The sequence below is a fragment of the Nuphar pumila genome, chromosome 4 (genome assembly GCF_984573655.1).
Source record: "Nuphar pumila chromosome 4, dmNupPumi1.hap1.1, whole genome shotgun sequence".
In the NCBI taxonomy this organism is placed as follows: Eukaryota; Viridiplantae; Streptophyta; class Magnoliopsida; order Nymphaeales; family Nymphaeaceae; genus Nuphar; species Nuphar pumila.
In genome coordinates, this window is record NC_143252.1 from 119,183,147 (window position 1) to 119,255,235 (window position 72,089).

Sequence of the window (72,089 nt, forward strand, 5' to 3'; positions counted from 1 at the left end):
AAACGACGTTTACTGTTGAATCCTAAATGTTACAACGATATGTACTCATGAAGGGTGCAATTTTTACATCGATTTGTACGTTTAAAGCAACTATTTATACGTTTAAAGCAGGAGTGATTTATACATTTGATGAAATAGTGATTTATACTTGTTGACGATAGCGATTCATGTAATAGCTATTTATTTACAGGTACGAAGCTTTGAAGCGATTTCCATAGAAATCACTAAATGAGCAACGATTGGAACACGCAAATGGCCACCTCATGTCTCTACAATGTTAATTCCTCATGCATAGTTTTCAATTACAAATTACAATATCTAACAAATTGACACTAGAAAGCACTTAATATTTTACAAATTGGTACATATATCCCATAATATATTACTATACCTAACCCTATACCCTAAACCCTTAATATCTTACTAAACCCTAATCCTAAACCCATAATATATTACTAAACCCTAAACCCTAAACCCTAACCCTAAACCTTAAACCCTAACCCTAAACCCTTAATATCTTACTAAACCATAACACTAAACCTTAAACTCTTAATATATTACTAAACCCTAAACCTTAAACCCTAAAACCTAAAACCTAAACCCTTAATTTATATGTTGATTCTGCATATCGATTTATAAGCTATCAACAGGAATTTCTATATCGATTTGTATGATATATGATCATCAATTTTCGTGATACTATGACAATATTTTCGTAACAAAGGCAAATCGACTAAACATTATAATGATTTTTAAGATATCAATAGGAATTGTCATATCGATTTAAGATATCGTTTTGATTCTTAATATCGATTTAAGATATTGTTTTGATTCTAAATATCGATTTTTAAGATATCAATACGAATTTCCAAATCGATTTAAGATATTGTTCTGAATCTTAATATCGATTTCTATGTTGATTCTTAATATCGATTTAAGATATTGTTTTTATTCTAGATATTGATTTTTAAGATATAAATGCAATTTTCCAAATCGATTTAAGACATTGTTCTGAATCTTAATATTGATTTCTATGTTGATTCTTGATATCGATTTAAGATATTGTTTTGATTCTTAATATTAATTTCTATCCTGATTTTGTATATCGATTTATAAGCTATCAACATGAGCTTTTGTCATTGTAGATGATTACTCAAGATTTACTTGGGTAATATTTTTGAAAAACAAAAGTGATACGTTTTGTGAATTTGAAATTTTATGTAAAAAAATTACAAAATGCAAAGTCTTGTTCTATTATAAAAATTCGTAGTGACCATGGAGGAGAATTTGATAATGATCTTTTTGTAAATTTTTGTAACTTGCATGGTATTTCTCATAACTTTGCCTTTCCTAGAGCTGCACCTCAAAATGGTGTAGTAGAAAGAAAGAATAGAACCCTTCAGGAATCTGCTAGAACTATGCTCCAACATAATAAACTTGCTAAATATTTTTGGGCAGAAGTTGTTAATACTGCATGCTATATATCAAACAGAGTTCTTATTAGGCCCTTATTAAATAAAACTCCTTATGAATTGTTCTATGACAGAACTCCAAGGATAGACTACTTTAAAGTCTTTGGGTGTAAATGCTTTATCCTTAACACAAAAGATAGCCTTGATAAATTTGATGCTAAATCTGTTGAAGGCATATTCTTAGGATATTCAAGTCATAGTAAAACATATAGAGTATTTAATAAGAGTTCAAATACTATTGAAGAATCTATGCATGTCAGTTTTTGTGAATCTATTGATCAATCTGTTCTTAAGCAGACTAACGATGATGATGTTGAAAGTACAAGTATTTATTCTTAGACAACACAACTAAACCCAATGAAGATGATCTTCAAAGAACATTTGCCAAAATCAGAGATCATCCTCAAAAGCAGATTTTGGGAGACCTAACCAAGGAGGTTCAAACTAGAGCTCAGCTGGAACGGATTGCAAACATGGCATTCATTTCTCAACTTGAACCAAAGAATATTGATGAAGCCATCATCGATGAGTTCTGGATGCTAGCCATGACTGAAGAACTGAATCAATTCCAAAGAAACAATGTTTGGGATCTTGTACCAAGACCAAAAGATCATCAGATCATTGGGACAAGATGGATCTTCAGAAACAAGCTAGATGAAACAGGTAATGTTGTAAGAAACAAGGCAAGACTAGTAGCTCAAGGATACAACCAGGAAGAAGGTATTGATTTTGATAAAATATTTGCTCTTGTTGCTAGACTTGAATCTATTAGAATGTTTTTAGCATATGCAAGGTATATAGATTTCAAACTATATCAAATGGATGTTAAAAGTGCATTTCTAAATGGTTTTATAAATGAAGAAGTATATGTAAAACAACCTCCAGGCTTTGAAAATGAACAATTTCCAGATCATGTTTTCAAACTAAAACGTGCCTTATATAGATTAAAACAAGCACCTCGTGCTTGGTATGACAGACTTAAAACCTTTTTATTAAAAACTAGTTTTTCTGTAGGCAAAGCAGACTCTACTCTATTTGTGAAAATAGTGAATAATCATACCCTAATCGTTCAAATTTATGTGGACGATATCATCTTTGGATCTACTAACAACACTCTCTTTGAAGATTTTTCTAAGTCCATGTAGAAAGAATTTAAAATGAGTATGATGGGAGAACTCACTTACTTTCTTGGACTGCATATTAAGCAAACCAAGGATAGAGTCTTCATCAATCAATCTAAGTATGCTCATGAACTTTTGAAGAGGTTCAACATGAACTCAACTGCTTCAAATAATACTCCTATGAGCACAACTACGGTTTTGAACAAAGATGAAGATGGTAAGACTGTGGATACAAAGTTATACCGAGGTATGATAGGATCACTACTCTATTTAACTGCTAGCCGTCCAGATATCATGTTCAGTGTTTGCCTGTGTGCTAGATTTCAGTCAAATCCAAAAGAATCACATTTTAAAGCTGTAAAAAGAATAATGAGATATCTAAAAGACACAGTTGATTTTGGATTATTTTATTCAAAATCATCTATATTTGATTTAATCTCATACAGTGATGCTGACTTTGCTGGAAGTAAATCTGACAGAAAAAGCACAAGTGGAACATGTCATATGCTAGGGCACTCAAACTTTGAAAATTTTTGGTTTAAAATTCGAAAATACAACTATTTTATGTGATAACACCAGTGCTATAAATTTGTCTAAAAATCCTATTTTACACTCTCGAACTAAACACATTCAGATTAGACACCAGTTTTTAAGAGAACAAGTCCTAAACAATATAATCAAACTAGAATTTATACCCACTAATAAACAATTAGCAGACATTTTCACTAAACCTTTAAAAAATGAAGACTTTATAAGAATTATGAGAGAATTAGGGATATGTAAATTAAGTGATTTATAAAATCAATTCATATGACTAATTAAAATTTATAAAGATTAATCTACTCGAGTTCACCTTCACAAAATATAATCTACACTTGACAAAATTTATCTTAACCAAAGAATAACAAGTAAAATCGATAAAACCACTTTATGAGAAATCTTGTTTTTCAAACTTAAGTCATAATCGAGTGTTTGTATTTCTTACTATTTTTTTTTGTCATTATTCCATTCACCACCTTTTTCAAAGTTAAGTTCTTTAATATTTCACGTACAATTTTACTATTTAATGCTTTATGTCATCTTTTATATCATATTTCAAGTACAATCTACTTTTGTCCTATCATCTTTCACACTTTTTATGAAAAATTATTATAAGAACTCATTTTCGACAACTTGTCCTTCATATGAGTACTATTAGTACCATCTTTTTTCTCTCTCTATCTCATCCAATTTGAGCCTCCATTCGTGACCTTGACTCCTTTACATATTTTAAATTAATTGATCTTTTTCAAAAACTATGCACTCCCTCCAATCGAGTTTCATTAAAACCATTAAATCTTGTCAATCATTACTTTATGTCATTAATTGATTATTGTCCTTTTATATCCTACTCAAAAATTCGTATATGACACCACCTTCACTTTATGTCTACTCTCACTCCTTCCACACATATCTATAAAAATACTTCCTATTAAAGAAATCATTATATTTCTTTTGTCTTCTTCCAAATTCATTCTTCACGTATTTAGAATGGATTCACATAAAGTAAAAACATTGTATAAAAAGTTGTTTGTTTTTATTAGGCCATTATTTATCTCACTTTATAACAATCCTCACATGAAAATCTTTAAAATCCATAGATCATACACCTCCGTGACTTTATCCTACTTTATTCATCCATCACACATCAATTCTAATGGGCACTTCATACTCAAAGCATGACACATCTCACAATTCGATAAACTCTCCCATAGTAATATTTCTCTATATAGAAAAATTATTTGTGAAACTATGTTCTTCTTGGCACTCTTCCTAATATAATACACTATCTTCCAAAAATTGATTTGATCTATCATTCGCAAGCCCCTTAAGTTACAACTCATGAATTTCTCCATTTAACTAAAATCTAAAATTCATTCAATTCAAATGTCACTCACTTCTTATCATAATTATTTTCTTCTTTCTATTTAATAGATTGATTCATCCCTCACCAATTCACTCAAATTTTTCTATCTTCATACAAGTTATCACCCTCTGTAAGTCATTATTTCCTTTTAAAAGCTTTCATTCTCTCAAACCCTTTGAAAATGTCCTCCTCTTCAAGATCAGCCGACATCAACATGATTGAAGCTTCGGATCTGAGATTTCCAGATCTTATTCACACATATCATTCTATTAGCTCCATGCCCATCCAAACCGGCAAGCTAGTTCATCTTGAAGCTTTTCCATCATTTGATCTACAAACTTCATTATCCGAATTTATTCATGTTCTAGCCTCTCCCCAATCAATGACCATTTATCCACATCTCATCAAAGTTTTCTACACGAATCTTTCAGTCGACCACGACAACTCCACTATCACTTTCATGGTTCATGGAAAAGTCATCTCCTTCAACATTTTTCAGTTAGGCTGCATTCTAAATATTTCATCCTACGACATTGAGCTCCCCAACATAGTTCCTATCGACCAAACTGTGTTTAAGAAAATCCTCCTCTCCACTCGCTCAACCCATTTTTTGTGGCACATAAGCAACTTAAAGCCTCATGCTCTATTGTTGTCACAGATCATTTCCTCAAATGTAGTCCCTAAGCCGCCTTCTAAGGGATTTATTGCCAATGAAATCTCACTCCTTCTCTATGCAATCTTCTGTGCCTTTCCAATAAACTGGTTCAGTGTAATCTTTAATAACATGATTAACTTTCGATCTTTTCGCTTTCTTCCTTTCTGATACCTCATCACCCTTATCCTTGAATACTTCGAAATACCTCTTGAAACCGATGTCGTCTATTACTCCAACCGCACGTTTGATGACTCCTTCCTCCCTGAGGAAGAGTCCACTCAACTCAACTCTGACGACGAAGGCCCTCAAGAAGCAAATCCAGCAGCAACTTCTAAACTCGACATCTTCTCAGCAATTGTCGATGTACAGAACACCCAGGATCTTCTTCTAAAAAGTCAAGCATCTCTGCATCAAGCCTTCGAATCTCTGCAAATCAGCCAAGATGCATTGCTTCAGAAGTTTCACCCCTCATCCGGCTTAGAATGAATTGTTTTATTTGTTGGTCTATAATAACTTTTATACTCTGATCCCCTCCTTTTTGTCCATGACAAAGGGGGAGAAAAACCTGTCTCCAATATTGGAGAAAAATACTTTGACATGTTTTATTTTTTATGCATTTTTTATGATATTATTACTATGCATAATGGTTTTTTGACAGGGGGAGCATATTTTGTCATCATAAAAAGGGGGAGAATGTTGAGAAACTATATTTTGATGACACACAATATGATACACTGTCATATTTGATTTAATATGATATGATAATATGTCTTCATGAAAAATGTTATATTATGACTGGATATGTTTTGTCATGTATTTAATGAGTATTTGATGCAAGGATATCTCACCCAAAAGATGGAGACCTTCTGCTCAAGTACAACCTTGGTGCAATCATACTCCTTGAAGAAAAAGCTTGATGGGCCATTCATTCTTAAAGATCATCTAAAGGGATCGGCTACTTCAAGATGAAGATTTTCTTCTTCTTTAGAGTCATATGTAACAGGACCTTCAGAAGCATGCATATTGCATATTACATACTTTATCATACAAGTCACTCATTCACAAAAGCTATGTTTCATAAAAGTATATGATATTTTCAAAGAGCACCTTTTTGAAAGCCAATCATTGTACCTTCTTACAAACTTTTATGAGAAAATGTATTTTGACAAGATATAATAGCTCATAATTTCAAAAGCATTAATTGTACCTTCTATCATATATAAGACAACTTGAAAAGAAATAAAAAGTAATGATTTCAAGTATGTAAGGAAAAAAACAAACATAAAAATCGGCTAGTTGAACTAAACAAAGAAAACTAATACTATTATAATATGTTTAGAAAAGACTTTAGTTACTTTATACAACTCAAGAATGTCGACTTACTTAAAGTCATCATTCTTTCTGTAAAACATAAATTACCACCTCAAAAACTTTTTTAGAAATGACTATCTTAACCCCACTCAAGAATGTCGACTTGCTTAAAGTCTTCATTCTCTCTGTAGACATTAAGTAGCACATCATAAAGTACTTTTTAGATATGACTATTTACAAAATAAATGCCTCAAAGCATTTATTGTACTTACACCCATTTAAGTAAAGAAGTGACGATTTCTAAATAAAATACTAAAGTACTTCAAATCATTAATTTGAATAAAGACAAAACTACATGATGGTTTATAATCCAACGTTCAATGTACTATAAGTCATTTATTATGAGAAATAGACTTTTTACATAAAATATATCATACCTAAAATACTACAACGACTAGTGTACCCTAAATACTACTTTTATAGAAAGAAGACTTTTTCAAAAATCCATAAAGTATTTTTTGAAATGACTTGACATCTCACATCCCAAAAAGACTATCATTTCAAAAAAGCAACGACTATTTTTTGAAGGCTATATAAACACAAACAAAATAGTTCTTAAGATAAGGACATATGAGCTTACAACGAGAAAAATTTCTATTTGATATTTGAAAAAGAGAGCCTAGAAAAAGAAAAAGAAAAGAAAGAGAAAAAGTCAAGAATAACTCTTTGACAAAGAGAATCATCTGAGTGAAAAGAACAAAACATTCTGAGAATCCTTCATTCGTGCATTCATATCATTTTGAAGGTTCTATAGGAAGTATTGTAACTTTCTGTTATTCACTGTATTCCTTCTTTGTTGAAAGAAGTAGACCTCTGTGAAAGAGGGTGTTGTCCTTCTCTGTTGAGAGAAGAAGACCTCTGTGGAAGAGGGTGTTCCCCTTCTCTGTTGAGAGAAGAAGACCTCTGTGGAAGAGGGTGATCCCCTTCTCTATTGAGAGAAGAAGACCTTTGAGGAAGAGGGTGTTGTACTATTTATCCGGTAACTCGGATGTTATAGTGGAAAAGCTCAAGTGTTTTGCTTGGGGACTGGATGTAGGTCAGTGACGTGACCGAACCAGTATAAATCCTGTGTTTTATGTGTTGTGCCTTATTGCATTTACTTTTTAATTTATCGATCTATTGCAAATTGCACTATTCACCCCCCCTCTAGTGAAAATTCATTAGTAACGGAAGGCTATGTGGCACTTCCCATCAACACCAGATGGACTGACATTATTTGTATTCAGCAGTTCAATCTTTACTTGTCCCGTCCATCTTTGCATTATATATGACTCAGGTATTTCTTGTATCTTTTCTTGATTAAGTGCCTTTAATGCATGATGACATAAAATACCTTTGAATTCAAATATTTTACACATACATTCAACTGTTTTGTTGTCAACATTGTACATAACATGTGCTTATTTCCTTTTTAGTTGCTCTTCAACCTCCTATACAATATGGTATTTGTGCATATTCTCATATTGCATATGTCCTTTTATGTTGCAATTCATGACCTGTATAACCTCTTTCTTAGTCCATTCAAATATAGTTAGTGTATACAGATGTGCAGGTCGTGTCAATATTTTTATGCCCAAAGTTATAGGATGGGTGTTGAAACATTTCACATCTTGTTCAAGCTCATTCTGTCTAAGACCGTCTACAAATAATTCATATTGTTTTATGAAGTGAAACATTATTAAACATGAATACAAGGTTTTTTTTAGTGTGACATGCATAGATTCAGCTCTTTGTGTGCTTATCATACCTGCACAAAAGTATTATCTTTTATATGCCAATGTTCACTTATCTTTGTCTGCATAAATTTTTTTAACCACACACAGTCTTCAAGTACATCTAAATCATTTGCTACCAATCAGACAAAAAAGTGACCTCGTTCATGCTCTGAAGTACACACTTTCTAAACTTTTTATCAAACCCTGTCTTCTGATTAAAAATGTGTCCTATGTTCTTTGCTGCATTTTGAAAGATATGCCACAAACATATGCGATGATGTGCATATGGCCATACAGGAGACACTGCAGCCACAATTGCATGATCACCATTTGTAGGTACAACTCCAGGGTGATTCTCATTCATTACCTCTGTAAATACTCTTAACAACCACTCAAAGGTTTCCTTGGTCTGGTCATACAAAAAAGCGCCACCTAATATGCAACTCCGTGAGTGATGGTTCACTCCGACAAACTACACAAATGACTATTGTTCTGTATTAATCTTCACTGTCGTATAAAAAATAAGCACATCATTGAAGCATTCATAATCTACTCTTGACTTTGAATCTGCACAAAACATATTTACAGCATACCCATCTTCATCTAGTTGCATTGCACTAAAGAAACCAGGGTCATTGCTTGAATTCTTCTGTAGGTAATCAACCAAAGAACATATTCCTTCATTCTTCATGTTGTTTGACCTCTTTCTTCTCAAATGGTTTCTTAGATTCATAGGTGTGAATGGTACATTCTCGCGACCACCATCTATGTGAGCACATAAATTATATGTCTTCATTGGTGCAATGTCGGCGCTATCAGCTATTTCAGCAATTGCAGTATGCACTTCAGTTACTTTACGACGTGACTTTAACATAGAAGTCATAAATGAATGGGCTAATTCATGGTTATGATTATGAACTACATATTTTCCATTTGGGAGTCTTCTTAACACCATTCTCGCTGAACAACCACATCTTGAATTTGGCTTGCTCCTTGTTGAATTTTCACTTGACTTCTTCTAACCTTGCTTAGAACAAACATATATCTTTCTCACCATGATAGCCTGTGCTCTTTTTACCCAAGAATACCTTCTAACACTGAAGCCAAGTTTTAAGGCATAATCAATATAAAATTTGTATGCAACTTTCTCATTATTAAACTACATTCTCTCTACGGGAACAAAGTGAAGTGTACTATCATGTAGAGTTGAGGTGCCTGCACCTTTGTGAAGTGCACGGTCATGATCGTCTACCTCATTATCGAATTGCATTTCGTCTGCTGGAATATCATTATCGAATTGCATTTTGTATGCTGAAATATTCAAGTCTAGAGTGAATCCAATGCTTGCACCCTTCTTATCATGTGCATCATTAGTGCATATATTCACTTCTTCAGGTGTATCGATAGTACGAATGTTTGTTGCTCCATGCCTTTTCAGTGATTGAGATACATCATCTCCACTGCAACTAATCGATATGCTTGACACTATCATGAGAAAAATATCAATTTGTGTTAGCCAGTGCATACATTTACTATGATTTATTCAAGATGCATATAACAACTACTGATTAGTTAAGTAAGTCAAAGGAACGATTGAGTGAATCACAGTATCAAAGTAACAACATAATAGCTTACAAATAGATAATAACAAACAAAACCATATCTCACAAATCGATACTAGAAAACACATAATATTTTACAAATCGATATACGACAATTCAACATAATATATTACAAATCGGTATACGGTAATTCAGCATATTATCCTACAAATCGATATACAATAATTCATCATAATATATTACAAATCGATATTAACAACCGTTTACCATATCTTACAAATCGACACTAGAAAATACATAATATCTTACAAATCGATATATGATAATTCAACATAATATATTACAAATCGATATTAACAAACAAAACAATATCTCACAAATCGACACTGAAAAATATATAACATCTTACAAATCGATATACAGAAATTCAACATAATATATTACAAATCAAGATTAACAACCAAAACAATATCTCATAAATCGACACTAGAAAATACATAATATCTTACAAATTGATATACGATAATTCAACATAATATATTACAAATCGATATTAATAAACAAAACAATATCTCACAAATCGACACTAGAAAACACATAACATCTTACAAATCGATATACGACAATTTAGCATAATATATTACAAATCGATATTAAAAAACAAAATAATATTGCATAAATTGACACTAGAAAACACATAACATCTTATAAATCGATATACGACAATTCAACATAATATATTACAAATCGATATTAACAAACAAAATAATATCTCACAAACCGACACTAGAAAATACATAATATCTTACAGATCAATATACGACAATTCAACATAATATATTACAAATCAATATTAACAAAAAAAATAATATCTCACAAATCGACACTAGAAAACACATAATATTTTATAAATCGATATACTGCAATTCAACATAATATATTACAAATTGATATTAACAAACAAAACAATATCTCAAAATTTGATATACGTGTTACTACAACCGCGATTTGTGTTACATTGCATATACTAAGTGAATGGACGATACCGAATGGGGTAGAGGCCCTTGCTCACATCTGTAACCAAGCATTCTTATCAACAGGTCCCAACGTCTGACAAATATCTTCAAGTTTCCAACCGTCGAAACAATAAAATCTACCTGCAATAACAAAACAACGCCTTAATGATACTCACGACGACATACGTTCTTCAACAATAGCAAGATGACATGGAAAGATACTCACCACGCTTTAATGGCACTTGTGGAAATGTTTGTGCATCAATGCTTTTTTCCATACTGCCTAACGAAAATGAAGAAGAAGAGATGACTGTAAAAAGAGATGGCCGACAAATCTCTCTATGACTTCCACCAATGATCGAACTAGTCGTTTAATTTATAGTTATCTCGATGAGGTACGGACGAACCCAGGAATGTTTTCTATCTAACACAAGGCAGGAACGAGAAGGCGGCTATGTGTTGTAACACAAGCTAAAAACAAAGGCGGAACGTGCAAATCTATTTACGAGGAGCTGGAGGACATTTTCATCCAATGCATATCTATCTTATGGAAGGACATTTCTATCAAAAGCATGTCTACCTTTTTTATATGTTATTTTATTATAAAATCATCGTGGGCAACATTAGCATATGAATTATCATGGGTCCCAAGATATTCCTCCGTACACACCGAAACACGCAAATTTGTGTTCTGGGGAGAACACACAACACCCTCCCGCTACTAAGAGCCTCACCACTGGCACCAAGTACCCCCATCATCCCGGTGGCGGTCATGGTGTCCGATGACTTGTCATGGTTGACCTGTCAGGTGAGGCAAAAGTCCTCGAGCTTGGTGTTGAACCGGTCATCCAACATTATGTTGTTGGTCTTCACATCCCTATGGATCACCTGCTTCTGGCATTCATTGTGGAGGTAGATATCTCTGAGAGGAACTCAGCCCCATCACTCCACCATTGGATGGTGTGGGTCTCGATGCTACTGGATTTGGAGAAACCGCCAAACACGAACTTGCGGATGTGGAAGGTAAAGTCCACATGAATGGACAAAATGGGTTGGGAGGGACAAAGGTTGGAAGTATGAGACAACGACGACTTCCAGCTTCAGCGCAGTGCTGCTCCACCACCCCTCTGTCTTATTTTTCTAACATTTTTCATTTTTTTCTCATGCTACACAAACAAGTGAAAAAAAATTATCATATCAAAACTTTTCATAGGCAAAATTTTCTTGCTTCCAAACATGCCCTTAAGTTGTTCCAAGAAGCATTTGCCTAGGGATACCAACATATTGGATTTAGGTTGGGTCAAATATCTGACTGAATCTCAATCCGTTTAATAGGATACTGTAAAGCAGGTAGCTTCTAATTAATAATTGGGTTTCAATGCAACATACACTTTTACAACGGATTCAGAATCTGGTGGATAATCTGATCTAGTTACATATAAATTGCATCCAATTAGTTTCTCAAATTTGGACTTGGTATTACTTTTTCCCATCTGTCTGACAATCTAGATTTGATTAATCAAGATCCAATTAGGTTGGATTCAGTAATGCTTACATCTGAACTAAGTCCGACACATTTACGGTCCTTTTGTTGCCCATCCTAACAATTAGTGATGGCAACATATCTGATATTCGACCCAATTCTAAATCGGATTAGTCAAATTTTGTTAAGAAAACTGGATTTGATTAGAAATCAAATTCAGATTCGGTTTAGGATTTCATGACTGAATCCAAATTTGAACCTGGGTTCGATTAGCCAATATCCTATTATTGGTATTGACTATACCCAACCCAAATCCAAACTGTTTACATCCTAGGGTGCAAGTTGGTCGGATCTAGATCTGATATCCTACCTGACAGAAGCAATTCCAAGGGATACAGTCTCTTCTGTAAATGGTTCACAATTTGGCTTTACTCAGATCTGTATCTGATCCAGATAAATAAAGAGGTTCATATTCCATGTCTGACCCAATCCATTTTATCTATTTCACATTAAAACCAATATATTTAACTCCACAAAAAAGGTCAGATCTTTTTTTTAGAAAGGCAAGCTAGGGTTACGCAGACCCCATCAGTTAGGGTTTGAAGCTGCAATGTCCCATGAGACGTGCACTGACAGCTCCTACCAACCACGCTGAGCCCCAAGATTAAAAATTTATCATGTATTTCAAGTAGGATATGGACACAAAACCAAACCACTCATTGAAAGTTCGAACCAGCGTCCGGCCATCCCTGACCCATATGCCAACCTACTGCCAATTAGGGCTGAAAAATGAGCTGAACGAACCAAACAAAGCATGTTTAGGCTCGGCTTGTTTACCAGTGGAGTGAGCTCATGACTCAGACACATGTTCCTTTTTAGCCGAGCAGAGCTTGAGCTCGGCTCATCCCTGGATGAGATGAACCAGACACGAGGGGACTCATGTAAAAACATTCGGTGTTATTTATGCATGGAATATATATATATATATATAATATTACACTTAATAATTTATATATATATATATTTATCATTTGTTCTTTTCCTTTTATATATATTTTATGCATTAACTTTTTATACATTACACTTAAAATATATATTATACATTATATATATATATACACACGAACTCTCCTGAGCCGAGTTGAACACTTCGTGTTCAGACTCAGCTCATTTAAAACAAACTGATCATGAATGAACCCAACTAAGCCGAGTCACGAGCTGCTCGGTTCGTTTACCAGCCCTACGGACAATGGATGAAGGTGCCCCAAACTATGTAAAATCAAATTCCATACCCTCACAGAGTAAAGAAAGAAAAAAACAAACAAACTGGTAATAACTCCTTGAAGTTCGCAATATCCACAATGTCAAATACCTGTTTTTTTCCGACTGCAATGTACATGTTTGGCAGTCACGATCAAAGTGACATAGTTCATGACATATTGATCACGGTTCTATCCGTTGCCAGGTGATGCCAAAACTTAAATCAGTAACTTGTTTGGTCGTTAGACCTCCTCTAACTCTGAATTCAGAAAATCCAGCAAACCATGAATTTCTAATATGAAAATGATATTATTGGAACTCATTGTTCAATACCACAAAAAGGGAAGCAGGTTATATGTCCCCCCCCCCCCCCCCCCCCCGAACAGGGCAGTTAGCTACATCTTATGTTCGGGGGTCCCAAAGAGCACCACGTATGTAAGCATGTGCGTCTCGTATCCCCATGTTTGTCAGCATTAATTAGCATTGGGGTTTGATGCGATTACAAAGACTTAAGTACCCTCTCCTCCATTGGTGCAAAAAAAAATAATGATTCTTGAAAAGGAGTGGTTGTAAAGACTTATGTGCCCTGAAGATGATTATTTAAGACCCAGTCTTTGCACTGCAGGATTATCTGAGAAAGAAATTTTCCCTGGAGGAGGCCATGAACATCAACCCTCTCACTCTCTCTCTCCCTTCTCTTTCTGCTTTTATGCACATCCAACAGAAGATCTTACATTGCTCCATCAAGCAGCGACTGACCTGCACATTGACTGTTGTGGAGCTTGATTCAAAGTTTTTACCCTTACAGGAGGAGGGTTTGGGGGCTCCTCTCAGCGTGGGTAGCATCATTCAACTAAATGAGTTGTAGATCCTGATTCAGAGTTTTTACCCTTACAGGAGGAGGGTTTGGGGGCTCCTCCCAGCATGGGTAGCATCATTCAACTTGATTCGTTGTGGAGCCTGATTCAGAGTTTTTGCCTTTACAGGAGAGTGGTCTGGGGGCTCCTCCCAACGTGGGTAGCATCATTCAACTTGAAGAGTTGTGGAGTCTGATTCAGAGTTTTTACCCTTACAAAAAGGGGGTCTGAGGGCTCCTCACAGCGTGGGTAGCATCATTCAACTTGATGAGTTGTGGAGTCTGATTCAGAGTTTTTGCCCTTATAGGAGGAGGGTTTGGGGGCTCCTCCCAGCGTGGATAGCATCGTTCAACTTGATTCATTGTAGAACTTGATTTAGAGTTTTTGTCCTTATAGGAGGAGGGTTTGGGGGCTCCTTCCAGCGTAGGTAGCATCGTTCAATTTGATTCGTTGTGGAACTTGATTTAGAGTTTTTGCCCTTACAGGAGGAAGGTCCGGGGGCTCCTCCGGCACGGGTCCCGGGTGTCGTGGTCAAAAAATGCACAGGGTATCGTGGTGAGAAAAACATATTTTTGTTCCAAGCAAGGTTGGAAAAAATCAATGGAAAATCCAACAAGGAGCATGCGAGAATCAAGATGTGGATATCAAGCGAGAATGGTGTTGTGCAACTCAAATAACACAAAATAATAGGGGTCTATTTTTTAGTTAAAATGAAGAATGAAATGACAATAGAAATCGCTGAAAATTTACAGAAATAAACTAGACTCAGTAACGAAGACACCACTTTTTACGGCTTTGGAATATGACCTCCGGTTAGGGAGATATGACACTGACAAGTTTGTCCTAATTCGGGTAGCGATTTGCTTACTGAATAACACTATAAATCACTATAGTGATTTGCGGAAGACACTACAAATCGCTATAGCGATTTACGGAAGACACTACAAATCGCTATAGCGATTTGCGATTTGTAGTGTGTTCCGCAAATCAATATAGCGTTTCGTTGGAGACCCAAAAATACTACAAATTGCTGTAGGAAAGCCCGATAATACTACAAATCATTGTTGGTTGGAAGGCCCAAAAAAAATTTGGTCCGGAGGGCGCTGCTTTCCGCCAGGGGCGGCCCCCTCTGGACCCCCGCCGGGGGGGAGCCCCCGGACCCCCCTCCTGTAAGGGCAAAAACTCTAAATCAGGCACAAAAGTAGAGAGAGAAGAGAGTGAGAGGGTTGATGTTCACAACCTTCTCCAGGGAGAACTCTTTGCCTCCCTTGATTTCTTCTCTAGAGAGAGAGAGAGGGTTTTACAGTGTTTTACGGAGAAGGAAGAAGAAAAAGATGACGATGGAGCAATGTATGATCGTCTGTTAGATGTGCACAGAAGTAGACAGAGAAGGGAGAGAGTTGATGTTCATGACCTTCTCCAGGGAGAACTCTTTGCCTTCCTTGATTTCTTATCTAGAGAGAAAGAGAGAGTTTTACAGTGTTTTACGGAAGACTTTGAAGAGTCAACATCATCCTCGACTTTCTGGATGGAGGACATGTTTGTCCTTTTTTTGAATGGAGAAAGAAGAAGAAGACTTTGAAGAGTCAACATCATCCTGGACTTTTTGGATGAAGGACATGTTTATCCTTTTTTTGAACTATTTGTTTTTTTTTTTTGAATGAAAGGCATTTTTGTCATTTTTGCAAACCATCACTTTATGAGAAAAATAACAAGAAAAAGTACTTAAGTCTTTACAACAACACCAAAGTCCGATGCAAAGTTATTTCAACATACACGGAAATACGAGCCCCATGTGCTTGCACCACCCTCTCCACAAAAAGCATGGCTATCATCACTGTCCCAGTTAAGGGTTGTCAGAAATCCAAAAAAATCTTGATCCCGATTGGCAGCAAAAGGTCCCAACTTGATATCTTCTTGTCTCATACACAAACAGAGAAACAAACACTACCATAAATAACAAAAACGTAAAAGCAAGAAAAATCGAAGAGGAAATTAAAAGACGGTATTTGGGATGTGTCGTTCATGAAGCAAGGACAGGTTCTTACTACCTCTCCTGTATAAGCCAATAGCAAGAACAACCCAGAAAACTCTTTTTCTTTCACTACAAAATAAAAAAAGCAAACCCCACAAAAACCCCTGCTGCTGTACCAGTTCCTCCCCACTGAATCAGCTCCCCTACCATCCAATCACTCATATATGCAAATAAGAGAAAGAAAAAAGAGCCTCCCATCTTGCCCTCTATGGACAAAAAACCATGAATTGGGTGAAGACTTCCATTCCCCACAAAGCTAAAACTTCCCCTCTTTCCATTTTTCCTCTTCTTCTTCTTCCTTACCTACTCAACCATCCAAGCCAACATAGCCATCCACCATGTATCTGGCAGATAAAGGGCCACCCATCGATTTCTACAAGGAGGAAGGGAGGGAGATGATGATGGAGGTGGTCGCCAACGGCATACAGCAGCCCTCCCCACTGCAACAGCAGCAGCCCCAGCCTCAGCAGCAGCAGCTCATCCTGGCCGAGAGCAGCGGCGAGAATCACCACGACATCAAGCAGCCGAAGAAACGGGCGGAGACGTGGATACAGGAGGAGATTCGCACGCTCATCGCCCTCCGCCACGAGACGGACGGCATGTTCAACACCTCCAAGTCTAACAAGCATCTCTGGGATCAGATTTCGGCCAAGATGAGGGAGAAGGGATTTGATCGGTCGCCGACGATGTGCACGGACAAGTGGAGGAATCTCCTCAAGGAGTATAAGAAGGCGAGGCACCATGATAGGGGCAACAGTGGCAGCGGCGGTGGTGGGGGAGGCGGATCGACGAAGACGTCGTATTACAAGGAGCTGGAGGACTTGCTCAGGGAGAGGATGAAGAACGCTCCGTATAAGAGCCCACCTTCCAAGGTCGAATCCTACTTGCATTACTCTGATAAAGGTGATTTGCTCACCAAAAGCTCCATTTTTCTCTGTTATTATCGTTGGTGATTGCTAACCATGTAGTTCTTTCGACTGGATCTTTCAAATGTGCTATTTTGAGCTGGTGTTCCTAAATGCTTGAGTGAGAGTTTGCCGTTGAATTATGTGTTTTAGCTTATTATTAGGATTTGGGTGCACCATATAGCTCACTACTGAAAATTTGATACCTAGCTCCTAATACCTTAGCGTGCATCAGTTTAAGGGATTGTGGTCTCATCTATGTGCTTTCTATATCAGTGAAGGTTTCAATCCCTGAAACTTTCATGCAGTATACGAATGGATAATGGATCGGCAACCATCGGCAACTCTAGTGCCTGATGGTGCGCAAGGGGTTTATGAATTACTACTGAGGGCTGTGTGTCATGATACCGATTGGACATACATACCCGCACTTGTTTTATTGGTTTCACTCTGCATATCAACTCTTTACTAGGTACAGTGGAGAACTCTGTTTCTACCTTATTGTGTGTCTTTTCGATGTCCGCAGCCTATGCAAATGATGAATGCCCCAATTTGCTCATGATATTGCAATGTTGTTGCCCGATCCTTGAACTCCTTTAAAGAAAGCACCTTGGCAGGGAGAAACCAAACAAGAAAAAACCATCTCACCATGTTTCAGACACTCGGATGTCTTGTCAAGGCATATATCAGTCAACTGATTTTATCACGGCTTCAATTACATCATCGTCTCAGCTGTTGTTGTGTCGGAATTTGTTATAAACTATGCAAAGGATTAATCAATCCCAGAAGATGATAATCCAAAAACAGCTTGGTTGTTGCATTCTTAAGCTCTATCCCTGTTCATTTTTTGTATGGTTGATGTGCAGATTTGTAACTGTCCAAACTCCAAACCCAAATCTAACTAATGTCAATGTGACTACTGAATATGTAATTCTCTTATGTTTATAAGGTCATTTGTGCGGCAAGTTCTTTTAACAAGTGACTGAAAACCATCATTTTCTGTCAGTAGAAGACGGCAAACTTCATGTTATATACTACCTTAAGCCATTTGTTTCTATTTCTGTAGCTCAGCTTAGTTCATTCTCAGATTCTCTGTTGTTCATGGGTTCTCATTTTGTCTAATCATCCTCTCTGTTGTCTAAAGTTTCTAGAGCCATGTGAGAACTTGAAATAATTTGTGGAACTACAATAATGCTGAACTTAGATGCACTATGACTAATGTTTTATTCTAAGGTTACTATGATGTTTCCCTCATGGGTGCTCCTAAATGTTCTTACAATATTGCTGAATCCGATCTTGCAGCAGCTCTGTCTTTCACATCTAAGAACTATTGCAGCATAATTTTGTCCTTTTCCTCAGCTTCATGACAAATAATCGTTTTGCTTTCAATTAAAGATCCATTATTTCTGTCCTGAATCCGGTCTTGCAGCATCTCTGTCTTTCACATCTAAGAGCTATTGCAGCATGATTTTGTCCTTTTCCTCAGCTTCATGACAAATAATCATTTTGCTTTCAATTAAAATCCCATTATTTCTGTCATGTATGCTTTTATAGCTAACTGCCAATGACATCCTTTTGGTTGTGTGCTGTGTCTTCATATCATGCAACCTGGCATGACTTTAGAATTACATATATTTAATTTGATACTGTACTTACGAGTTTCTAGATGAGTTATAAATTTATGTACTTGTTACTAATGTCACGATCATGGAATAACTGATTTGATCATTGGCACCTTGGATTCATATCCAAATCAGCAAAAACGGGGCAGAAATTTCATAAGAGCTTCTCTTTTGAGGAAGAATTTATTATTAACAAGATGAAACTGGACTCAAAATAATAGCAATCCCAAAAATGATTATCGTGTAACAACAATATTTCTTTAACTAGCATGAATATGGTCATTCTACTTTATCTGAAACTTTGGAAGCACCAAACCTCTACCCTATATTCCTCTGTTCATGGCCACTCAATTTTCAGAAAGAGCTTAACTTTTACTCTAGAACTGAAATGGAAAGAAACAAATAAAGATGGAAAGCAGCTAGTAGCCATTTTGATGTATTCCCCAATTCAAAAATTCAAAACACCATCAATAGGAGATCCCATTAAAAGTGCATATGCTTCTATCATTTTAACAAAAGTAGTTAAATATCATCTTAAGCGTTGAAGTGAAACACCATTTCTATTGCTATTTCACAGACACTTAGTATGCGTATCGCGTGTCAACATGGCACAACACCCGAATGCACTAGGGCACTTCATGGACATAGCCAAACCAGTGCCGAACACAATCAATAATGTGTCATTAACTTTATCTGTTTCTTTTTTAATGATCTTGATTACTTATGTTGTATTCACTTGTGTTCTTTTTTTTCTAAAATTTTTCATCAATTACCTTATGTTTCAAATTCAACACAGTTTTATTATTTGAACTATAGTGATTTAGAATTGTTGTTCAAGAGTTGGCACTTGAAATGATATTCATGTTTTGTTGCTTTAGGTTAAGAATCATATATACACAACACTCACACTCACACACACAAACACATGCACACACACAAACTGCAACGACCCCAACTCATCCCCGTTGAACATTGGATTTTTTTTTTAAACAATTGTGGAAACTAAAACCCAAGGATCTGAGGCCTCACAGACTTAACACATTCCAAACCACAAGGGATCTTACATTGAACCAACAATCAAATAATTAACTTTATTAATCACTAATCAAAGTTTAAGAGCATAATTAAATTAATGTCTAAAATTATGGAGCCACAATGTCCCAAACAAAATATCAGAAGTAGTCACGCAGTCTCGTAAGCTCCATATGACAAACGTCCTTATCATTAGGCTTCAGATGCTGTGAAAAACATAAATAGTATTAGATAATAATCAAAGATTTTTATGCGAATTCCTTTAAAAATTCAAATAGGCAAGAAACAACGTAAATCAAATTTATGCAAGTTTTCAGAGAAAATAAACTACAACTGTCTCATAATCAAAATAACCATTCAATTATCATACAACAACAATATCTCACATGAAACAGAACAGGTAAGAATACATGAACTAATGCAGAACAGTAAGTATGCATGATTCTAATGCACATGCATGAATAACTTATTAAGTTATTATAAGAGTTTTCTTTTGCATGCATGTCTCTATTAAGTGCACACAAGTTTAGTTTTACTTTTCATTAATACTCGCGGATACTCAAAACGGACATCACAAATTTTCGAAGTTCAAGATAGGTTCCCAGTTGTAGCTTAATATACAATTTGTATTTTATTACTGGGTTTCACACTCGTTCCTCGATCGATATCAGGAATCAACACCATCCATCAGAACATTAAAAATCAACATCTAATGTCGAGACACTAGGAAAATCAACATCCACTGATGTCACTTTCTTGATATACCAATAACAACAGTTGTGTCTACAACACCATCGCCAGGAAAAGTGGTTGAAACTCCCTAAAAACGTGGTCGGGAGGTGAACCATCATATCGGGTTTAGGGGCACAATCACACACGGAGTTTTAGTATCCTCACAGTTCTCCAAACCGTTATCTAGGATTCCCACACTGTGGAAGGGACATCTAGAAATAACAACATTAATTACACTGTTTTATCTCTTTTATCTTTTTATCAAAAGACAAATTCTTTACAAAAGACAAATTCTTTACAAAAGCTTCGTTTTGCAAATCAACATGTAAAACACAACACAAGACCTTGGCTCGTTACAAAATTTAACTGTGCAATTAATTCAAAAAACCAATAAGTTTCAAATGGATTTTGCAATGCATAAAATAAGAGTTAGAGCAATACCTGCTCGTGGCCTAGAGTCGTTCACATCTGACCACCAATGCATCTTGTACAAAAATCCATAATGAACATGTAACTACACAATAATTCAACATGTCCACAAATGCACATTTATTCACACACAATACAAATGTACATATAAAAACAATTTACATATGTATATGAACACACGCTTGCAACATCTATTTTGTTTTTATGATTCATCTTATGCATAACATGTACGTGCTCATGTTAACGCAACATTAATATAACTTCAGAATTCACGTGTTCATAATATGCATATTTATGCTAACATAATATTAGATATCACGAGCATATGTAAACAACAATTATTTTTGCTAATTTGAGCATGCTCAGGATACAAAACGTAACTACCGAGTCCGAAGCTATGCTGCCCCGCACACGGGACAACACTAAGTCACTATTGACAGCATGTTTCTCATGTATAAACATGCAACCAAATAGTGTTGGGCAGCAGTCAATTTCTCTTCTTGAACACCAAACCGCGAGTCAAGTCATTGAGGTACATAGCAACAACTTTGAACTCTAACTATTGACAGTCGACTGGTCTTAAAAGAAAAGCTAAACAGTGCCCTTCAGTGGCAGTCGACTGGGCTTAGACAAAGCAATCACAGCCCCAGCCGGTGGCCATAAGTAGTCCCAGTTATTTTCAGAAATTCTTGGCTAACAGCTCTAAATTTCTGCATATAATAACCTGTATTCGAGGACACTGTTCACAACATAAACAAAATATTTCTGCACATAATAGTGATGTATGTGATGACTCTTATCACACTAAAACAGTTATATTTTCGCACATCATTAACGTGTAACTTTATGAAGCCTAAGCAGTCGTATACATGTATTTTCGGTGATATAAACAGTCAAATGAACATGTATTGTAGTTATATGAACAACCTAATGAGTAGTTAAATGAACATGTACTGCAGTCATATAAACAGTCATATGAATATTTAAATGAACATGTCTTTCGGTAAGACTTTATAAAGTATGAACAGTCACATAAAGACATGTATTTCGGTAACACTTACAAAGCATGAACAATCATATAAAAGCTTGCATAAACAGTTACATAAAAGCATGTATTTTGGTGAAACTTTATAAAACATGAACAGTCTTAGATTAACCTATATAAACAGTCACATGAATATGTATTTTGGTGACACTTTATAAAACATGAACAGTCTTATAATAACATGCATAAACAGTCACATGAATATGTATTTTGTTATATATATTTTTTTCATTAACACTAGCGGCCTTATACTCAATCCAAACTGATAAAAATATCTGCAGATCTGGACCAGATCTGCCCGTAGGTGAATAACGGCAGATCTGTCCATGCGCAGGACCAGACAGGTTTGTCCAGATCTGTCCATGCGTAGGACCGGACAGGTATCTGTCCATATGTAAAATCAGACAGGTCTGTCCAAATCTGTCCTTAAGGACATGTACAAAATATCATTTTGCCCTCTTTTTTTTATGCATATGCTAAAACAAATAATCATTACACATATCAATTCTGTACATGAAAACCAAAGCCTCTACATATTCGATGCATAGGGAAAACTTGCCCTTCACATGTTCAAATCGGCACATCTATATATATATATATACTCATAAAAAATCAGGTTTCTACCTTTTTTTTCCACCAAAAACTTTATATAAGTTTGACTTAGGCCGTTTTTCTCGTTCAAATTGTTAGAGGAACCCGTACCTTTGTTGAAATTAGAAAAGGACCGGAAAAATTGTTGGATGGTCGGAGAGGAACAAGGTCTCTTCCTCCTCCCTTCTCTTTTCCCTTTCTTTCTCCTCTCCAACATCTTTTTCTTTCCCTCTCTCTTTCTCCTTTCTTTTTTTTCTACTTTTTTTTTTGAGTTTTTATAGAAGATGGGATCCTCTAGAGGGTGACACCTCTCTAGTTTCCCATTTGAGTTGGGAGATAGAGTCCTGCCCCACATGGGATTCTATCTCCAACTTTCTTTCCTATTCTTCTCAAAAAAAAAAGATTGTTGACTTTTCTTGCTTTTTTTTTTTTTCTTTACTTACCTTTTTGTTCTTTTAACAAATTGGGCCCTTCTAGAAACCTTACTTAATTGGGTAACTACCATATTTAAAATAAATTTTGGAATTAAATAATTATTAATATTAAATTAATTGTTAATTAATTAATAAATGTCCAGAAAGTTTCAAAGGGTGTCTTACCCCTTTGGGAGTCTTTTTAACTCTAACTTTTCTTAAATTAAACCTTTACCTTGTATTTAAAGCTTTAATTTCGTTGGACTTGGATTTTGGATCTCGATTTAGATTCAAGATCCAAATCTATATCCAATATCTATATGGATCTTGAACTGGACCGAATACTAATTAATATGAGTGGACTGGGTCTAGAACCATATTAACTTAGATCATACAGATTGGATCCAGTCCGATCCAATCTAGACCTGACCTCATCGAGGTGGGCCTTTTTTGAAAAAAATATGATTTTTGGGCAAACCGTAGCCCGAATTTAGAAAAGTAAAATATCGATGAATTCAAAATTTCGAGACACATCTAAATATATATATTCTGAATTTTGCCTGAATTTCACTTGATTTGAAATGTCAAAAATAAAAGTTTTACCACTTCTTGTTTGGCTCGTTTAGGTCTTGTCGATGAGACCTGGACCAAACCCAGACTCAATTGATGCCACCTAATAACGAGTATTTTACTGATTTTTCTACAACACTTAGCCAATTTTTCTGAAAGTCTCATAACTTAATATAGTATAAAAACACACGATATTTCACAAACGCATGCACACACACATACATACATCTGTGTATGTCTATGACTATGTCCCCCTGTTTTAATTTTTGAAAACTATCATCTTGTGCCAAGCATATCTGCCATCGTGTCTCATTCCTGCATACATAACCACGTAACAGAGTTACTTTGAGATGATAAATGCTTGACCTCTACATCAAGCGTTTCTGGTCATTGTAAAAAGTTACTCTTAATTTTCTTACATTTGCAAACCCTTGAAATGACATAATATTGCCTAATTCTTATTTTGAGCAACTTTGGTACTGTTGTGTTCACAAATATTTTCCAATTGATTCAATAAAGATTTGTCCATCTCAGAAGGTCTGTTCTATGCCACTTGGATTTTCCATTTTTACTCATACTATATCCCCTTGCATACTTGTCATATTGGGGAACATAAAAATAGCTGTATCCCAACACCTATAGCTGGATCCATGTGACATGCATCTGTTTTATTTGCTTCAGTTCCCATGACTGTCATTTTCTCTTCTGTTGGTTCTGTCACCTTTTTCTTGTTGACATGGTTCTCTTTGTCTAAGAAAAGAAAAAAAAATGTTGACATGGTTCTCCCATAGAGTTTCTCATTCATGCCTACATCAGATCCACTGTATGGTCATATCGGGAACTTCTCAACACACTCTTATTTTTTCAATCATTTTTTTTCTTGCTCTAGGACTTGGTTTCAGAGTTTTCATAATGCACTAGAAGAGGCTTTATAAGGGAAGCTCTTTTTAATTCAAAGAGGAGTAAAAGGGCTTGTGATTGTTTCATTATATGTTGATGATATTATCATCACAGGAAGCTCTTTCGAGTTATTTGTTGAAATTTAATTGTTTTAAATAAGAAATTTTTAATCAAAGACTTGGACAACCTGTGTTATTTTCCTGATATAAAGGTGTATAGGACAAACAATTGAATTGAAGATGTGTCAGCAGGAATATGCAAAGGATATGTTGCAAAGATTCAACATGATCAATTGCAAATCATTTGAGACCTGTTTGCAATGAATAAATGCCTATCAAAAGGCTTTTCAAAAAAGAAGAAAAAATGTTCTACCTATTTGTTGGTACTTGTTAAAGGAATAAAAGGTTTTTTAAGTGGAAAAGGTATTTTAAGTGAGTCTCTCACTCCCTTATCCACATCCATGTGCTTGGTAACTTTGCAATGCGTCGAGAAAAATTCTTGGATGAATTATAACCTAGTATATCTTGTAATTTTATTCTGTCAAACATTTCTAATATCTCAATGTTCATTGACTATATATTCTATTTGATGGTTACTTGTCAATGTTGTTTGGTGTTTCCATACTACTTCCTTTTTGGGTTTTTTCTTTTGTTTGGAGAAAAACATTGAAGTTTGATAAATGACCTCAGGTGACATGAATGCACAGTCACCTATATTGTTCAAGGTAATTTCTCGGAGATATTTTCAAAAAGTGTTTTTTCTCAGGAAAATCTCAAAAGCTTTAAAAATTGAAAAAAATATAGTGAATAATAAAAAAGACAAGAATAGTAGTTTTTGTAGTGTTTTTCGTACACAAATATAAAGAAACAACTAGAAAATCTTTTAAAATATAAAAGAAACAAAAAAAGATACTTAAAATATATAAAAATATGTTTTTGGATATCTTGGGAATCTATCGGGAAATTCTCGGGAAAATATCACAATATTTTTTATTTTGGCATTATTTTGAAAATATCAGGAAAATCTCCAGAAAATATCGACTGACCTTGAAATACCGATAATATTGCGGTATTTTCAAAATATCAACGATATCGGTGACACTGCATGAAAGGGATCTTCTAAGCTTGATTAAAGTAAAACATGGCATTTACTAGAGGGAACATTTCTAGTGCAGACAATTTCTCTTGCACTTATAGAGAAGAGATCAATTATCAGATTATTGAATTTCCAATGATGAAATAGTGAAGGAAAGATCCCTTGTGCAAGCCAAAACGTGGCGACTCTATGGGGGCAAGGGGTAAGCCCACGGAGTTTTATGCTGCTAGGATAGTGATCGTAAGTACGACCGGCAGAGCTAGCGCGGCTAGGTCTCTGATCCTGGAGGTGGCTTCTTCATGTAAATATAAAAAAAATAGTGAAGGAAAAATATAACTTCCATCAGCTGATTCTAGAGAAGCTAAACAATTGTGCCTCTTTGTTAATTGTTATATATCTGTCACATGGGTACAGGTGTTGGCGTTTGCTGTGAAACAAGTCTGGCCTATACAACATCATTTAACAAAGAAAGGTACAAAGGCGTATTGGGTTGTGTATGTTTTAAACACACACCTACACTTACTGTGCATGATATATATATATATATATATATATATACTGTTTACAGAATTCTTTATTAATACAAATATGTCTAACAATTTGGCACTTCAAACATGAACAAGTCCTTTTCCTTCAAAAAGAGATAATTCAAATAGGTCACACTTTCTTCAAGGTTTTCAGGTTCCACAAAGGGTATAGTCTACATCCATTCATCATCATCATCATCATCATCATCAAGCCTTATCCCAACTACGTGGTGTCAGCTTTACATGTCCTGCTTCTCCATTCCTGTCTATCCAGAGCTAAAACTTCGGTCACTTTATAGTTTTTTCATGTCACCTCTAACTGCCTCCTTCCAAGTCTTGAGAGGTCTACATCCATTGTTTAATCCTTATCATGAGGCACAATGGTGGCTAACACCATTGTTACTGAACGATATTCAACAAAAGATAGTAGTTTTTAGAAACACGAGCTCAAATGCAAAATTCAAAATAATTAGGAAAATAACCACAATGGAAAATAGATCTTATCGGCTTTGGACCTAGGGCCCCATTTTCTATCAACTGAACAATTTCTTCAATTTGGCAGTTGAAAATGACACCAATCTCGAAGGGATTTCAGCACAAATCTGGTAGAACTTTCACTAATTCACGTCTATAGACAGAAGTTTGGCTTAGTGGATCCAAATCTGAATGATGGATACTGGTAGGACTAGGTACGGACTCTTCTTGCACAACATAAAATGCTCAAGATTGGACCTTTATGAATCCCTTCTCTTAGCGTCTACGGGCATCCTCTATTTATAAGGTGGAATGTGGACTATCTGGACATCCACATTTGGGAATAGTGAACCTATGATTGGCCACATTTTGATGAAGATAAAGTATTTGAATGTACTTGCTTAATTTGATGGTAAAAATGAGGAATTACTGTCCTACCTTGAGTTTTTAAAGATAAGGACGATGACACAAATGACAAAGACTTTGAAAGGTTCACGGATTTTCTAGAATGGACTGCAAAGTGACTTTGCAATCTAGGTTCCTCTTCTTCTTCAACTTGACAGCTTGACTTGCAAAGCGCAGTTTTTTACTCTAATGTCAGATTTGAGTGATTTTTTATATGTTGGAAAGCTAGCATCTTTGAACTTTATTTCATCTTCCAAGTGCAAGAACCAAAAACCACATTTTTGGGGTCAAAATCGTGCTCAAAGCAAAAACATAACTCTTGAGCTATGTAACACAAACTCTTTTAACAGGGCACCACACCTGCATCGCACCCGCACCCATGCGTGTGCGACACTTGGACATGGCTTCCTTTGTGTCAGATGAATTCAACTACACTCAGATCCATTTCTGTCCAAAAGTAGATTTAGTTAACCCTAACCAAGTCCAAATTTATCTATATTATATATATAAATACATAAATGCACACACACACACACACACACACACACACACACATATATATATATATATATATCCACAACAATGTGGTGTTATTTTTTGTTGATGAGGAATAGAAATTGTAGATTGTTAATTTGATTTATTGCATAAATTTATGCATGATGAATTGCTGATATGATAATTGTTTTTATTTCATTAGTGTTAACTTAAAATTGTTAAAAATTATATATATTTATATATCTATATATATTTACCCTCCCTCCACCCCCACACCCAAGTTTTTTTTAAAGTGCTACATCGCCGCATCCGCATCCGCATCCGCATCCGCACCTATGTGACATAGCTCTTGAGGCTATCTTTTAACTCAAAGCACCTTGATTGCTTTGTAGGTTGACTTAGCAAAATGAAATCAGAGTTCTGGAGGCTCCTTAGATAGGTGGGAAACTCTCTTCCCCAGAAGTTCGCTTTTGAAGCACGATGCTCTTGCCTTTCGAAATTTGTTAGTAATTTTGCTTCCCCCATGCTTCCCTTATGCTTTCCACACACTTCGTCCATGCTTCCCATATGCTTTTCTCATGTTTCTTTTCACATTTTCCATATGCTTCTCTCATGTTTCTTTTCACATTTTCCATATGCTTCCTCTCACATTTCCCATGTGCTTACTCAAAATTGGTAACCATCATTTTCAGATTGAGAAAATTTTAATTGTTAACTAAAAAATCATGATATTTAAGAAAAACCAAATAGTCTGATATGTTTGAAAAACAGGTAAATAATAGTCTTAAGTACAAAGAGTCAAAACTATTAGAGAATAAAATTGATTTATGGTAGTGCACTCTTTTTTATTTCTTTTCCTTCTCTTATCCGGATTATTGGAGTTTGAGGCATTTGTGGAATGTAAGTAGGGTTTCAAGAATTCTTCTGATAAGATAGGTGGATTTTTTTTGAAATTATGGATTTGTATTGATTTCATTAAATTGGTGCAATTCTCATTGGTGTTTCTTATTTTCTTGTGTGCATAGTTCTTGAAGATGCTAGTATTCCTTTTGGATCCGTGGAAGGTACCTAGTTCTTTTCCAAATTATTTCATTCTTACTTTGCAATATTCCACCTTAATCTTTTTTATCTTGATAGCAGCTAGGAAATTTACGAGTTGTATGTGCCTGCTCAATTGCTACTTATTCCTTTTGGATTTCTTGCAAGTTTGTGACTGTGAACAGGAAAATAATAGAGATATTGACAGGAATCATCCTTGGAACTCGTGTCCTGCAGTCTTTTCAATAAAGAAAAGAAAATAAGAGAGGAGGGTGAAAGAGAGATGGAAGAATAAGGATCATGCCCTATTCTTTTGGGATGTCCTTTTATATATAGATTATAATCTATAAGCTGATGTACAATTCTGCCCTTTACATAATGTTACAATACCCAAGATACCATATTACACACAAATGACATAAATACCACTTTATTACATTATATCAACTCTTCTAACCTTCCCCTCAGATTGTACATGGGTTGCAAACAACCATGCAAAAATTGCCTTTAAGATGTCAATATCTTGCAGTAGGCAAGTGCTTGGTAAATAGATGTGCCACTTGATCTCCCTTGATAAAAAGAGGTTGAATCTCCTTAGTCTCAACCTTGTCCCTCACGAAATGTTAGATTTTGTTCTACATGTTTCATTTTACCGTGTTGAATTGGATTTGAAATAATGACAATAACACTTCTATTGTCACAAAACAATAATGATCTGTTGATGAATTGACCCAATGATGTAAGTAAATTTTGAATTCATAAGATCTCTGCTGTTACTATCTCCATAGCTCTGTATTTGGTCTCAATACTGGACCGTGCCATGGTTTGCTGCCTGCTATTGTCACAAAAAGTATTTGGAAGATGAAAACCGTGATTTGTATTAATCATGGTGGTGCCAATATGTGTAATGGGATGATGTTTTCTATCACCAGTAACTATTCTACCATTTTCGTGATAAGGCACAATGCTTGAAAGCTTACTAGAGTCACTTGTAATGTGATGAGCTGCACCCAAGTCAACCAACCAAGTGCTCTAGGTAGGGATGACAGTGGTACAGGGGGAAACAGGGATCCGTCCAAACCCACCCTATTTGGGGCAGGGATAGAGGACATGAAATGGAGAATGAACCAATGAAGGAGGTGAAAATTAAAACCCATGTGAGGATGGAGGGGGATGGACTTATTCTTTCTCCCGCCCCAACCTGCCCTCGATCCTATTATTAAAATTACTAATATACCCTTATTATTTTATAAAATGACATTTAAATCCTTTATATATATTCGTTTTCTACCCCTAACCATAAGTTCCACTACCCATTTCTCTCGTCTCTCCTTCCTCTAACAAGTCTAAGTCGCCGCAAAAGGATGCAGTGGCAGAAGGCGGAACTAGATATTGGCTGGTTACTGGCATTGGCATCTTCTCCTTTCTCGGTTGATTTCTGTTCGAAATAGGTTGGTAGTGTGCTTTTTTCATTTGAGCCCCGGTAATAACTGTAACAGTAGAATTTATGGGTACCATAGAGGTGCTCTTGGTACAGGGAGAGTTGTTTTTTGTTGGGTTTTCTTTAAAAGATAACAAAATCTCATGTAGACACATAAAAAGATAAAATTGAGACTATCATGATTGTTCATAGACGAGCTAAGGCAATTCCCGAGTAACTATTTTTCTTCTTCTTTCATTTTTTAGGGAAAAACTTTTCAGTTCAATTAATTTTTATAGTAATTATCTGATAATGAAATTATTGGGTGATCTGTCATTGTCTATTGTGTGAAAATTTATGGAAACTTCTAGAGGTGTCTGGTTATGGGATTAGTTAAGGTTATGCTTGCTGTTCGGTGCAGATTACTGTGATAACTGACTTCTTGTATCAGTTATAGGTATTTAAGTTCATGTTGACGCATTGATTCTGATCTTGCAGCAAATTTTTGATGTAGAACTGATGGGTGTGCTTTGGATTCTAGACGCAAGTTTGTAACAATAGCTGTAGATTCACCAACCTGTAGCTAGATTTTATATGTTTGTTTCTAACTTTCTATGTTACCTGGAACGGGGACGGGGATGGTTCTGGGGGCGTGGATGGCAACGGTAATTTTGAGACGCGGTGGGGGTGGAGGTCCAAAGTTCCCCCTGCCACGGGAATGGGGGGCAAAGTTTTGAGACAGGGCGGGGGGTGGAGAGCTTGTCCCCTGCACCCGCCCCGGTTCACTGCCATCCCTAGCTCTGGGAAGTCGGTGGCTGCACACTAGACGAAGCTGTCCACTTGGGAATAATAAGATCAACATTCCACCTGTTTCCTCCAGAAATAGTGTGCGGGTCAGCATTACCAACTCCTCCATGCTAAAATCCAACTTGACTAAAGGCCATACTCAAGGCATCCATATCCTATGTCTGTCCAACAACTGAAGCATCATAATCTGGATGTGTAGGCTGCTGAAATCCAGGTCTTGGCTCTGAGGGGTAAGTATGTTCGAAAACACTTGGATAAGTGATGCAGAGCACGTCCCATATCCAACAGCCCACAGACGTGTTTCGGGTCTGGGACCGGACCCGAGACCCGGATCCAGTTGAAGCCTTTAAATAAACTTCTTAGGGTTGCGTACAAGGGGATGGAAAAATTTCAGCGCAGCCTTTTGTTTCAGCCTTTTGTTTTTTTTTCTGCTTTAGTTTTTCCTGTTATGGTTTTCTTTTCAGCCGCACGTCCTTTGCAGTTTTACTTCTATTATTCCTCTGTCACGTTCAGCTTTCACTGTTATTCCTCTTGTTTTCTTTTTCCTAATTGTTATTGCATTCAACTATTGATTGCTTGGTTAATGAAAATAAACAGTTAGCGTGTATTTTCACGGTGACCTTCATTCTTCTCCTTCGGACTGTTCATCTGGTTGTTCGATTGAAGTCTCATTAGTTGTTCGATTGACGTTCACTGAGATACAGTTCTACACCATTTTTTCCGGTGAATCTCTTTCTTCTCCCTGCATACTGCTCGGCCGTAAAGGTCGTGCCCTCATTTGTCGAGGCCAGCATGAAGGTCGACCCTGCATCAAAGAGGTGACGCCGGTCCCGTCGCTGTGTTAACAGCCCTCAGCTCTGGCATCCACACGACAACGGCCGAGCTATCACTTGTTGGTTTGTTTCCTTGTTGCTGCATCGAAGAGCATCCTTTGGGTACCCGTTATCGTGAGAATATCGTGCCCTCACTGCATCAATAAGGAATCGTGGGAGGCTTGAAAGTAGGAACATAACATCAAAAGCAATCTGAATTGGTGTGTCCCCTTTTTCCACACATCTGGCATGTAGGACATGGTCCATTATTGGTTGGAATAGGAAGAAGACGAACACCTCCTCGACCAACATTATTGCCACATCCTTGGCCTCGACCACCTCCCACACATCTGGCCTCGACCACATCCTTGGCCTCGACCACCTCCTTCTGAACACCTCCTCGACCACCTCCACATCCTTGGCCTCGAGCCACTCGGCTTGGGCTGCCAGGTGCCCAGCCAGCACCCTGCTGGGTCTGGTTCAGCCCAACCAGACCCAGCCACACCTGGCACGTCAGGCCAGATTCGGCTGGCCTGACCGCCAACCCACCAAGGGATAAAAAAATATATATATACTTATATTATTTTCCTTTTTTTTTTAAAACATAGAAACCCTTTTTTTTTATAATACCATGAACCAATAGGCCACCAACACAGATTTTTTTTTTCATGAACACACATTTAGATAAAATATTATAACATGAGTTTTGGTGCATCCAACGATCCAAAAACATGGATCATCCATGGAGGTCGATCATACCATAATATCAACCCTTAACAAATTATTTGTACCGTCAAACCCATGCGTTTTTTGCATAAAAATACACATGTCCAGAATTTTTTTGTTGCTAAGTGTATAAAATAGAAATACCTCCATGAAAGCGGATCTACAAAACTTCATCCATGTATTTTAGAGTAAATAACTAGATTAACTCTTCTCCCATGGATTTTTTTCTCAAAAACATCACATGAAAATCCAATCCATGTTCTTCTTCTTACTAAAAACAAAAGAGAAAACCCGTACCTTTGGGTGGATTGAAAAAAGAACAAGGTTGAATGGTGAAAAAAATCGTTGGATGATAGAAGAAGATGGCCTTCTTCTTCTTCTCCTTCCTCTCTCTCTCTCTCCTCTTTTCCCTCTTTCTCTTTTTCTTTTCTCTTCTCTCTCTTTTTTTTTTCTTTAGTGCATAATGAATGGGAGAGGGGGTGACGCCCCCTCCCCCCCTTTTCTCCGGCCCTCTCTAAAAGTTCCTAAAAGGTGAAACTCTCTCTCTCTTTTAGTTTCCTATTTTTTTTCTAAATACTACCAAATGTTGACTTTTCCACATTTGGTAGTTTTTCTAACTTTATAAACTTTTAAAACTCTCTCTTAGGTAGGAATAGGGACTTCTTTAAGAAGTCCTACTCAGCCCTAAACCAAAATTTGGAATTAATATTATTTATTTATTTATTAAATATTAATTAATTTAAAATATTTAAAAACTTTCAAAAATAACTGGATCCGGATCCAAGATCCAAACCCATTTCCAAGAACGAAAATGGATCAAGATCTGGATCAAATCAAGATTTAAGTAGGACCTAAGTAGAACCCAAATCCATAAAAATTTGGTTCCTGGGACTTGAATCTAATCCGATCCAACCTCGGATCCATTTCGATAAACTACTCAATTTTCAAAAAAATGCGATTTTCGGGCAAACCAGAACTCGAAATCAGGAAAACAAGATATTGTTGTGCTTAGAATTCTGAGACGCATCCAACGATATATTACACGACTACCAGATTCCGAAATTTGCCTGAAAATAACTCGAATTTCGCTTGAATTTAAAGGTCGAAACTAAAACTCTTTCTCACGTTTCATTTGGCTCGCCTCGACCTTGTCGATAAGACCTGGGTCAAGCCCAGACTCAAAGACTTCAATCTAAGAATCGAGCCTCTAACAATTTTTCTCCCAGACTTAGCCAAATTTTGAAAAACATCTCAAAATGGCTAAGTGTGAAAAAATGCGATATTATATCCCTACCCCTTTAAAAGAATTTTGTTCGCGAAATTAGAACATACCGAATAAGTGTAGGTATACATCTAAAACATGAAAAATTAGAAAAGGTATATCCCGATCAATCCTACCCTCTTAGGATTGATCTCGAATACAATAAATACAATTATACAGGCACATCATACTTTCTTAATTCATATTAAAAAAATTAAGAATTAAACTATGAATACATAAGGAGTTCAAATACTTTTATAAAAATACCTCGTAGCCTTACCAATGAAGGAGACTGCTCTGAAGTACGAGGCACGATTTGTTGGCATTCTTGGATAGGGCTCAATTACCAAAAATAAAAATTTTGGTAAAAAAAAGATGATAAAATATAAGATTTTGTGGTGGGCTCTGATACCAAACCTGTAACGACCCCAACTCATAACCCTTAAAAAGGTGCGGATTTTTTTTTTAGCAAGTGAGGAAACAATCTCATAGACCCGGGCCTTTACAGTTAACTACAATCACCACCACAAGGGATCTTATACTCATCTTTCATAGCAAACCCAAAATCAAACCAAACATTATTTATTCAAATGTAAAGAGTCTGAGATACCGGTGGATGATTGTTTCAAATATTTGGGATCTATCATTCAAAAGTATGGAGAAATTGATGGAGATGTAAATGATAGGATAAAGGTTGGGTGAATGAAATGGAAAAGTGCAACTAGAGTGTTGTGCGATCGTAGAATGCCATTGCGGTTGAAGGGAAAGTTTTATAGGACGACTATTAGGCCCGTTTTACTACATGGTCCGGAATGTTAGGCTGCCAAGAGACATCATATTCAAAAAATGAGTGTAGCTGAGATGCATATGCTTAAATGGATGTGTGGAAATACAATAAAAGATAAGATTCAGAACGAGGAGATATGTAAGAAGGTAGGCGTTGCACTCATTGAAAATAAGATGAGAGATAATCATTTACGGTGGTTTGGACATATTCGGCGAAGGCCTAATGATGCTCCAGTTAGAAGGATGGAGAAATGGGAAAATATATTAGTTAAAAGAGGTCGGGGTAGGCCTAGGAAGACATGGATGGAGATGATAGGAAAGGATATGAATGCTTTGAACCTCACCGAGGACATGGCATTGGATAGAAATGATTGGAGGAGAAGGATTCATGTGGAAGACCCATAATGATTTTCTTTTTTGATTCATATCGCCGACCCCAATTGTTTTGGGATGAAGGTGTAGTAGTAGTAGTTGTTGTTGTTGTAAAGAGTCTGAGACATAAGTAAATGAAAGTAAAAAAAGCAAAAGAAAGACAAAAGGAAAGAGCCACGCCGTTTAAAGAATTTGCCATGTAGTCGTGTGGTCTTCTCGTGACTCTTCTCAGAAGCAGGTCAGCCCACTAGACATCTGAGGCTGCAAAAAATACAAAAAGTCGGGTGTCATAATTCAAGAAATTATGCGTATAGGTCCCTCTAATGAATCAAATAAGTAAAAAGAACATAAATAAGATTCATGCAATATTTTAGAGAAACATAAATATAACACATTCATAACTGAAATAATCATTCATGCAATAGGGAACATTTATTAAGCATAAGAGAACATTTAATAACAACAGAGATTACAGTTTAAGCATTAAAGATATTTAACATGCATTAAGGAATAACATCATGCATTCTTCAATATATCACAATTAAGGGAACAAGTAAATATGCATGATCTAATGCATAAGAGGAGTATGCATGATTTCAATGCATATGTATGAATACATTATTATCTTTAGTCAAATTTTCTTTTTCATATGCATAGTTTTATTTAAATTTTTTCTCTATAAATACAATCAGGGAAGATGATAGTTGGAATTTTGTTTTCTATAACTCCCATGTCTTTTGGACAAAAAAAAACTATATGCATAATTATTTTTATATGTTGGATTATGTGCTTTTTTTTCTTATCTCATGTTGCACTTTCATTTAAATCATAAGCCAGAGAGAAAAGAAAAAAACAAGTGAAGGATTTGATTTCCTATCATTTTTTTAAGAAAAAGGGGTAGGGCATATGTATTTACCGGTGTTACCATACAGTTACATGGAGAGGAAGTATTGTTAGATTTAATAGTAAGAATTTAAAACAGAAGTCAAAATAGACAATTTTTGTCATCCTTACAGTTTAGGCTTGAAATTTGATCCTTTAGATTATTATGACTTTATAAAAGTGTTAAATATTTATTCTTATATACATTATATATTTTTTCTTTATTTTCTTCTTTTTTAGTGACTCTCTGTCTCCCTCTCTCTCTCTATATGTATATATATGTATCTATGCATATGAGAGAGAGAGAGAGAGCAATGCATAGGTATGAACCATGGTTGCCAGTTGAGAAAGCGGGAGCGGAAAGCGATACTGGAAGCGGGAAGCGAAAAGCGAGGCACTTTCAAAATTTTAGGAAGCGGGAAGCGCGGGACCACTTAGGAGTGAATCGGGAATCGTCTCGAAAGCGACCTAGGAAGCGAGGGGGAAGCGAAAAAATAAATAAATAAAAAATAAAAAAAATTGAAAAAATGGGGGAAGCGTGATGGGAAGCGGGCTTCCCATTAAACGGAAGCATGCTTCCCATAAATGGGAAGCGCGCTTCCCATTAAAAAGTGGCGCTTCCCCACGCATTTTGGAGGTGCGGCGTTTCGTGCTTCCCCACGCATTTCGAAAGCACGGCGTTTGTGCTTCCCCACTTACCTAGGCGCTTCCGGTAACTTTGGTATAAACTGCATCCATATAAACTGCTGTGTGAACCAGCTCTGAAAATATCTCAAAAAGGAAATAAAGTGTGCTATAAGCACAACACCACCAATGTGCATAAATGCACAAGAACACTTAGAACAAATGTACACAAAGGTACAATAAAGAAACACAAATGCACAAAGGCATACAAAAAATAAAGAATTTTTATTGAGAAGAATGGAGAACAAAAGCTCCAAGAAGTGAGAAACATAAAGGGGGATCTCCCCTATTTATAAGAGGAAATGAGCCTTGGAGGGGCTCCACTAGCTGTTGGAGCCCCTCCAACAGTTAGAATTCTAATCGTTGGAGGGGCCTAACAACTAGTGTTGAGCCCCCTCCAAGTTGACCTTAGTCAACGAAAAATAAAAGAACAAAAAAAGAAAATAAAAAGAAAAGTAAAAAAGTAAAATTATTACAACATATTCATAATTATGAATATGCGCAAAAAGGGGGGAAATAACTATAATACCCTTGTGGGCTTTACAAAAAGATATTTACATATATCTAAAGATGTATACATATACATATATATATGTATCCCTCTTTATATATATATATATAAAGAGAGATACATTTTAACACCCTCCTTCAAACTTAGGGCGCAATAACCAAAAGTTTACCAAGGAGAAAGTTGAATCTGGGTGAGCAAAGCGCTTTGGTGAAGAAATCAGACAACTGATATTTTGAAGTCAGATAAGGAAGGTCAATGACTTTTTGTAGATATGCTTCTCTAACATAATGGCAATCCATCTCAATATGCTTTGTTCGCTCATGAAAAGTGTGTTTTTTAGCAATATAGATTGCACTCTTATTATCACAATACAACTTTGTGGGTACTTGGATTTGAATTCCCATGTCTTGCAGCAACTGCTGAATTCAGACAATCTTCATAGTTGTAGAAGTCATGGCTCGATATTCTACTTCAGTGGATGATAAAGACGCCTTCTATTGTTTCTTGCATCTCCATGAGACCAGTGATTCTCTTAAAAAAATACAAAAACCTGTGGTGGAGTGACAGTTATTTGAGTCACCTCCCCAATCAGAGTCGGTATATGCAATTAAATTTAACTCAGAAGATGAGGAAAGGAAAACTCTCTTGTTTAAAGTTTCCTTTATGTATCTAACAACTCAGAGAACGACACTCATATGGACGGATGTAGGAGCATGCTGAAATTGGCTTGCAGTATGCACGACATGAGAGATGTTTGGCCTTGTAATGCTAAGATACATTAGAGACCCCACAAGTTGCCGGTAGGGGGTAGGATCCTCCAAAGGTGTCCCATCATCGATCTTTTTTTTTTATCCCACAATTTCAGGGGTCTCACAAATTTTATCGTCAGTAATACCTGATCTGTCAAGAATCTCACAGGTAAGTTTAGTTTGAGACAAAAAATAACCTCTATGAGAGTAGGCTACATCGATACCAAGAAAGTAAGTCAGATGCCCTTTATGTCACTACCTGTTATCAACATATCATCAACATACAACAGTAAAATCACAATTCCTACATCAAACTTTTTGACAAACAGGGCAGTGTCAGTGTAGCATGAGGTAAAACCATCTTGAACCATTACTTCATTAAATCGAGCATACCAAGCCTTAGGGGCTTGTTTTAAACCATAAAGCGCTTTTTGCAAACGGACTTTTCCCTTTGGTACGTCCATACCAGGAGCATCTGTTAAAATGTATCATTCAACCTTTGTAATATTATATATATTATATATATATATATAAAGGATAATACATATTCATATATTGTATATATGCATATGTATTATCCTAATTATATATATAAAATATATATTTTTCTATTTATAGGCATAGGGGTAGTTTAGACATTTTCAGTTTTACGCATATTCCATTCAGAATATGTTTGTAATTTAATTTTATTTTTTTCTTTTTTATTTTTCTATTTTTTTTGGGTTTGAGCCACCTAGGGAGGCTCCCCAAAGAGTCGTTGGGGAGCCCCCAACGGTCACAAATGTGACCGTTGGGGGCTCCCAACGACTTCTTTGGGAGCCCCCTTTGTGGCTCCTCTCTTGTGTTATAAATAGGGGTCTCCCCCTTGTATTTCTTAGATTTTTGGAGGAGCTCTTGCTCCATTGTAAGGGTTTTTTCCCCTCTTCTCCCTTTCTTTCAATAATATTCAACTTATGACTTTAAGTCATATTTTTGCCCCTTGTGTGGGTTTATGTGTTAGCACATTATGTGCTTATGTTGTTCCCTTTAATGGGTTTATTCGCACTTCATGTGCATGTATGAGTTCATTATTGAACCTAATGTATTCAAAGCCACTTTCTAACATGGTATCAGAGCCCGGTTACGATGGGATTGTCTCTTGGCGCTCAAGAAATGGTGAAGTATTCATTGTTCTTTTTTTTTATTAGAAGTTTTTCGGTATGTATCTCTTTTCTTAACATATTATGCATTATGAAACTATCTTTCTTGCACATTTAGTGTTTTTAGTTGAATCATTTCCTTTCACTTTTTCGCGTGTTCGTATATCTACTTTTAAATTTGGTAAACTTGTTTATTGTTCAAAAATATAATTCTTGGTTATATAGTTATCGATTTCTCATCACATATAATAGTAATTTATGTTTTGCAAAATTATTTTTCAATTATGTGAGATTTATGATTTTTCATAAGAATTTCGCAATTAACCTATAAGTTAACTTTTTAAATACGATTTCTTGCTAAATTAATGATCTTTGCTTAAAAACTCTTGTGTTTGGTTTTTTTTTGGTAAATCTTTTTGTAACTTATATAATTCTTGTATAAGTTAATGTTCTTTGCTATATTCTTTGATTTTCTTATCTAAATCTTTGTAGCTTACCTCTTTATGAATCCTAAGTAGTTCTTGTTAATGATAAGAACTCCTAAAGATGTTTCAATGATTTTGGTTTATTTAAAGGATTTTTTGTGATAAATAGGTTGTTCGAACCATTGTAAAAGATTTTTTGAAAGAATTTCTCACACTATATAGAATGCATAGTGTGTCTATTACATCTTTTTGGTATAAAAGATTTCATTAATTTTATTGATACAACTTTACAAACTTGATGGTTTGTATTTTTCACATAAGATTTCAAAACCTCTTGTTTATATCTCTAAAGATGTCTATGTTGACCATCATATGGTCCTCTTTGTCCTAAATTACATTTATCAAGCATATAATTGCATAATTAAAAGTTTGAGAAATCTCAAGGATTGCTCTTTTTATAAAGTGCATACCTGCTCCCTTTTGTGTGTTTTTGTATTTTGTATACATTTGTTTCTCAAATAGTTGCGCTTGTATGCATTTCCTCTTTTCTATGAAATACATGCCTTAGTGCATGTTTGTTTACACCTTGGTGTGTATTTGTTCAAATATTGTATGAGTGCCCTCGTGCACATCTTTTTGTGCTTGCATATGTATTGTCTCTTCGTAGACATTTCTTACATTATGAAGCTTTTATGCACATTTCTTTTTGTGAAAAATATAATGAATTTAGATATTGACCCTTTTTTTTTAAATCATTATAAAACATGATAAGTACTTATAGCACTTTGTACGTTTCCGCATATCTCATCACAATCAAAGGATATTTAAAACTTGTTGGATGGGATTTTTATCCCAAATCTATAAATTTTCAAGTACTATTGAATATTCTTTCTTTGAGTTTTGAGTTAAAACTCTCTTTGTGAACCATTACGGTTCTTGTGATTCCTTTGATTAAAAAGCTTGATTGTCTTGATTATCCCAAGATGTATTCTTCATGTCATTATGTTTGTTGCCAAGGTATTCTTTTAATTTTTAATGGCACTTATTTTATCCATCACATGTTGTCATATGATGCATCAATTCTTTTATGGCCCTATTGTTATATTAGAGATTTTTGAGGTGAGTTATGGGCACCTCGTGTTATATCATTCTAGATTGTCCACTTGCCATATTATAGATGGTGATTGAGGTGAGTTATGGGCACCTTAGGACTCTAGAATGATTTGGTATATGATCTCTAATTATGAGTGTGGCACTCATTGTTATGTCATTTTAGTTTGTCCACTTACCATATTATAGATGGTGGTTGAGGTGAGTTATGGGCACCTTGGGACTCTAGAATGATTTGGTATATGAGTGTGTCACTAGTTTAATGTTGGCCATTGATCTTATGGATGCTCTTATTTATATATAAATGTGATGGATATATAATGTTTAAAACCTTAAATGTTTTAAGGTATATTAAAATCAAGGTTTTGGGGTTTTTTTTGCCCAACCTTTTATTGTTTATGAATCATATGAGTGCATTTGCACATTCATGTTTTGTGCTCTTATGCACAAGTATTCTTGGTGTGTGTATATTCACACATTTTATTTCAAAATGATATTGTTATGAGTATTCTTTTTTTAAAGAATATTGTTTCAAGGTTTTATTTATATGTTTGTCATTACAAGTTTTATTGCCTCAAAAGTCTTCTCCTTTTATGCCCCTTATCTAAGTGTCATTATATGTAGACAAGAATTTTATTACACCTTCGTGTGTTGGTAGCCCTTTGTTGGCTTTTGCTCTCTTGGTCTAGTAGCTGAACACACTTGTCTTGAGTGTTATTTTATGTAGACAAGGCACGTTGATTCACACCATGGTGTGTGATTTTAGTCCATGTTGGTGTTTGTGTTCTTGTTCTAGTCGCTGAGATGTAGGCCCATGGTTGGCTTATTTCACTCATTTCAAGTGCCATCTTATGTAGACAAGAGATGCATTGTGTTTTAGCCCATGGTTGGTTTGTTACTCTTGTTCTAGTAGCTGAACATACTTGTTTTGAGTGTATTTTTACGTTGACAAGAGATGCTTTTGGTCCATGTTGGCGTGTATTCTCTTGTTCTTGTCGTAGATGCACTCATTTCAAGTAATATTATATGTAGACAAGAGGTTCTTTTGCACACCTTTGTGTGTGTCTTTGACCTTTAATGGCATTATATTTATATTCTTGCTCTAATAGCTAATACACTTGATTTATGAGTTTTGGAGGACTAATGAGGTAGTGATTTGTAATGGATGAACTATTGTTGAAATTTGCAAAATTTCATTCATGACTTGTGTTTTAAGATATTCAAGTGAATCATATTTTTGATATGCATATTTTAAAAAATCAAGTTGATTTTTTGGCATATATTAAGTGCTTATGGTTCTTTGGCCACTTTTGTATGCAAAATGTGTTTTTGTCAATTGAGTGAGATTTTCCTAAATGGGTAAGATTCTCTACTCAAATAACACTCTTCGTTTTGCCTCGTAAATGGATTTAAAACCTTGTGAACTCTTGTGTTTATTTTGTCTAAAGTATGCTTGGAGACGTCGTTTCTCTTGTTTAGCACTTCATTACATGTTTGAAGCATGTTCATTAATGATTCCTTTAAGTATTAATTCATTTCATGATAATATATGCATAGGCTCTTTATGGCTTTTTAGAATCTCATTCAATAAAGCATATGTAACTTATGTCTCTTCGTAGGCTTACTATGGTGTCCCTTAGGGGACCATTGTGTTATTCCCCATTATGGGGTTATGTTTGTCCAATGTTGGACCTTATGAATGAATTATGCATTCTTGCAATTCATTTCCGCATAATTTGCTTCCGCTTACCATTTAACATGATATATGATTTTGAAATCTTGTTTTTTTTTTTAAATTTTCCTCATGCTAAAGTAATTATTTTATCATGTGATCTTGCATAAATATAATTTTGCACCTTGTTAGGAAAGTTCCATTTGAGTAAAGTGCAAAGATATTTTTTACTTGTTCTTTGTTGTTGTTTCACAGGATCTTGAAGATAAGTGGAAAATGAAGTACCTTGGATAGATCATGGAAGGTGCTCATCATTAAAGACGTTGGAGGAAGACATTTACATTTTCAATGGCATTCGGACTAAAGGCTCTTGAAGCCTTGAGATTCTTCCTCTTGCTTTCTTCAATCTTTTCGTTCCCCCACGCAAAGTTTGAGGGGGGGTGTTAAAATGTATCATTCAACCTTTGTAATATTATATATATTTTATATATAAAGGATAATACATATTCATATATTGTATATATGCATATGTATTATCCTAATTATATATATAAAATATATATTTTTCTATTTATAGGCATAGGGGTAGTTTAGACATTTCCAGTTTTACGCATATTCCATTCGGAATATGTTTGTAATTTAATTTTATTTTTTTCTTTTTTCTTTTTCTATTTTTTTGGGGTTTGCGCCACCTAGGGAGGCTCCGCAAAGAGTCGTTGGGGAGCCCCCAACGGTCACAAATGTGACCGTTGGGGGCTTCCAACGACTCCTTTGGGAGCCCCCTTTGTGGCTCCTCTCTTGTGTTATAAATAGGGGTCTCTCCCTTGTATTTCTTAGATTTTTGGAGGAGCTCTTGCTCCATTGTAAGGGGTTTTTCCCCTCTTCTCCCCTTCTTTCAATAATATTCAACTTATGACTTTAAGTCATATTTTTGCCCCTTGTGTGGGTTTATGTGTTAGCACATTATGTGCTTATATTGTTCACTTTAATGGGTTTATTCGCACTTCATGTGCATGTATGAGTTCATTATTGAACCTAATGTATTCAAAGCCACTTTCTAACAGCATCCACGTAGACTTCTTCGTTAAGGTCCCCATTTAAAAAGGCATTTTTAACATCCATTTGGTAAATGCTTCATTTTTTAATAGATGCAATGGTGATCAAACATCTTACAGTAACCATTCGTGCAACGGGAGCAAAGGTTTTTTCGTAATCGATGTCGTATTCTTGACTATATCCTTTTGCGACAAGGCGGACTTTATATCTTTCGAGAGTGCCATCACTCTTGGTTTTGACTTAAAAAACCCATCTACATCGTATTGTTTTCTTTCCTTTTGGAAGACATTAAAAAACCCAAGTTTTGGCTTTGTTGAGGGCTCTAAGTTCGTTGTCCATGGCATCCCTCCACTCTATCATTTCTTTAGCTTCCTCAAAATTTCTTGGTTCTTGATATGAGTGAATGACACTAAGACATGCCCTAGTCTTTGGAGAAAAAGACTCAGGATATAAATCTAGAAGGATTTTTTCTAGATCTTTCAGTTCTTCGAGAGTGGTTGGAAGGTTCACTATATTTCTCTATTGCACTTCTAAAAGTACTTTTATCTCTATGTGTATAGGTAATTGGTTCAATTATCATTTCTTCTTCATGTTGAATGGTTTGAGGAATACTTTCACTTATATCCTCATTCTCATTCAATTCATCATCGCTAAAAAAATCTTCATTTCTAGATAATAGTTCAAACAAGAAAGAATAATCAACATTATCTTCATGAGTTTTGTGTTCTTCAAAACCACTCATGTTTTCTAAAAAGGTTACGTTTCTTGAAACATATAGTTTATCATTTTTAATATCATAACACCTAAAACCTTTTTGTGTTTCCGAATATCCCAAAAATGCACAAGGAATAACTTTGGGAGATAGTTTATCATTCTTGTCGGTGAGAACAAAACATTTACAAAAAAAAAATTCTTAACCTATTGTAATCGGGTTTTTTTTTATACAAGGTTTCATATGGAGATATTTGATTCAAATTTTTGGATGGAAGTCGGTTTATGAGATAAACCGATGCAAGGGCCGCTTCAGCCCAAAATCTTTTTGAAATTTTTTGAGAAATGAGCAAAGTCATTGTAGTTTTAATTATGTGTCTATGTTTTCGTTCGGCCAACCCATTTTGTTGAGGAGTTTTGGGGCAAGACCTTTGATGAACAATCTCATTATTTTCAATATAACTTTTGAAATCATTTGAAAGATATTCTTCTCCGGGATCGATTCTAAGAATTTATAATTTACTATTGAATTGATTTTGTATTATCATATGAAAAACCTTAAAAGTAGAGAAAACCTCATGTTTATGTTTGAGGAAGTATATCCAACTATATCTTGAGAAATCATCCACATAAATAAAATAATACGAAAAACCTCCCTTAGATACAACGGGTGCCGGTCCCCAAACATTCGAATGCACAATTTCAAAAGGCTTAGTTGAAAACATAGTTCTTTGTCTGAAAGGTAAGTTTCTCATTTTACCAAGAATACAATCATTACAATTGAAGTTGTCTTTACATAAAGTTTTAGCAAAATGTAAATAAGAAAGCTTGACAATATTTGGATGCCCAAGGCGTTTATGCCCAACATTTATATCTTTATGTTGGGCAACATTACAAAAAGAGGGTTTTGGAATTTGAAGAAATTCCATTAGGTAAAGATCTCCCTTCTAGAGCCTTCCCCAATCAACTTTCCAGACCGACGATCCTGTATCCAACATTTATTTGATGAGAATTTGATATCACACTCATGATCCGATAGTTGAGAGACGGAAAAAAATTTAAATTTAGTTTTGGTATAAATCTAACTTTAGGAATAGAAAAACCTTGTCTTTTAAAATCACCAATTTCTTTTATTTCAAGAGAAGCCCCATCCGCGGTAGAGACAAAAGAGGGTGACAATTTTTTTGAGTATTTAGAAAGTGCAAAAACATTTGGAGTCATATGAAAGGATGCACCCGAGTTTAAGAGCCAAATAAACTTATCAGGAGGAGAGAAGGTGGTCATGACGGCTCTGGAAATGGATCCTTTGAGGAGTGGTTGAAGAGTTTCCATGATTTGATTGAGAGACAAAGTAGCATTGTTGGAAGTTGATGGTCCTTCCTCCTTAGTTGGTTGAAAAGTAGTAGACATAACCACCATCTTCTTCCATTTAGGGCATACCGGTTTAATGTGCCCCGATTATTTGCAAAAGTGGCATATGATTTTACTATAATCTCTTTTTCCATAATGCTCACAATTTTCTCTTCCTCCTTGATTTTTTGTTGAAATGAGGGGGTTTATAGGTTTTAACATTATTCCCCAGTCTTGAGACCACATATGCACCCTCATCCTCATCCTTAGAGGGAACGACCAACACACTTAGATTGGTTTTATTTATTCCCAATTTAGTTTCTTCTCCACTTAGTTTGGTAAGCACATCTTCCAACAGAGGAGAAGAGAAAAAAGACAAGAGAGAAGATCTACTTTGTTCAAACTCGGGTCTAAGCCCATTTAAAAAATTAAAGAAATGATCCTCTTCTAATTGTTTAGCCCTCAATTCAATAGCCTCTCCACTCTATTTAGGTTCTTAGAGAACAAGTTCATCCCAAATGGTGGATAGCTCGGCAAAATACTCTCTAACAGACATTTCTCCTTGTTGAAGGATTAAAACCTTCTTTTGGAGATAGTATTTATGGGACAAATCTCTTGAAGTATACATTCTTTCAAGATATTCCCATACTTGATATGCCTTTTTGAACTTTAGTATGTTGGCATTAATTTTGGTCTCAACCGAAGAGAAGAACCATGAGAGTATTTTGTAATTTTTCATTTCCCACTCTTTATGCTTCTTATTGTAATCTTCAAAAGCCTTTTCTCTTTCTTCTCATTCAAGAACCTTGATCTCTCCTTTCTCAAAAATAGTAAATTTAGGTTTGGGTTCGGGAATAGTTCCTTGAACATGTCCCCAAAGACCCTTTCCTTTTATATGGGCCTCTATATTCCTGGCCCATACATGATAATTCGCTCCATTTAATTTGAAGCCAAGAGAGAAGTGCGAATCCTTTTCGCCCATTAGAGAGGATACAAAGAGAAATAAATGTGTACCACAATGCGAAATGAGTTCCTACTTGATGTAGGAGGCTTCTAAAATATTGAATGAAGAACCGAGTCTTCACTCCAACCACCACAACTTAATGACACATTTTTCGAGGTACTCCAACGAAGAGAGAAAAATGCACGATCTTCTTTTCCTTTGAGCCTAGCTCTGATACCATGTGAAAATATCTCAAAAAGAAAATAAAGTGTGCTATAAGCACACCACCATCAATGTGCACAAATGCACAAGAACACTTAGAACAAATGTACACAAAGGTACAATAAAGAAACGCAAATGCACAAAGGTATACAAAAATAAAGAATTTTTATTGAGAAGAATGGAGAACAAAAGCTCCAAGAAGTGAAAAACACAATCTCCCCTATTTATAAGAGGAAATGAGCCATGGAGGGGCTCCACTCTAACGGTTAGAATTCTAACCGTTGGAGGGGCCCAATAGCTAGCGTTGAGCCCCCTCCAAGTTGACCTTAGTTAATGAAAAATAAAAGAACAAAAAAAGAAAATGCAAAGAAAAGAAAAAAAAGTAAAAATATTACAACATATTCATAATTATGAATATGCGCAAAAAGGGGGGAAATGACTATAATACCTTTATGGGCTTTACAAAAAAATATTTACATATATCTAAAGATGTATACATATACATATATGTATATATATATATATATATGTATGTATATGTATCCCTTTTTAGGTATATATATATATATAAATATATATATAAAAGAGATACATTTTAACACCAGCATATTTGGCACTCTTTTTTTTTAATTAATGTGATGGTACAGATGTGTTCTACAGGCTTGATTTTGTAGGAACCTGCTCTTGGATCAACAGATTACGACACAGCAGGTTTTTTCAGGGATGGAAAATGAATTCAAAATTTTCATAAATATTAAAGCCTAAAAAAATCATATTTGTTCATTAAAAAAGCATGGTCCAAGTGCCTAGAAAAAGGACCATTCATGGGTCAAAAATTTGAAGAGTGACAAAAATCCCAGTTTGTATGTTTGTACCAATCATGAGTTCGTATATGCGGGGCTTCGGTTGGCGGCTTCCCTGTCATCAGGTCACCAACTTCCTTAAACCTTCCGGCACTAGGCAGGTGTTAGCCCCCACACATGGTCTTATGAGTTTATGGAGACCTGTGTTTTCGGTAAACAATAGCTCGGGCATGGTCATTGCAACCCCGACATCCCTTCTCTTGAAGTTACGAGGCTATCTTGTTGAGTTCTTTAGAGTGAGTTGTCTCGTGTCCTTAGGTATTCTCTACCTACCCACTTGTGTTGGTTTCTGTTACAGGTACCCTTTTGTTTATATATATCCAACGTGAGATCTTGCAAAAGCATGAAAAATATAATAATGTCAAAATTTTAAAAGGATACCTCTTCTCTTAAACTTGTTGATCCACCTCTTCCAAACATGATTCTTACAAAAGATAAACCGCAAAATTTTTCCACTCCTTCCAATTATGATGTTATGAGCTTTTTTGAGCATTCACAGTTTAGGTGCAGTGAAAATTGGAAGACCTATGCTAGTGTTTGGATGTATTTATTCATGATTCTTTCTATGTAATGTTATTTTAAATAAGACATTTGTCATTTGGATGAGTGCTTGTTGAGCAAGATAAGGCAAAACATGATCCCACCTGCTTTAACTTGGGTCCTTATTGTAACGCCCCAAATTTTAACCCAAATTTTTAGAGGATTTTTTTTTATAACAACGGAAACAATCATTTCATTGGGTTAGGCATTCAGGCGCATTACAGGAGTGATTAAGCAACAACCTTTATTTTATTCTAAATAAATAATGACATCAAAGTTTTCAAGTAACAAGAATTTAATAGATTGAAATTTAGTCTGAGATGTCCCAAGAACATAATAAACCAAACATCTCGATCAGCACCCCATCCCGCAGCCACTCATGATGTTCTATTTTTCACCTGAAAAATGTTAGATTTATACGAGTTAGACTACAAATGTCTAAGTAGAAAATACTGTAATTTTTCTTGCAGGTATATTATGTGTCAATGATGTGGTGTGGGTATCGAGTGTGATTTTCAGCATATACAAGAACAAGTAAATAATCTACACTATGACAACAACAGTTTAAGAACACTAACTAACAGGTAACAGTATTAGCAAAATTTAAAACATCTCATAACCACATATTTCATTGTCTGCTAAAAGTAAATGCCTACATGTCAAAAGTAATTGTTTATGCGTACAATTGTAAATCTGACACTATCAACTCAGATGTGATACCTAAGATGATCTAATTTAAATGTTTATTTTTAATTATCCTGCGGGTACACGTGAGCCAAGACAATCATTTAAGAAGAGAACATTCGGAGGTTTATTATTCATTGGTGTTTTATTTGCCTGAATATTCTAACTGAAATTGTAAATCCTAAGGGAACGGTCAGTGACCGAGAGAACCTCCCAAAAGCCCAAAACCAAAACAAGATGCATCCCTAACTTCTGCAGAAGAACAAATAACTACTACCTAAGACACATTAGCAGTCCGGGTCCCCCAACTCCGAGGACTGGGGACCAACGAGTCATTTTCGCTCGAAACAGTTAAACACATGTCCCTAGAGTTTTGTACCACCTACCCTTTCCAAGGTAAGCCCGAATCTGCGTGAGTTAATCTTTTCATTTATTTAAATTACCCAAAGTACATAGGCATTTTCCCAAACTACCTCCTATTATCATAATAGTAGGTCCCCAACCTTAGTCATTTTACCAAGGCATACACATCCCAAATTTTTTTTCATATTGATTGCACAAACCCACTCAGAGTGCTCCGTTACATTTAAACCAGTCAAGCACACAAGCCTCGATACCTTTAAACCGGTCAGGCTACAAAATTTAAATTTAAGTTTCTCATTAGTGTTATGGTTATTACCCAGAGTGCTTCGGTACTTTTAAACCGTTAAGCACCGATGCCCCAGTGCCTTTAAACCAGTCGGGCACACCACATTTAAGATTAAGTTTTTCATCAGTTTTATTGTCATAGCACACAAGCTAATAACCCAAGTACCCGCATCGGGTAATCAACTCATATTGCCCATTAGGCAGGGTTTCCCAAACAACTAAAGACATATACTTATACCAACCCTGAAATGAAAATGTATTCATAGATATTTATTTACATGCTGGTCACTAACCAAGGTTAAACATAATGAGTAGGAACTATGGCATAATTAGAACCCCTCTATGTGAAAGACATAATGTAACCCATAACTAGCAACATTCGCATGCATGTGGGTCTTTTTAATAAAACATAACCAGCACATCAGCATATGCTGAACATAATGTACAGGGTATTGTCAACTACAAATGCTCTTAAAATAACAAACACATAGAGGCTACAGACATGCAGCCCCGATATAGCCAATCTATTGTGCGTGTGTGTTACAGCAAGCTGCAAGTGTACAGTGATGGATGCAATGATGGTTACAACAACTCTATAGCAGATTGCAAATTTCAGAGCTACTCAAGCATGTAAATACGTTGAACAGGTGAGTATTAGCCTGTCTGAACCGGTGGTAGTGTGACCACGGAACCATACCCCAATCATTGGCATATCTTGAGCATTCATATATCAAAATTCACGACATTTTAACAGACTGTACTTAAGCTGCAAGAGAAAGAATGCTACTCATCTCTATGCATAATAGACTCATACTGTTGGCATTCACATGCGGACAGATCCAATGCCTATCAAATCTGTAGAGTACGACTATGTTGTTGGCATTCATAAGTGTAAAAAAATGCATAACAAAACAGCAGGATACATGTATGATGCGGGTGTTCACACGTCAAAAATTTTTCCTAGATGACCTACCAATACACACCTATGCCTATAGACAGTAAACCCATCAGAATTCTTCCCACCAATTCCATCATACTTCCTAAACAACTTTCAAGGACAATAAGGGCCAGAATATATTCTCATTACGCTAAGATGCCATAGGAATAATATGAATGAATAAAACTATAAGTCAACATTAATCCAACAACAGATTAAAATTTTCTCGTTAATCAATTGAATCCCCATATGCTAGTAATGTTAATACAGAAATTCTAACATTACGAAGAACTCATTCAGTCGCATGAGAAAAATATTATCATATTGTATCAACAGTTATCTAACATCATTACAAAGTAAAAATAAGATGAACGACACAGCAGATCTCAAATGGTACATCAAACAATATAATAAAATTTGTTTTTCTCCCTTTTCTTTTTCTTTCACTTGCACCATGCATCTATCGGCATTTAGCCATATGTCTGGAAGTAACAAAGTACAAACTTCTCATATTGCCAACATATACATAAACACCCATAGATTCCATGTTCAGAAATTGCCATGGTATTCAGTTTATAACCCCCCACCCCCTCCTAAATTGTAAATCTTCATTTGACTTCGGCCAATCACTAACCAAACACCCTAACACAAAATTCCAAAACAGATAGCCAACTTAGTCATAATGATACAGGGTAGTCAATGATACAACTGAAGACCCAATCAACACAGACTTATAGAATTAGGAAATAATTAACTTTGAGTCGTGTCAATTGTGATAAAGTCAGTTGCAAGTTTTGATCTAACATTTTTCCCAAACCATGCTTCATTTTATGCCAATCAACTATCCACCAGATCGACACAAGACCATTGCTCTCAGTAATATTAAGCAATTTTATACTGTGTTTGGTCTCTACCCAGAGAAGGAGGAATAGTTGAACAGTAAAGAACGATACCATATACCTGATCAACTACAAAGTCTGATAGAAAGGAAAAAAAAACCATAAATGTTAAGTCAGGATCTTCTTAACGTGTATCATTGGTTCCATACATACAACTATATTGCTTAGCGATAACATGAAGTGGAGGGGCTAATTTGAAACAAGTATGCTAAAAAACAAATTTCATTACTCGTTTACTATGAAGCATCAAAATGACAGCTAACACAACCGTAATGTGAAGAGAAAAAAAAAGAAGAAACAATGAGGTACCCTTGCATTCTTAAATACAGTATACGGCAAATTTACAAATCCCTACTATCGGCGATCCAAAATCCATAACTCCCTTCCTAAGAACAATCCGAAACCCCCAAATCATAGATTTGGGGTTTCTAGTTTAGGGTTGACAAAAAACCTCCAATTTGGGGATTTTCCTTTTGGTGCTGTCACGGGTGGAGGGTCATCGGCGACATCGGCTGCTGATGATCGGGGTTGTCGACAAGGACGGGAGCGAGAGAGGGAGAGAAAGAGAGAAGTTGGGGGTCACTCAGGCGGATGCCGACGGACACAAAGAGAGGGGAGCGAACGATGGGGGACTGCCGACGGCGACAGTGGCTGTCGGGGAAGGCTCGCGTGCAGGGGCTCGTCGGAGATGCAACAAAGAGGGGGACGAGAGAGAAAGCGAAGGAGGAGGAGAGGGGCTGCGAGGTGAGGCCTCCTCTCCCCTGCGTGTTTTTAAAATAGGTGGGGGGGGGGCGCAAAGGGTTTTCCCTTTTTTTTGTAAAGGGGGAGTGCGACGCATGGGAGGGGAGAAGAACTTTTGCCCCTCAGCTTTAACCCTAACGGGTCCGGATCTGACCAGGGTTCGTTTTTTTTTCTTTCACATAACATGCTCGGGGGGCATGACTTGGGATCGGGTCCGTGACCCACGATCCGGCCACGGTGTGTATCCGTGGTTTGCCTACGGTTTGGGTCCGCAATTTGAACCCATATGGATCCATACATATATTTATAATTATTATTATTATGTTATTATTATTACGAGCTTTAAAATACCCCTAATAGGCCTTGATGTGGTATGGATCCTCGATCCATTAGATTCATGGGCTCAAATACACCCATCTGGATCCAACAATCCAAATCTATTTTCTTTATTACCAGGAGGTGAAACTTTGGATCCAAAATTGCTATGGATCCACCCAATTATACCTTGACTCACACATCTTCGATGCAAGGATCCAAAATACGATGTGTCCCAGATCCAATTGGAATCAAAATTAAAACAATGATTCGAGTTTATTTATTCGATAAAAATCACGGGTATTACACTTATGATTCAAACCTATATTAGATTTATGGTATTGGTTTTGGATTGAACTCGGTCGACCTGATTGGCTCTAACTTGGATACAATCCATAATCCATATAATTTAAATGCATTTATATCTAGAAGCTACTTTACATAGTTTATCATTCAAACAATAATAATGTGATAAATAAATGGTGCCTATATCTCTTTCATGTCCAGTATGGTCAATACATTGCAGAAAATGGCTCCCATGCTTGCGTTGGCATGTGGAGCCTAGTGAAATGTGCCAATTTTGACAGAAACAGCCCCGTAAAGCAGGAAACGATCAAGCATTTTTTGTCCTTGTTGCTATCCTTAATTCCATCACATAAAAATGGATTTTGTATTATTGCTGTTGAAAAAGTATTAATAGCACTCCTACTGAGATTGATACTTGTTGCTATATGTTACAGTGCTGAAGCTTTCTTATCTTTCTGTTTTACTCAATTCTTTTCTGTATTAGCTATTTGCAAATCTTCTTCATTGTCATGTTTCTTCATTCAGGTAGTGGTAGGTCACCACTTAATCTAGAGCGACGTCTTGACCACGATGGGCATCCTCTTGCCATAACAGCTTCTGATGCAGTTGCAGCAAATGGTGTTCCATCTTGGAACTGGAGGGATACAGCGGCAAATGGTAAGCCCATTTTCATGAGCTTGTATTTTGAAAGTTATGTGGGTTAGATAATATCTGCAGTAGATTGGGCTTGTAGCATGGACTCTTTTGAAGTTTGAATTCACGATTGCCATGAGGCCTTACTGAAACTTTGCTTCACAAGATTTAATATTGTGGCAATGCAATAATTTGAACTTTTTGTGTTCACTTATCACCATATTGTAATTTTTTATTTATTTTCTTGGATTTTTAAGGTGGGGATGGTCAGTCCCCATATGGTGGAAGGGTCATCTTAGTCAAATGGGGTGACTACACCCGAAGGATAGGTGTTGATGGCACAGCTGAGGCTATAAAAGAAGCAATCAAGTGTTCGTTTGGTTTAAGAACAAAGCGTGCATTCTGGTTAGAGGATGAAGATGGGGTAGTCCGTAGCCTAGATAGGGAGATGCCATTAGGGACATACTCTCTCCATCTTGATGAGGGTCAGTACATCTCTCTCTCTCTCTCTCTCTCTCTCTCTCTCTCTCTCTCTCTCTCTCTCTCTCTCTCTCGTGGGTTCACATGGAGGTTAGGAAAGTTTGAAGAATGTGAGGCTGGGCCAGGTCTCTGGAATGATGACAGATGACACTAAACTATGCTCATTTGCCTGTCTTCAGGGCTGACAATAAAAATCTGTGATTATGATGACTCGGATCGCCTAGCTGTTCGTACTGAAGAGAAGACTCTCTACACAGAAGATGACTTTCGTGATTTTCTTACTCGACGTGGGTGGTCTGGTCTGAGAGAGTTCACTGGTTTCAGAACTGTTGATACACTTGATGAAGTTCGACCTGGTTCCATGTATCAGGGTGTGAGATTACTGGGTGAATAGAGCTTTTTTGCAGAACTGTCATGATGCCAAAATGTGGAGGCCTGTGACAACTCAGAAGTAATTTCATGCTATTTGCACATATCATTGTATAATATGTTCTTCCTGTTTCCACATTTTGAGCTCAATTAGTGCTTTACGTGATATTACTTGTATGGCTCATTTTCAGCATGTCTTCTCCTTTACATCTGAATGGCGTGCTACTTGTATCTATGTGCCCTCTGTATAGTATACAGAAGAAACAAATTATTACATTTTCAAGCAGAAGCCTCTCAATGGTTCTCCTAGATCCTCATGATTTATGCCCTCACTTCTATGGATTTGTACTTTCTGGGAAGCAAAAGGAATTTTCATGTTAAAGAAACAGCTTGAGCAACTTATCTTGACGAAGTTGAATGAATTACAGATGCATCGTTTTGATTTTTTGCCAATATTTTAGTTTAGGAGATTAGCCGGGCACAGAAAGTAGATCGTGCTTTATGCTGCTTGGCATTTCTAGGATGAAACATTGTCATATGTCACCATCAACTGGTGTGTCTAAATTTTATTGTTTGTTTTGTGCCTAGGTGTTATATTTCCTTCATTTTCCTCATAAAACTGTTCCAGGTTGGCAGTATTACTCAATTGATTACTGTAGACCTTAGTTGAAATTTTTTCGTATTTTACGCAAGTTTCATGTGTGAATTTTATTGTTTCAAGAAGTGTATTGTCCTTGTATCTTAACATATTTTACCAAGTTGTTAACCATCATCTTCTAGAGACATTCACCTCATCACTCACGACTCAAGTTTCCACTGAGCCATTTCCTAATTTCCATCATCTTGTTATATTTTGATTTAAAGTTTCGTCTGGAACATTTGTACTGAGGATCTTGTCACTTGTAATGTACCTTTTACAGAAGCCCCTCAACATTTTCTTTATCACTTTCTTGCCTGTCCCTTGTCTGTATAACTGTTGATTTGTCTACAATTTTTCATCTTGATCTTCATATGTTTTCAGGAGCCAGCATACTACTAGTCTGTACATTTAGGCCCCATTGGTAGTGTTTGGTTTCCAAAGTATTCACCAGCATCACCAACTCAAAACAAAAGGCAACTTTTAGTTGAGTCCTGTTCCATTTTTGCTAATTTCCACTGTCAGAAGTGTTAGACCAGGGGTATTTTGGCCTTTCGGTACCATGGAACAGATTTGTAATATACTTATTTGTTTGACTATAGAAGTAAGAATACTGTTGTGGTATACATGTAATATGAGAGGTTAAGTATTAATATGTTGGTCAACCTGATTAGGGTTAGACTTCATCTTTCTAAGTATGAATAATACTGTGTATATTTTTGTATACCTAACTGATATACATATATTTGTACAATATACGTATATCAGGGGTATTTTGGTCATTTAAATGGCATGTAATATAGTACAGTCCAATAGGGACTGTTGAGTCTTTTTACTTTTTATTTTTGCTTTTTTATTTTCTGCATTCAGTCCAATATGACTGTTGGGACTACCTCCCTCTCACTGTATGTGAGCCTCACTACTCTATGTATCAAAAGCTTTTCTAAGCTTATTTGCCCATATATAAATTTCAGTTTTTTATATTGTGATTGTGTAGAACAGTAGAAGTGCCATTGTGCTCTTGTGGAATTCATGTTTTTTATATCTCTTTTATGAGATTGTTATCGGTCCGTTAGAGACCATATTGTATTTGTGCACTCAAGTAATGAGTGGAAACTGATCGAAAATCGAGTGCAACTATTGCCATAATATTTTTGTTTATGTAATATGAAAGTATGCGTCTTGTGGCATGTTTTTAATTGCAAGATATTTAATATTTTGCATTGTTCTTGTGAGATAATTGATGTTTGATGATGTTATATTGCAGCTCATAGAGACATAAATTCTTCATATGTGATTTTAAGGTTGTATTTTGTGCAATTCATTATTGTTTCATGTGATATGATTTTTTTAGAATTTTTGCTATTTTTTCTGTTTTTTTTTTTTTGGTTTTCTGGAATTTTTTTATTAAAAATTTATGATAGGATTACGATACGGTGTTACTGTCGGCCTGATCGATACGAGTAACGAAATGATACTTACAACCTTGTACTGAACACATCTGTGCAGTCATAATTTTGAAAAAACACCAGAAATCCAATAAAAATGATTCATTAGCACTATATATATATATAGGTAGAAGTAGTACAGTAAGAGCATGGCATGGAATAGGACTCATTGCTACACATGGTTCTTTAGATGCATTTGGTGGAAGTGGCATATGTGTACTCCAGGTTTTGGTGGTAACAATAATATCCCCTTTTGCTCTTGTGATAAAATCTGTGGGCATCCTTTGGGTAATTGTTGGTATTCTCCCAAAAAGTTTTGGAGCTTCAAATATGAAACAGGATTAGTGCCATGACCTTCCACATATTTTGAGGCACCTTCTGCATTCTCTGATGTTAATATAAACTATGCTGCCCTCATGCAGTATATCTTCTGAGTATATGTAGAAAGTACCTCGAAAAACATGAGATGAAGAATTTATTACATTTTTCATGCATCTTGTGACATTTTTATACAAGCAAAGTTGTTATTTTTCGGATATTGTTAGTATCCATCATTTTATAGGACGCAATGATAGGTTCTCAAACTTTTGCTACACATCTATGTAATACGGACTCTTCTAACAGGGCATTGCACCCACGTCGCACCCACACTCAGCCGGGTGCGACACTTGGACACAGGTTCCTTTGTGTTAGGTGAAGTCAACCACACTGAGGTCCATTTCTATCCAAAAATAGATTCAGTTAACTCTAATCAAGTCCATTTTTATCTATATTATATATATATATATATATATATATATATATATATATATATATATATATATATATATAAATTCTTTTGACTTGGATTTAATAAACTTTATTATACATTTTTTTTTCTTTTCCATGTAGGATATCCATAGGTTGGGCCCACATAGGGGGGCGTCTAGCCCATAGGACTCCAAACCAAGGTTGCCAAACTAGGAAGTGGAAGCAAGAAACGATGGGAAGCGAAAGCGAGAAGCGAGGCATTTTAAAATTTATAAGAAGCGGGAAGCGAAGTATCAATTTGAAAGAGAAATATGAATAAAAAATAAAGCAATATGGTAACTGAATAGGAATCGATCAAGAAACAAATAAAAACTAAAATAAAATTGATCATTCTTATATTTCATGATTTTTCATTAAAAGAGTTAAATTTTGTTAAAATCTAACAATGATGGTTACCGATTTAGAGAAAGTACATGGGAAGTGAGAGGAAATACATGAAAAAAAACGCGAGAAAAGCATATAAGAAGTATAGACCATGCGTGTAGGAAGCATAGAAGAAGCGTGGGGGAATCAAGATTCCCATGAAGTTTCGGGAGCGAGGAGTATCGTGCTTCCGAAGCGAGTTTCCGGGAAGCGTGCTTCCCACCTACCTAAGAAGCTTCCGGTAACTCTGCTCCAAACACAATGGAGCATTAGTTAACTTTAAAATTCTAATTTCAAAAATTTGCCTAATTGGATTTTTCCATGGATTTTCTATCCAATCCAATTTAGGCAAACCATACCACATCCAAATCCATACTCAATTAATAAAACCCATATCCAAATAAATATTCAAATTTACCTTAAATTTCTCTCGAATTAAATTAAATTCGACATGTGATTTAAATCCAATTTAATGCCAAATTTAAATTCAATGTTAAACCCTATTTAGACTATAACTTGATTCGATATATAGTTTCAAATTCAAGTTGGCATTAGATAAATTTTCAATTCTACTAAATTAAAGTATAAAATCTACATTTTAATGATTTATTAATTACTGAAAATCACTGGTATTACACGTAGACCCAGCCGGCCTGCTATAGGCAGCAACACTAAGCTGCATAACAATGGCAGTCGGCCGGAGTCAGCAGACTCAGCCAGTCTGCGATGTATTTAATTAATTTTTTTTATAGGTTAGGCAAACCCCTAACAGCCATACGACTGTGTTTGCGAAGGCAGCACAAAGCCATGACTAGAGTGACCCCAGCCGACTGTGCTCAGCAGGGCATGGGGCGCCCTGCTGCGCCCAGTGGCTGTCAGCCAACAGCAGCACAAGGCAGCAGGCTAGGGGTCTAGCAGACCTCAGTCTACTGAGCCTTGGCGGCAACGACAGCAGCGGCATCGGCAAGGTGCGGCGCCCCTGCCATGCATGTTGTGCCCGGTCCAGGGCCAGCTGACCCATGTCACTTGCTTCACACTGAGCAGCACCGAGTCACATGGGCCAGGCCAGATCAAGTCGTGTCAGGCCGGGTCAGATTGACCAAGATGGTCGGGTCTGACCACTGCTTCAATAATAACCAGGAACAAGGGCTGGAGTCGAGCCGACCCCTGCCCATTCCTGATTTCTGCTCTGTGGTTATCACATATAAATATATATATGCATACCCCTTTTTTTTGTCATTAACAAAAGAATTTATGCAAAGTGCGTGGGTGCACAAAAAAATATAAGAACAGATAAAATCTGCATGCATTTCTACAATTTCTATGAGGAAAAGAATGCATGTTTAAACCATAACACACTAGTGTCATGCCTTATACGATGTCTCTTGTAAAGCAAATCTATTTCCCCTTTCTTTTCTTGAAATGATGCTTAGAAATAAAAATCAAAACCTTACATGCAGAATGCATATACTCTGATGTAATCATTCTCAATATATACATTTTTTTCTCATTTCGAAGATTCGAATCCTATACAAATCTTGCGAGATTCGAATGTACTTAATATGTTGTTGATCCCCACCGGGAAAGGAGGATCGATAACCCTATCAAAGTGCGGTCCAGCATGGTCATACATGCTTGCCCGATACACACACTTGAAAGGAGATCCTACCTTAGAGTACGAAAAGAAAATGAACCCGGTTCTAGTCGTGTGCACAAATCCAAACACTTCCACCGAGCACCAACAATGGAGTTTTTCCTTTCAGGTGTATGATGTAAGAGAGAGCTCCAAAAATAGTTGGATAGGGGGAGGGTTTGAAAGAAGGGAGAGAGTTATAGAAAGAGAGAAAGAGAGAGATTGAGGAAGAGATTTGGAAGGAAGGAGGGGTGCCACCCTCTTTCCCTTTCGGGCATCCTCACTCAAGGTAAGTCCTCCTTATCTTTAGTTTCTTTCCTTATTATTATTATTTTTTAATTTCCTTAATTTGTTTTGTGGTATTTAATTTTATCATATATTCTTTTTGAAATATTAACATAGATAAAAAGAGAGAAGAGGTTGATCCACTCTTCCAAGGCAAGTGGATCCTAAGGGGGTGGGGTGGTGGGGTGAGGGTGGGGGTGGGGGGCGGTTGACCGATACTTGCTTCAATTATCACACTTCATTCCCTTTTTCATACTTGAGAATGGATTAGGTAAGTGCTTATCCTAATCTAGGGTTTTTAAGAAATTATGATTCTACCTTTCCATATTCTATATTTTCTTTTCTTATTCTTATTATTCTCAGGATTTTAAATTCTCATCTTTCCTATTTGTATCAGGATCTAAATTGGATCCATTCTATTAGAATTGGGACCACTCCATATCAAGCCTTAGGTTGGATTTCGGATCCTCATGAGACCACGACCCAAACACTGGACCCAATTACGATTTGTATTGGATCTCGGATCTATATAAGATCCAAATTTAATTCTCGACTCAAACATCATTTTAAGTACGGGATTTGAATTTCAAGTTTTAAGTTCCTTAAATCTCATAATTTCACTTGGCCTAATGATTTAATAATAATAATATTCCAAAATTTTGCATTACTTTACAATTAAAAATTTACAAAATTTGCCAGTCTTACATCCTTCCCTTAAAGGAATTTCAGCCCTGATTTTCGGTACAAATCTAATAAAACAAATACAGATATTTTTCTCGCATTCCCGCTTCTGGTTCCCATGTGCATTTATTGATGCCATGGTGTTGCCATCGTATCTTAACCAAAGGAATAGTGTTGGTCCTCAAGACTTGTTCCTTCATGTCTAGGATTTTCACTGGTCTCTCCTCCACGATCAGATCTTTGCGTACATCCATATCCTCGTACTAAATTATGTGTGATGGGTCAGGTACATACTTCTGCAACATAGATATGTGAAAGACGTATATCTGTGAATACTGGGAAGGTAATGCGACTTTGTACGCAGTCTCGCCAACAGACTCCTATACTAAGAATGACTCGACATATCTTGAACTCAACTTTTCTTTTTTCCCGAATCGAAAAACGCTTTTGGTAGGAGATACCTTAACAAAGACAGAATCCTATACTTCAAAAGTAAGTTTCCTACATCACTTGTCCACGTAGCTCTTCTGTTGACTCTGTGCTGCACACAATCTATCCCTGATCATCTGTACTTCCTATGTATAGTGTTACAACACCATCGATGATTCCAATGTCATTGCACCAACCTCATCCTAGTAAACTAGAGATCAACACGATCATCCATATAAGGCTTCATAGGGTGTTATCCTGATACGTGCACGGTAGCTATTATTGTATTTGAACTCTGCTAATGCTACATGTGTATCCTAATCACCTTTCTAGTCGAGAATACATGCTTGCAACATATTCTCGAGCCTTTGAATTATCCTTTTCGATTGCCCATTCACCTGTGGATGAAATGCGGTACTGAATTTCAATTTAGTACCCAATGACTTCTGCAACTTGCACAAAAATTTCAAGGTGAAACGAGGATCCCGGTTAGATTTAATCAAAACGGGTACCCTGTGTAACCTAACAATCTCCTTGATGTACAATTCTATGAGACTTTCCAAGGGTTGGTTGACTCTCACTGGTGGGAAATACACCAATTTGGTGAGTTTGTCGATAATCACCCAAATTGAATCATGTTGTTGTCGGGTCTCAGGCAATCCAGATACAAAATTCATCATAATCAAATAATGTTGTACCTGACAATGTCTTGTTTCATCCTTTTCCACCAATACTTTCATTGCAAGTCCTTTTACATCTTTATACCACCCGGATATATGGTATATCTGAACTTATGAGCCTCTTCTGACAGCTCCCCTCTGATCTTGAGGTCGTTAGGGACCTAGATTCGGTCCTTCATCCACAAACTTTTGTCTTCATTCAGCCTAAACGAGGCATTCTCCTGAAGCATGAGTGTTGTGGTTTGACCTCGATGCTCCCATGGATCTCATGCCACACTTCCTGGTCTGTTCACTGTGCATGCAGACACTATCCAATTCGGCGCACGTAGGCGCTATATGCCAGTTACACACTCAGGCGGGGTAGATTATGGCGCACATAGGCGTTGGACACAACCTCGCACACTCAGGCATGATAGAGGTTGCGGTGCACACAGGCGCTGGTCAAACAAGGCGCACAAAGGTGCTAAACGGACCATACACACGTAGGCGCTAAGCAGACCATGTGCATGCAGGCACTCACAAGTTAATTCCGGGCGCAAGCGCGATGCTTGTAGTTTTAAGCAAGTCATAGTTGCCAAGTGGAGACGCATTCACAAGCGATCAGTCATGCAGTGTGTGAACTTGAAGTAGCAGGATAAGATCAGTCTGTTGAAAGCTATAGAGAAGATGCAAGCAGATTATGTTCAGAAATAGAACATTAGTTACTACAGAATGGATGCACTCATCTGCACAACGAATCAAGACGATCAAGAGCTTATGTGCTCTTAGATGCATCTATAGCTCTTGCACAAGCGACACCCTGTGTTGCGGATGCATGCAGATGCGTCGATCAATTGTGGTAGTGCATGTGCAGCTACGTTGATGCAAATCAATCGAAACGGCTGTGTTGAGGCTATTGCAGAAGTAGTCAGCAACAACAAAACATCAACACGGTGAAGCGTTGTAGAAGATGATCGGTGAGAGACGGAAGAAGAAGAAAGAAATATTTTATTTAGAACTTAAAAGATCTAAACAAAAGCCTATCCTCAAATGAGGCCAATCCTCTAAATCTGGACCCGCACTCGCATTCGCACCCGCACCATATACAAAATTTCAAAATACCTAAGTAGTACTTTGTTCAAGAAGCATGAAATAGTCAAATTACTGCTAATGTAGTGAGCAATGTTGTGAAAAGCGTTGAGGCGTAGCGACGCCCTCCACCAAAATCTGAGGCGAGGCGTAAAGTGTAAGCCTTAATTTTTTTTTGAAAACTTAAAAAAACTATAAAAAATATTTAAAATTATAAATAAATAAAAATTGCTTTATTGATGAAGCAACAACCAACAAGAAATAAAAAATCTCAAATAAATACTGAAAAAATATGAGATTAACATGTAAAAGTAACATTAATGCAATAACTTGATCTACGTATCTAAGAAATAAAATATGAGCATTCATTCAATAAAAAATTAACATTAACAACATATGTCATAATTAGAAAATGCATGTTAGCATTAACAACTAAATCTTAATATATTTGTCCAAAACTCTTCAAAACGAGAGTGTTAACATTCACAAGTACAAATAAAAGATAAAAAAAAAAACATATAAATGCCCATAGCCCTATGATATGAATTAGGGCCTAGGCTCTTCTTGTGTCTCGTCATCATCAATATTTAAGTCTTTAATGTCATCATATGAAGAATCTATATAAATAGGTTCTCCTTCATTCTCATTCTCTGACTCTTCATCATCTGCACTTTCTTCTTTCACATCCTCGGTCACTTCTTTTGCTTTTCTTTTTCTTTCAATAAAAAATCATGTATTAAATACTTATTTTATCTAATTAAAAAAATGCATTTATATTCATAGCAAGGTAAAATGAATATAGATTTACCTGGATCTCTTGAAGACCTATCTTGCTTAGAACCACTTTACGAATCATGAGGTGAAGTGACTTTTTCAATAGGCACATGCTCAATGGCATTTATGTCTAAGTTCGGATCCAGTCATGAATCCTCCAACCAATTGGGATCACTAGGCCACACTGGATCTTCCTTCTCTACAATTCACTCATCGTCTGAGTCTATATGATCTAGACATATAGGGTCTTTGGTAGCCCTCTTCATATTTCTCTCTCTTAATTTCATATTGTACATTACAAAAATCAATGCATTCATCTTCTCTTGTTTAAGTCTATTCCTTCGTTTTGTATGCACCTATAATTTCAAATCATTGATAATCAATTATAAAATAATTAAACTTATACAAATGTATTTCAAAAATAAAATACAAAGTCACAAACCAATGAGAAAGTATTTCAATTCCTCTCACAGCCCGATGCACTATACGCCAAACTTAGAATTCGAATTGCAAAATTCATTAATTCAGGATTTTCGTACGCAAATAAACTCTACTAATCAACTTCATTCAAATAAAACAATAAAAAATTGATACTAACATTAAGAATGTCATAATTAACAAAAAACAATAAAACATAAAGAAAATATTAACAAATAACAACATAATTGCAAACCTACCAGGACTTTTTAATTTTCTTATTGTAACGGCTGCCTCTCTACCAAACAACCTCTTTGCTTTTTTAAATGCATCGATTTGTGTTGTAATTTTCAACCTCACATTTGCATTAGAAACTAATTTTTTAACACAATCATAAAAGTCACTCATAACTTCTCCATCTGGGTTGAAGTTGCCAGCATAATAAAAGTGAGGATTTAAATAATAGGCAGTTGCATATAATGGCTTATGAAGTTGCAAGTTCCATCATCTATCAATGATGTCCTAAATAGGTTTATATTTTTTTTCAACATTGTCAAGGTTTGAAGCAATTTCCTCTTTTACTCTATCTATTGCCTCTTACAAAAATCCCATAGCAGGCTCATCTGCATCTACTAATCGCAGTACTTTCACGAGAAGCAGTGTAGCTTTAATTGCATATGATATGATAGTCCAAAACTTATGATCATTAAGAATAATATAAGAAATGTTTTTAGCATCAGGTTTTTTATAGTAATTAGATGATCTAAAATTTGAAGACAAGAACATCGACTTCAACTATTTCTTATAACATCCAATACTATGAAGCATGAGATATGTTTTGAAAAAATGAGTGACGACTGGACGTAGAAGTTCTTTCTTCTTTGTAAACTTTCTAATCAAATTTAATACTCATGCATGACTATAGATATATCTTGTAATTTTTTTTTGCCTTTTCTACTGTATCTTTAAAAATTGATATATTTTCAATATCTTCTAAGATCATATCCAAGAAATGCGCCGCACATGGTGTCAAAAAATATGTTTTTTCTGTTGTTAACATATTCTCAGCTGCTACATAATTTGGTACATTATCTGTAATGAATTGTACTACATTCTTTTCACCAACTTCTTTAACAACTTCTTCAAACAACTTATACAAATTTGCAGTAGTTTTTTTCATATCGTTGATGTCAACGAACTTCAAAAATATTGTCCCAGATAAGCTGTTCATAAGAAAATTAATTTTCTTCCTTTTCCATCTATCAAACCATCTGCCATAATGATGCAACCAACTTTTGGCCATTCATTTTTTAACTCTTTTAAAATTTCATGAGTACAATGTACCTCGTCCTTCAAAATTCATGTTCTAATCTCGTAGTAATAAGGTGGTTTAAACCCTCACCCATAATTTGCAATAGCTTCTACCACTGCACCAAAATATGGACTGTTGCAAAGATTAAATGATAGGGCATTGGAATAAAAAAATCTATCAATGACACGACATATATTTTTTCTCTCATCCTTTTTGAAAGCAGTGTTTATTATGGTTTGTTGTCCTTCTTTATTCACAAAGAGGTTCATGGGACCACTTGTGCTTGTTTTTGCAACACTACGTGATCCACTGACTTCTTTGTTCACATCATCGCTGGTTGATGATCCAAAAATAAACACTCCTCCCAATTTTAAACTTGTTTTGTTCCTCTTCTTGTTTCTTTTGCTTCTGATTCCTTAAATGATTCTTAAAAAACCTTTTTATATCAGGTGGAACCGCTTCACACAAGCTTACACCATGTTTCGTGTCAGTCAAGTGATGTTTCAGCCTGTAGATGCCTCTTGTAGTCTCTTTATGACAGTAATTGCAAATTACATATCATACGAGTTTGAGATCTTTAGTGAGATTTGAAACTTTAGCTCCATGATCCTATCCTACATCTCTTCCCATTGTTCAACTGCAAAAATGCATATAAGAAAATATATATTAACACGAAAATTTATAAAAACTCAAAGAGTTAAAAAAAACTGAGACAATGCTTTATATAATCCAATAAATTCATATTCATATTCATATTCAATAAGAATCAACATATATAACTTGAAAACTAATTAAATAACTTGGAAACTAATTATATAACTTAGAAACAAATTATATAGCTCTGAAAAAAATTAATCATACATATTTTTTATATAAGAGCTACATAAATTCTATATAAGCCATCTACCTATCATACATATTTTTTATACATGGGCTACACCTCACAAGTTATATAGCTGTGAAAAAAATTGATCATACATATCATACATATTTTTTATACAAGGGCTACACCTCATTGTAAACCAAAAAAATGCACAATTAGAGCTCCATTGTCCATGATAAATAATAACTTAACACTTATTTTAAAATAATTTATCATAATAATATTTAAGAGTGATTAGGTCATGTTGGCTACGGGATTCTTACAAACATATAGACATGTTGGATAGAACACAGGGAATTTGTGAAACTAGGAAAAGGAACATGCTTGTGTGGTGTTTTATGCAGAATATACAGAATATATACATGTGGCATTCAAAATTCAATATAGTGAGCTCACAACTTCCACAGACATACATGAATGTTAACAACTTTCACCACAAATTTACACTCATAAATTCAAATTTGGCATCATAAGCATGGCCACATGAGCATTGACTAATTTCATAAAGAAAACATATTAAGACATTGTGCATTTTAAGAACAGCTAACAAATGTATCACTGATAGAATATTTCTTAATGTGTTTTCTTTATAGAATTACTAAAAATCCCTGCGATTGGTGATGATTAATGCATCAAATCACAATGTCAAAATTTATACCTTCTTATTTCGAAAAGCAAGATGGGGTTAGGCTAACAAACGAGAGAGACTGGGGAGAGACCGAGACAGAGATGAGAGGTGAGACAAACAAGAGAGACGAGTGAGGTGGGAGAGAGCAGAGAGACCAGGGAGAGATGTGAGAGAGCAGAAAGGTGGGAGACGAGTAGAGAGGTGGGAGAGAGTGGAGAGACGAGCGAGTGAGAATGAGGGCCCTCGACCCTAATTAGTTATAGCTGAGCTTAGCTTGGTGGGCGATGTGACAAATGGGAGGGGGTTGGGCTCGGTGGTCAGGCCCGACCCATAGGCAACACTTCGCGGTGCAACATGGGTTGGGCCTGCTAAGGCCCAACTTGGCTGAGGAGGGGTGGGCTGGGCGGTTAGGCCGAGCCCGAACTGCCCACCATTGGCTTGTCGGGAAAAGAGCAGAGATGCGAGAGGGAGCAAAGGGCTTAGCCTGGTTGTTGAGCCTGAACTGCCCACCTTTGGCTTGTTGGGAAAAGAGCAGAGACGCAAGAGGGAGCAAAGGGCTTAGCCTGGTTGCCGAGCCAGGCTGGCCCCTAACCCGAAACGGGACCGATCCTAGTCTCGATCCTCCGTTTTGAGGGGACTAGATGGGCTCGGTTTAGACCAACTAAGCAAGAAGGGGGGGTGCTCAGCACCCTCTCTCCGAGCAATCCAGAGCCACCACAGCTGGTGGCTTTGGTCTGCCAACTGCAGAAAGGGAAGAGAGGGAGAGGGACTTATCGGGAGTCGGGGAACTCCAACGGGGGTCTGACGAGCAAGGAGAGAGGGGCGGAAGGGGCAGGAGGGCACCACCTTCCTGCATTGGTTTAAAAGAGAGAGAGGAAAAGAGGGCTTTGCTCTCCTGCACCTGTCGACAAAGATAAAGGAGGAGGCAGGAAGGTCGACGCCCTCCTGCTGGCACCGTTCCAAGAAAAGAGGGAGGCGAGAGGGCCGTTCTGAGAAAAGGGGGAGGCAGGAGGGCTGGCGCTGCTTAGGGAAAGGGGAAGGCGGAAGGGTCGGCACCGATCAGGGAGGAGAGAGAAGAGGAGAGGAACAAGGGAGGAGAGGCAAGAGGGAGCGTACCTGGGGGTTCAGGTGTCGTTGGCATCGAACAGGGCCTCCGACGAGAAGATCGGGGGTCAAGGGTGTTGAGTGGGAGAGATTCGAGAGAGTGAGGGTGCACGGAGGTCTGCATTTTCTGTTAAAAAAAACCTTTGCGGGGGTGTTTAAAAAAGGCATGAGCGGGGGGGGGGGGGGGTGTATCCAGTCGAATCCAACCTGGATGCAAAACCCACTTATTTTTTTTATTTTTTAATTTTATGAGTGTCACAAGTGATGTCATCCACACACAAATTCTGTTTGACTTGAGAAATTAGTCAACATAAATGTGCAATAGGAGTTCCTAAGATAACATTTGCGTGAAAGAGATCTTATTACAAAAAATGACCGTATTGTACAAGCAAATTGACATGTTTTCTGAAATACCTCAAAATTTTTGTTGTTATCTCCATGTCCAAAATCACAAATACCTAACTTTGTTATGACCTTTTTACCCTCCGCATGTGCAAAAAGATGGAGTTTTGTGATATATCGCTTCACTCGTTGGCTAGTGCAAACTCCCACTTAAATGTATAATCACATGTTTTTTTATGTAGACCTCATGAAGCTCACGTAAATTTATTTTCGAACATTCGGTTAGACTGAAACCTCGAACATCACAAATATCCTATCTAAGTCGCATATATAATACAAACATCACATAAATTTAATACATTCAGTTAGATTGAAACCTCTAACATTACAAATATCCTACTCATTCCACATATATCTCACAAAGTTTGCATAAAAATGTGTGAACCTCCAGTTTAGCAGAACATCACAACCTCACAAATATCCTACTTAATTCGCATATACTTCACAAATTCACATAAAAATATGTGTGACCCTTCACTTAAACTGAAGGTCACAACATCGTAAATATTGGCTAAATATTTGCGAATTTATGACATATATGTGTTCATCTCTACATATAAGCAGATTTTCTGACAAATATGTGAATTTCTTTGATACATCGCATATGTTTGGGATAAATACTGTGTGAGTTTTCTTTTTTGTGGAGTTCCCAAATCATATATATAAACTTGTTTTTGTTCATGAGGTTTCTTTTTTCATTTGTGTCTGAAAAGAACTTTCTTGTAGAACCCTTTGCATTGTTCTTCTCTTTTTACGGTGATTCTTGTGTAATTCGGTGATTCTCTATAGAACCCTTTGCATTTCTTGTCATCGACTTCTTCATCTACAGGTTTGAAAGGAATTGCCTAATCATAATGTTTCTTTTTTGTTTTCAATTTAGATTATATACTTAAGTTCATGCAAGTTAGCGCATTGGTGAAAGTCTTAGTAGACTATGGTCTCAACGTAAGGATTTCATCTGTAATAAACTCCTACTTGTTTCCGTCTTCTTGATTATTTGCGAATAATATATTGATATTTACGTGTTAGTTTATGATCGCATTTTATATTCTTTTGCTTTATTTTGTGAGGGCCATTGATGTTTATGCAATTTGGTTGGCAACTTAATTGGATTAATCTTAACTTCTTTAAGATGACCTTTTGGTTCGGCTTTGACAAGCAATTTTTTGGATGATCTTTTATTTATTTATTTATAACCCAAAGAAACCGCATCCAGCACGAAGTCCTTGTCTCGCTGGCTCAGCCTGCCATACCTACGAAGTAAAACTTCGAGGCTAAGACCCCTGCCTCTGGGGCCTATGCTATGTGTTGGCTGGCACAGAGGGGCGACGCCCATGATAGCCGAACCTTGACTGCCCCGTTTAGCAACCAAGGCCCCACCCCACTACGCCAACCCCCCCTTGGGGCTTGGATGATCATTTAAAAGTAGCGAATGTGAGGAAAATAAACTAAACGAACAAAATAACAATTTCGAACTAAACCAACATAAGTCACAGTTTTATTTCCAGACTAATTCATGATAACTCTAAAACAGGGTTTAAGCACATGTTGCAAACGTTATATATAACAAACCCAGTATGAGCACACAAAGCACAACAACAATCCGACAATGCATACACAAAAGGGGAGGCAAAAAGAAAGGCTTCACTTGACTATGGTGTTTGTAGGCTTTCAATTCCGTTACCAAAGGTGTCACACTTCTATGGTTAATATTTGTAGGCTTTAGTACAAATGAAGACACCCGGATTCAGGAGCGACAATGGAGAGATGCTCACAAGTAGCTCCAACTGCTGGTACTGTTCTTCGACTTCTCCATAACACTGTTGCCTTTAAACAAAGAATGCACTAGTGGAGTTGTCCTCAAAAAACACCATATCCTCCTTGCGGTGGTGTGCCCACCATGAGTTCTTCTGAAACCAACAGCAGTAGCACCCCAATAGAAAGAAGTTTGACCATTAAGAGTGGAAATGAAGCTTTATTATAATAAGAAATTTGGCGCAGAGATCACCATGGCTTGTGTCAAATCATTTTTTTTTTATAGAATGTTCTTACATTTTTCTTCCCTTTATTACCACCTTCAAAATGTTTCTTAGAAGTGACTTTCTTGATTTTTGGTCTTACTTGATTCACTCTTCCAACTTTGGTCATGTTCAACTATACATTTTATTAAAAATATTTATATAACAAAAAAAGGGATATTTCCTTCTCGCACTAATTTTCTTATGGTATTAAAAGTTTGTCAATAAAAACTTATATTTTTAAGAATATTTATAAAATTAAAAAACAAGGGTTATCTCAATTTGGTATTAATTACAATGAAGTATTTTTAGTACATTCATATATTTTATCGAGTGATATAAATATATGCATTTTGTATAACACAAAAAGTAAATATTTTTAATATATAATAATAAAGAATGTAGTACCATACTCTCCAGGTAAAGATGCAAGTTTTATTTAATCAATTTGACCCCACAAATGTAGTCTATTTACTAGGGAATGCACTTTTAATTGAGTAGTTTCAACATAAAAACACGGTTTTTTAATTATGAAATTTTGCATATTATGGATCATAAACTTTTGAAGCCTTTAAAAAATATGCTTATACAATGTGATCAAACGACCTAAAACACATTTTTTTAGCAAAACGATCACATAGAACAATATTTGTAGATCTTGAACAAAAAAAACAACAAGAAAATGTGAGGAAATTGGTTATTTTTTCTAGGAGGTATGGTGCACTCTAGGGTAGCCAATATTTTTCCATAAACATATAACAAAGAAAGAAAACCATCTTTCAAATATCTATTCTATATGTGTGTGTGTGTGTGTGTGTGTGTGTCCCAATGTTTTAGACGAAGCTCTTAAATCAAAGTAACCGAAGACTCCTTTACAAATCACGAAAAAAAAAATTGTTTTAAATATTTATTTAAGTTTTCTTTTTCATTTACTCTCTCTCTCTCTTATTTATTACACAAGACATGCTCCTCTAATAGTGCTCCCACACTTTCCTTTCCCAAATTAGACACCACCGAAGCTTTCTCTGAATATCTATGCATGGTCCCTAGGGATGGGAGTGGATCGGGGTGGATGCGGGGGACAAGGTTTCCACCCTTGCCCTGTCTCAAAATTTTGCCCTCCATCTCTGCCTTAAATCTTGCATGGGTTTTGATTTTAACCTCTATCTCCAGTCCATTTTTCATTTCATGTCTTCCATCCCCAGTACAAACCGAGTGAGGCAGGGCCCCATTTTCCCAATCCTTTCGCCGCTGCCACCTTTTGCCATTAGAGGAAGGAGAGGAGATAAATTGAAGCTCATGCAGCTTGTTTGAGGAAGAAGATGAAGGAGAGATGAAATTAGAGAAAGAATTTTATGTTAGGGTTAAGAATATATATATAATTTTATAATATGTATAAAAGTATAATAGTGATTTCCTTAATAGGGAGGGCAAGAGTAAGTTCATCTCCACCTCTATCCCGGCACTGGTTTTGATTTTAACCTCTATCCCCGGTCCATTCTCCATTTCATGTCCTCCATCCCCGATCCAAACGGGGCGAGGCCCCCCGATCCGCTGCCATCCCTAATGGTCCCAGTTGTTTGCCCCTATACTCTCTCTCCCTATATCTTGTCTCACTCTTTTTAATGTCCTTGCTTTTCTTTTATTCTCTCTCTCTCTCTCAAAGATGCTGCCTCTTCATTTTTGTCCCCTCACCTCTGTTCCCTCCCTTTACCTCATTTAAAGCTTACCACCATTTTTCATTTCCAAAAAAAGCTCCCACGTGTATATATATATATATATATATATATATATATATATATATATATATATATATATATATATATATATATATTATATTTCATACATAAATGTAAATATGTATGAACATAAATAAGCATAAATTCGTAATAAAAACTTACATATGTATTAATATTTACATAAATTGATAATTAGATATCCACTAAGCAAGTTTGTATGCTTAAATCTATGTAATGAATCTTTTATATTGATAAATATATACATTTATAAACATAAATTATAAATTTAAATTCAAAATAATGAATAATTAAATTAATATGCATAATATTATATAATTAATATTTTATATATGTAATGATACAAATTTAAATTAGATAAATTAATTTGTTGACCAAAATTGTATGGAATTTAGGAATTGGTATAAATAAATAAAACATATAAACATAATTATAAAAAAGTAATAAATATTATATTATAATATATACATTTTATGCACATATTGATGCACTAATATATTTATACATATAAATATAAATAAATAAACAAAATATTTATATAAAAACATGTAGTAAATAAATACATATGCATATAAAGATAAATATATTCATATATATGTACATAAATGTATCAATATATATATATTGTGTAATGACCCCAACTAACCTTCATAAAAATAGTGGATTTTTTTTTTGAAACAATTGCGGAAAACACACTCAAGGACTCGGGGCACATCACAAATTTAATATACCAAACCACAAACCATTTCATGCATTGAATCAACTTTGAAGTAATAAATCAAACTTTATTCATCAAAAAGTCAAAAAAGTCTAGGAACATCAAAATCGGCTATATCAAATTCAAACCATCTATTAGTACCCAAACACTATCGCAACTCTCGTAACCTCCAGCTAGCCAGTCCAATACATAACTGAGCATCTATGCCTATAAAATTTTTTAAGAAAATGGGTAAGAACCGAAGTCTTCGTACAAATTCTTCT

The 72,089-nt window shown here is 36.0% G+C and overlaps 1 protein-coding gene across 2 annotated transcripts; it reads left to right on the forward strand.

The window, feature by feature from the left end:
- The first annotated feature begins 16,481 nt into the window (after window positions 1-16,481).
- Window positions 16,482-53,956, forward strand: LOC149840808 (trihelix transcription factor GT-4-like). 2 transcript variants are annotated; one of them, XM_090003346.1, is made up of 5 exons: window positions 16,482-17,356; window positions 28,714-28,752; window positions 52,823-52,954; window positions 53,188-53,415; window positions 53,590-53,956. In XM_090003346.1, the coding sequence occupies exons 1-5, from the start codon at window positions 16,792-16,794 to the stop codon at window positions 53,802-53,804; spliced, it is 1,179 nt and encodes a 392-aa protein (XP_089859472.1). In that variant the 5' UTR covers window positions 16,482-16,791; the 3' UTR covers window positions 53,805-53,956. The 2 variants fall into 2 exon arrangements, with proteins under 2 accessions (XP_089859472.1, XP_089859473.1); XM_090003347.1 differs by lacking the exon at window positions 53,188-53,415.
- Window positions 53,957-72,089: the final 18,133 nt, after the last annotated feature.

Excerpts from the sequence above, each read along its gene's own strand:
- LOC149840808 (XM_090003346.1), top strand. The coding sequence starts at position 16,792 with ATGTATCTGGCAGATAAAGGGCCACCCATCGATTTCTACAAGGAGGAA. Across the intron at positions 17,357-28,713 it reads CTTGCATTACTCTGATAAAG|TTCTTGAAGATGCTAGTATT; the intron begins GTGATTTGCTCA and ends TTGTGTGCATAG. Across the intron at positions 53,416-53,589 it reads CTCTCTCCATCTTGATGAGG|GGCTGACAATAAAAATCTGT; the intron begins GTCAGTACATCT and ends GCCTGTCTTCAG.